At 33.5% G+C, this 72,089-nt stretch overlaps 3 protein-coding genes across 3 annotated transcripts; 2 read left to right on the forward strand and 1 right to left on the reverse strand.

Annotated features, from left to right (window-relative positions):
• The first annotated feature begins 7,206 nt into the window (after positions 1–7,206).
• Positions 7,207–20,775, forward strand: LOC107859746 (protein transport protein Sec24-like At3g07100). The gene is made up of 14 exons (XM_016704837.2): positions 7,207–7,418; positions 8,289–9,402; positions 9,507–9,645; positions 10,414–10,604; positions 11,816–11,923; positions 12,014–12,217; positions 12,362–12,593; positions 13,709–13,858; positions 13,981–14,137; positions 14,387–14,514; positions 14,615–14,937; positions 15,017–15,202; positions 18,132–18,370; positions 20,226–20,775. Exons 2-13 carry the CDS (start codon positions 8,308–8,310, stop codon positions 18,363–18,365), a joined length of 3,147 nt encoding a protein of 1,048 aa, XP_016560323.1. The 5' UTR covers positions 7,207–7,418; positions 8,289–8,307; the 3' UTR covers positions 18,366–18,370; positions 20,226–20,775.
• A 1,412-nt stretch (positions 20,776–22,187) lies between these two features.
• On the reverse strand, positions 22,188–32,118 carry LOC107859747 (serine/threonine-protein phosphatase 7). The gene is made up of 5 exons (XM_016704838.2): positions 31,278–32,118; positions 30,006–30,500; positions 24,456–24,602; positions 22,732–22,839; positions 22,188–22,580 (listed from the first exon to the last, which is right to left on the reverse strand). The coding sequence occupies exons 1-5, from the start codon at positions 31,836–31,838 to the stop codon at positions 22,506–22,508; spliced, it is 1,386 nt and encodes a 461-aa protein (XP_016560324.2). The 5' UTR covers positions 31,839–32,118; the 3' UTR covers positions 22,188–22,505.
• Positions 32,119–60,891: 28,773 nt separating this feature from the next.
• Positions 60,892–68,452, forward strand: LOC107859748 (thioredoxin reductase NTRB). The gene is made up of 2 exons (XM_016704839.2): positions 60,892–62,079; positions 68,081–68,452. Exons 1-2 carry the CDS (start codon positions 61,041–61,043, stop codon positions 68,149–68,151), a joined length of 1,110 nt encoding a protein of 369 aa, XP_016560325.1. The 5' UTR covers positions 60,892–61,040; the 3' UTR covers positions 68,152–68,452.
• Positions 68,453–72,089: the final 3,637 nt, after the last annotated feature.

Here is a 72,089-nt window from a genome sequence, read left to right on the forward strand (position 1 = left end):
CTTTAATTTTAGTTAAATTAATTTAGTTATTACTATTAATTACTTGATTTTAATTATTTCAAATAAAATTGGTCAATTGATCATTCTACTTAAGACGAAACACTTAGTTGATCATGTAATTATTATAAAATTAATTGAAATTGTAAGTCAACTTACTAATTCATCTTTAATTTTAGTTAAATCAATATAGTTATTTCTAATTATGGTTTGATTTGAATCATTTCAAATAAAATTGGTCAATTGATCACTCTACTCAGGACGAACACACTTAGTTGATCGTGTAATTACCATGAGATTAATTGAAACTGTAATTGAACTTATTAATTCATGTTTAATTCTAGTTAAATAAATTTAGTTATTACTAAAATAATGGCTTAATATGAATCAATAGATGACTAACATGTTGCAAAAGATGAGTAATCTGTTAAAAATGACTAAATAGATAAAGACATCTGTTGGAAATGACCAAACAGATAAAAACATCTGTTGGGTTGGAAATGACCAAACAAATATAGACATATGTTGAAACAGATGACTAACTTGTTGCAATAAATGATTCATCTATTGAAAATTATCAAACAAATATAGACATCTGTTGCAACAGATGACTAAGTTATTGCAACAGATGACTCATCTGTTGAAAATTATTAAACATAGAGGATATATGTTGGAAAATAATTTAAAATACTAAAGCTCGGATGTTTTTATGAGAACTCAAATGTTTGTCCCCTTGTCTAAGGTCTTGTCTTTAATTTTAGTTTAATCAATTTAGTTATTACTAATAATTGCTTAATTTGAATCATTTTAAATAAAATCTATCAATTGATCATTCTATTAAGGACGAATACATTAATTGAAATTATAAGTGAACTTATCAATTCATCTTTAATTTAGTCAAAATTTATTTATTTATTACTGATAATGACTTAATTTGAATCATCTGAAATAAATTGGTCGATTAATCACTTTCCTCAAGACTAATACACATAGTTGATCATATAATTACTAAGAGATTAATTGAAATTGTTAGTGAACTTATCAATTCATCTTTAATTTTAGTTATATCAATTTAGTTATTACGAATAATGGCTTAATTTGATTCATTTCAAATAAAATTGATCAATTGATCACTCCAATCATGACGAATACACTTAGTTGATAATTTAATTACTATGAGATTAATTGAAATTGTAAGTTTATCTTTAATTTTAGTTAAATCAATTTAGTTATTACTAATAATATCTTAATTTGAATTATTTCAAATAAAATTGGTCAATTGATCACTCTACTTGGGACAAATACACTTAGTTAATCATGTAATTACGATGAGATTAATTAAAATTGTTAGTGAACTCATTAATTCATGTTTAATTTTAGTTAAATCAACACAGTTATTACTAAGAATGACTTAATTTGAATCATTTAAAATAAAATTGGTCAATTAATTATTCTACTAAGGATGAAACACTTAATTGATCATTTAATTACTGAGATTAATTGAAATCGTCATTGAACTTACCAATTCATCTTTAATTTTAGTTAAATAAATGTAGTTATTTCTAATAATCAACGTCGTCGACACAAAATTCTCGACAAGGAGAGTAGCATATATTATTCAAAAAATACATTAAATGTATTGTAAATTACAATTGTTAACAACTTAAAATATTTAAAAATAATTTAATATGTTATATATTTCAAAAAAATTACATGAAAAATACTAGAAATCACAATAATTAACAACTTAAAAAATTTAAAAGATATAAAAAATATTTGGTCAACTCTTGAAATTATATTAGTGTCACTGAAATTGAAATAGAAGAAAAGTATTATAAATCACAATAATTAAAAATTTAAATTATTTTTAAAATATAATTGACTATCAATGCCACAATAATTTGGATAAGAAAAGTAACGTATATTAATTTGAAAATTACATAAAAAAATATTATAAATTGCAATAGTTAACAACTTAAATTATCTAAATACGTATTAAAATAACATATGTTGAACTCATACTAGATTCCGGATGAATCCTAGAAAACATATGCAATCCTTTTATTAAAAAAAATTATTTAAATATATCAACATTGAAAAGATAAATAAATATCTTAATGTTGGGCCCGTGCTGACACGAGCCATGTTCCTCTAGTATTGTATAGAAGAGGTGGTTTCGACCACCTCTTGCAATTACCAAAAAACCAACTACTTCCACTTAATTAAATACCATGTATCAATATATAATAATTTCATTATTTCATTACAATGGTTTAAATATTTAATATATTCTATTAATTTATATTAATTAACTATAACTACATATTGGAAGTAAATTTTTTTTTTTTAATTGTCTATCATGTTCAAAACTAATTTGTTACCACAAATCACAATAATTAATAACTTAAAATATGTAAAAGACATATAGAAATTTTATTGACTCTTAAAAAAAAAAAACCCTCTATTCCCACTTAATTACATACCATGCCCCAATATATAATAATTTCATTGTTTCATCATAATGATTTAAATATTTAATATATTCTATTAATTTATATTAATTAACTATAGCTACATATTGAAAGTAATTTTTTTTTAATTAGCTATCATGTTCAAAACTAATTTGTTACTACAAATCACAATAATTTGTTACCACATATAGAAATTTTATTGACTTTCATTATTTTATCAATGCCACATAACTTGAGATAAAAAAAAGTACTGCAAATCATAATAATTAATAACTTAAAATATTTAAAAGATATATAAAAATTTTAATTGACTCTCAAAATTGTATCGAAGCCACATAAATTGGGGCATAGGGAGTAAATATATTATTTGATAATTACGTAAAAATTATTATAAATCACAATAATTAAAAAGTTAAAATACTTTTTAAAAAATAGATAAAATTTCTATTCAACTCTCAAAATTTTATCAGTGCAGCATAAATCATGACAAAGTAAAAAATTATCTTAATTAGTTGCAACTAAATATTTAAAGTAAATCAATTTTATTATTTTAATTGACTTTTATATAGAAAATTAATCTTTTTATTTATTTATTTATTTATTTATTTTAATAATTTAAATTTTAAAATTATTTTTTTCTTATATAGAAATACTAATATTTAGACTAAACTTTGAATTTTTAAAATAAAAAAATAATAAATTTAATGTAATAAAATAAATTTATAATGAATATTTTCTTAGAATTTGTCTTGGGTCAATATGTATCAAGTTAAAAAGAAATAAAAAAAATATATAGTAAAATTTTATTATTGTGAAAGATAAATATAATGCACCATCCAATAATGTTTAATAATAGCATATTTTGCATATGCAAATATAGCATCCTGTATTTAATTAATATATTATTTCGGTGAATTATCGATGATTACTATTGGATATGATAAAATTATATTATTTTTTATAGTAATAACACAATCAGTCGCTCTTAATTAATTATTATGAGTCAGCTAGGTATTAAGAAAATAATATTTAATGAAAAATAAAATAGACATAAAATGCGAAATTAACTCTTAATATTTTAAATTAAAATTTTGTTTTTTGAACAATGATTTTTTTTTTTGGTTTCCCAAGATATCACCACAGCCGGCAGCCGTGAGACTAATCCTCCGTTCCTTCGGTCAGCGCACTAAGCCGAACGATGATTTTACTATATCACTCCTTATTATAAGTCATTTATGTATTAGAAAAATAAGAATAACAAAATGATATGTCAACATAAAATATTTGATTGACTATCAAAATATATTAGTGTCACATAAATTGAGACGGGACAGAAGAAGATATAAAGCAACATATATTATTTGAAAATGAAATAAAAAGTACTGTAAATAACAATAATCAATAATTTTTTAAAAAAAAATTGACTGATTTCTGCTTCAGTCGTGATTTTACTATATCACCCCTAATTAATTATTATGGTCATTTAAGCATTGTGCCACATAAGTTGAGATGGAAAAAATATTATAAATCACAATGATAAAAAATTTAAATTATTTTAAAAATATAATTACCTATCATCGACACAAAACTCTGGACAAGGAGAGTAGCATATATTATTCAAAAATTACATAAAAAGTATCATAAATTACAATTGTTAACAACTTAAAATATCTAAAAAAAATAATTAATATGTTATATATTTCAAAAAATTACATGAAAAATACGAGAAATCACAATAATCAACAACTTAAAAAATTTAAAATATATAAAATATTTGGTCGGCTCATGAAATTATATTAGTATCACTGAAATTGGAATAAAAGAAAAGTATTATAAATCACAATAATTAAAAACTTAAAATATTTTTAAAATATAATTGACTATTAATGCCACAAAAATTTGGACAAGAAAAGTAACGTATATTAATTTGAAAAATACATAAAAAAAATATTATAAATTACAATAGTTAACAACTTAAATTATCTAAATACAAATTAGAATAACATATGTTGAACTTATGCTCGATTCCGGATGAATCCTAGAAAATATATGCAATCCTTTTATTAAAAAATTTTATTTAAATATATCAAGATTGAAAAAATAAATAAATATCTTAATTTTGGGCCCGTGCTGACACGGGACATGCTTCTCTAGTAATAGTACTAATTACTAAGAAAGAAGCAAAAGAATTATGAATTATTCATCCAACAAAAGGAAGATCTCCACATTTATTATATGTTTTTTCGTAAAAAAAAATATCAATTATATGAAACATTTTAACTAATTTTAAATATATTTTATCAATTAACTTTTTACTAAAGTCATCAAAGGAAATGTTTTGAATATTATGTATATATAAAGAGCACGGAATAAGGTGCATTGGTAAAAAAAAATAGTGGAAAAATAAGATAATTTTTTTAAAGCACGTAAAATAGAAAGGGATGTATAATATTAATTTTGTTAAGGCTATTTTAACTATTTGAATATTAATTAATAATTGCGGGAGATGCTAGAGTCAAAATAATATCATTGAGGAAATGGATTCATAAAATCATGAAATATAACTAATTTAACATACAAAGTTAATTTAATTATTTAACTTTATAATCTTTAATGAACTTGATTAAACAATAAATAAAGTATGACAAGCAAAATATTATAATAAAAGTTTCTAAAAGAATTTATTGATTAACTAAACAACTGAAAACATAAGGAAAAAAAAAATGGATAGTTTAATTTTTAGATTATTACAAAGCAAATGTGAAGATTGAAGTAGCAAAAGAAGAAGCTTATATAAAATAATAATTTTATCATTTACATGTCATAATTTTAAATAGTAAAGATTACCATACTATACTTATGAAAATTACAAATTTTATCATTCTCTCTTATTATATATAGTAAGATGAGTGCGGTGGAGACAAATAATTAAAAAAAATTGTTATTAGTAAAACAGGAAAAGGGTTACTCAAAATGACGATGAGGAATTGGTTTATAAGCTTTATGAGAAAAAATATTTTTTTCCTGAACTTGTACTCCCAACTACTTTACCATTTAAACTTAACTTTTCATTATTTACTCCATTAAATTTTTTTAAGTAAATTAAATTCACCCTCTATGATTGTCGTGACAAAAAAAAAACGAGTGATTTTTTTTAAAAAAGGGCCCACTTTATTATTATTATTACATATATAAATAAAATTAAAAAAACAATCAAGAAAGGACATGAACTTCATTTTTTTCGTCACTCCCCTTCCCCACCCCACCCACCAACACTTCATTTCTTCATCTTCTTCATACCCCACCCAGTTTTTTCGTAATCCCCTCCCTATCAAATACTAATTGATTTAGAATTTCATTTTTCGACAATAAAAAAAGGTTTAAGATTGATGAACAAGTTTGTTTCTTGGCCAAGATTTTCATGTCATGCAAATACCATCTATGCCATTTTTGAATTTGAGACTGTTTATGCCATTTTTGTAGATATTTTTGAGTAAAAGATTGAAAATTTGGGAGTTCTGAGATTTTGGGTTTTGGTTAATGTGAAAGAATTTGGATTTGAGATTTTGTGTATTGATGTGTTTTTGTGATTATGTACTTGTATTTAGTTCATTGTTGGATATGCTCAAGTTAATTTTTCATTTGATGAAGAAAAAATCTTATTGGAAAGTTTGCACAATGGTGAAAGAAACAGAAAAATGGGTGCTTTTATGTGAAGAAGAAAAAGGAGGAGGAGGAAGGGAAGGGGACGGGGGGCTGCTGTCTACTGAAGAATAAGAAGGAATTGGGGTGGGAACTGTGACGAAGAAGAATGAAGGGTGGTGGGCTGGGGGGTGGGAGCTGTGAAGAAGAAGAAAGAAGGGGGGTGCGGTCTATTTTATTTATATAAAATATAATATATATTAATTTTTTTTATATATATAAAAATAGTATATATATATATATATATATATATATATATATATATTTAAAAAAAATAAATATAAAAAGTAAGTGTGTGGGATTATTTTTTTTAAAAAAATTATAATTTCTTACGTGGCAATGACATGACATTGATGTGACACTGATTTGGCAATGACGTGGCAAGTGTGTAGTGCACTCTCCGCTGTGAGAGTGGGATTTTGATTTTGAGGTTGAAATTAATTCACTAAAAAGTTGTTAAGACGAGTAAATAATTGCCCGATTAGTTTAGGATCTGAAGTGAGTTTTGGCGACAAGTTCAGGAGGTTTTTGATGTCTTTTCTCAAGCTTTATTTACAAAACTTTTATTGTTATGCATGGACTGAATTGATCTTGAAAAATAATTTTATGCATTTAACTATTGTTGTGTAGGGACTGAATTAATCTTGAAAAATAATTTTATGCATTTAACTATTATTACATAGGAGATAATAAACATGATTAGACAAGAATAACATCTTAACATCTATTTATCTTTTAATATATTTAGTTGCTGCAAGAGCTGAAATTCACCCATCACATAACTATCGAGACACGTAAGAAAATAACATATTTGATATTAATTCAGATAAAAAAGAAAACAACTAACAATTAACTCATAATCGTATGCGTTTTTGATGATTATCTCAAATTAAAATAGAGAAAAAAACTTAAATCCGTGCCAAAGTGCAATTTGGGCAATGGTAGGGAGGAGAATGTAAAAGACTAGTGAAATCATCTGGGGCAATAGTGAAAAATTTTCATCCTTTTGTTTTCTGACAGTAAAATTATTTTCTATTCGGATTTGGATCTTCACAGTTCCTTCACAGTTCTTCTGTTAAAAGGAGAAATAAAAAAAAGCCTATTATTATGTTTTATGTCCAACTTTTAACTCTTTATACTTCCCTGCGATTTAACTCATCACTTCGACCTCGCTCCGACTGATCGCCGATTCTCTTAACTCCGACTCGATTATTTCCCGGCGAAGTCACCGGCGAGATCTTTAATCAGGTAATTAATTTATCCTATACTCCAAATCTACAACTTATATGTTCAATTTTTTTAATAGTGCGATTTGGAACTGTATTAAAATTGCATTTTATTTTTCTTAATGTGTTAATTCTGATCTTATGAGATCAGATGCTGAATTCTATTGTTGAATATATGTACATCGACGACAGAATTGAATGTTGCTCTAGGTTGTACAATTGCTTAGAGATACTGTTTTTATTAACTGTTTTATGATCTATTATGAGGAAATTTAGATTGCTGGAACAGTATTAATGTCGGGGATTAAAGGAAGTTGGTATTTTTTGATGAAGTATTGAGATATTATTAGAGAAGGCACTGACCGGATGTCGAGATTACAGGAAAATAAACAGAGAAACTCCAGTACAAAACTATTTGGAGTTAACAGAGCAAAAACCTGTAAAGCTGTCCAAAAATCAACTACCAAGACCTCTATTTTACTAGGTTTTAAAGGAAGTTATTAGAATAGAGGCAAAACATGTTGTGATTTGGCTTCTATTGAGTGTTTCTCTACGAGTTTCAGCTATTAGAAACTAGATTATATGTGCAGTAGGCAGATAGTGGAAATGCAACTGAGCTTTCCTTTGCCGGTCTTATCTGTCCTTTTGCCCTGTCTGTCATTTCCCCAACCATTTCTTATTTGCTGGGAGAACTCACCAGATTCTCCAAACTGCTACTTTGTCCTTATCTTTATTTTTTTCCCACTCATGGGTTGCGTTACTACTCTGCAAATTTTTGTTTTCCTACTATTTTTGGCTGATATATAAGTCTTTCATTACTTTTTTTGTGCTGTAGTATTGATTTTTGTGGTAATGACATGTTTAATTATTTTTGTTGGTGGATAAATTTCAGGAAGCGGTCCATTGTGATCATGGGCACGGAATATCCCAATCGTCCAACCTTTCCCTCAAGGCCTGCTTCACCTTTTGGTGCTCCACAGAGTACAACTCCTTTTCAATCATCTCGTCCTGTGGTTGGATCTGATGCTTCTGCTTTTCGGCCTGCTCCTCCTCCTCCTTCTTCTCCGACTATGTCGTCTCCTTCATCATCTGGTCCCATGGTTGGACCAGGGATCTCTAATTTTAGACCGATGCCACCTGGTATGCCTAATGATGCAGGGAGGCCTCCTCCAACATCAGCACCTCCATATGGGCAGACAGTCTCTGGCCCTTTCCCGCGTTTCCCAGCGCCGCAGTTTCCTTCTACTGCTCAGGTACCACCTCCACGCACTTCAGTGCCGGGGCAGCCTGTAGCAGCCCCAGTTAGACCTGTTTCAGGTCCTTTTTCAGCACCTCCTGTTACCCATCATCCACAAATCCAACCTCCTACGGTTCCGATGGGATCTCCTCCTCCAGGTGTAAATACATTTCAGCCTAGTCAAAATGTTCATCAAGCACCTATGCAGTCTCAGTTTTCTGCTGCCAGAGCAACTACACAGCCATCTTCTCCTCTAGCAGGTTCAGCTTATCCTGCTGCTAGACCTGGCTTTCAATCTGCTTTCCCTGGGTATATAAATCAGCAACCTTCAGGGTTTACACAAGCTCCACCTAGACAATCAGTACCATTTCCTTCTCAGCCAGGCGGCTATGTTCCACCAGTGCCAGCAGCTTCTAGCCCTTATCTTGCTCAACAAGGAGGGTTTGCAGCACCTCCACCCGTAACAACTCAACGTCCAGGATCTATGCCTCCCACATCTGCGATGCAGGGTTTGGTGGAAGACTTCAGTTCTTTTTCAATTGGGTCTGTTCCAGGATCATTTGATTCCGGTCTCGACTCTAAGGTTTTACCGAGACCAATTGAAGTTGATCTTGAGCGGAACATTTTGTCGGAGATGTATCCCATGAACTGTAGTTCAAGATTTTTGAGGCTGACAACTAGTGGCATACCAAATTCTCAGTCTTTGGCTTCAAGGTGGCACTTATCTCTTGGAGCAGTTGTCTGTCCTCTCGCGGAGGCACCTGATGGGGTTTGTATTCATGGCGTAGTACTCTTTCATATTCTGGATAGTTACAGGTTTTAGGGTTTCATGTGAATCTCACTTGCTCTATGTGCAAAATATATGTCATGCAGGATGAAGTTCCTGTAGTTAACTTTGCCCCAACTGGTATCATCCGCTGTAGAAGGTGTCGCACTTACGTAAATCCTTATGTGACATTCACTGACAGTGGAAGAAAGTGGAGATGTAATATATGTGCACTGCTTAATGAAGGTAATTACTGTCACTATTGATATTTCTTCAGGTCTTGACTGTTTAACCAGTGTGTAGTCAGAGCTCTCCTTTTGATTTTAGTATACCCTAAAATTTTCAGTAATATGCAGCTCCCTAAAATAGTTGAATTCCTCTTTGAATATTCTGTTGCGTTTTTGCACTGATTCACTTCCTAATATGTGGGTAGAATGAGAAGGGTTTGTGAGAGGGAGGGAGGGAAGTGGGTTAATATGCATGAAGCTGTCACCCTAATATATGTACTTACAAGAACACATGCGAGTTTTGAGAAACAACCTTAACCTTGATTAAGTAATTGGTAGGTCAGATGATTAATGAGTAAATGACTTAATAAAATGACCCCACTTAGCTTTAAGCCTTTGACACTAAACTGTGCTATCTTATTAATGAACAATAACTTCTATGTAGATCTCACTTTCTGCTCGTTGCATCTTTAGCGACTTTCTTCTACTCATTGCTCACCGTTCATTCAAATTGCTGCTAAGAGAACTTTGATATTGCACCATGCCCTCTCTGATTGTGACTACCGAAGATCTATGCTAGTTTTAATGTGCCTAATATGGTTTCTTTTCATTGTCGTTTATGTACAAGTTAGCATTATATGTCAGGGCCTCCCAGCTATGTTGTTTTGCTTTTTTTCATTTTTAAGAATCTTACAGATTCTCATTGCTAGCATTGCATATTTAGGATGTAGAATATTGTGTCTTTTTTTTGAAATGCATGGGCTCATTTTTCCTTTTTTACGTCTAGTTCCTGGTGAATATTTCGCCCATTTGGATGCCAGTGGCAGAAGAGTCGACTTGGATCAAAGGCCTGAACTTACCAAAGGTAGCGTGGAGTTTATTGCTCCTGCTGAGTACATGGTCCGGCCTCCTATGCCCCCCCTATACTTTTTTCTCATCGATGTATCTTTGACTGCTGTGAGAAGTGGAATGCTTGAGGTAAGAGATTTAGTTATTGAGTTTTGCAGTTTGTATGTAACTACATCAAAGGACACATAAATCCAAACTTTATTCAATTTTGGCGACAAATCCTTCTTACGTGCGTGTTGCCTAACTAGGAGATGATTCTCTATTTGTCTTTATTATTTGTCTTGTTGATGCAAGTTTTGCCATTAGTACCTTATATTGAAATGCTTCTGAGAAAGCTTTCACATAGATGTGCCTGAATGTGTGTATTTATGAGCATGAGTTTCTGCTCGAATTTTATCATTTAATTTGATATATTCCATTAAGGGCTCATTTGTTTGCACTTAATGGAGGGGTCTGAATCTGAATGTTTCAGACTTTAGACCATTAACTGCATTTATGTTTTATTAAGATTTTAGCTCTTAATAGGTCTGAATAGGTCCTAATCATTCAGATCTAGAATCAAGTAACAGGTCTGAAGAGGTATTCTGGTATTGGATATTATTCACTGCCACACTATTCACAATCATCAGTCACCATCTCTGCCACCACCATCATTGCCAACCACCACCAACCACCTCCACCGTCACAACCACCATCGACAACAAATATCGCTACCAACCACTATTGTCAACCGCTACCACACCTACTGCCTTTATTTTTCTAATTATATTTACCGCCACCACCGCCGTCGACAACACCATCATCATCAACCACTACCGACTAATCCCTACTATCGACCAACTCTTCTATCACAACTAGCACCACCGCTAACTACCACTAATACATCACAACTTCCACATATTCTTCGTCACCGCAACTACCATTATAAACCATCTCCACTATCACTAACAAACATAAATATTTTTTTTTTAATCAAATAATAATTTTATTGTATTAAATTTCATACTTTTTTGATATATAATTAGTTTTTTATTTAAATTGTATTTTTTTATTTTACTATATATACAAATAAATTTATTTTGCACATTCAGATGTTGTAAAACAAACAGTCTTAATCATTCAGTTTTCAGATCCAGAGACAATATCTTAATCATTCAGATGTGCATTCAGATTCAGACGTCTGAATCTTTAAGAAAACAAATGCAGCCTAAGTATCAATTGCCTGTCTAGTTAAACTTCTATTTGTGTTGGCTAATGGAACAATTTTTGGGAGAATAATCTATTAACTTGCTAGTTTATCTGATATGCCCTTGTTAATCCCTTTAATATATCTATGTCAGGTCCTAGCACAAACAATCAAGAACTGTTTGGACAACTTGCCTGGATTTCCAAGAACACAGATCGGGTTTATAACTTATGACAGTACAGTACACTTTTATAACATGAAGGCAAGTCAGCTGAGTAATGGTTTTTCTTATCAGATGATATCAATATCCATTTATTGCTAAATAACATTGGTTCTTTTCCTCTTGTACCAGTCTTCCTTGACTCAACCGCAAATGATGGTCATGTCAGATCTCGAAGATGTATTTGTGCCATTGCCAGATGATCTTCTTGTCAACTTGTCAGAATCAAGAGCTGTGGTAGATGCATTTCTAGACAGCCTTCCTTCTATGTTTCAGGATAATATGAATGTGGAATCAGCTTTTGGTCCAGCTCTTAAAACAGCCTTCATGGTTATGGTGCGCGACCTTCTTTCTATGTTATGCCCATGATTTTTCAACATTCAGGTTCTAGGACAGACTTTTTTCTTTTCACATTTTGTAAATTCACTATTTTTGCCATCTGTTGATTCGCATTGACTAATATCACCTCTTTGCTTCTAGAACCAACTTGGCGGTAAATTGCTGATCTTTCAAAGCAGTATGCCATCCCTTGGTGTTGGTCGCTTAAAACTGCGAGGAGATGATCTTCGTGTTTATGGAACTGATAAAGAGCATACTCTGAGAGTACCTGAAGATCCTTTTTATAAACAGATGGCTGCTGATTTCACCAAGTATCAGATAGCAGTCAATGTGTATGCTTTCAGCGACAAATATACTGACATAGCTACAATAGGTAATTGAGCTCCAACGATAAAGGATATCTACTCCACAAATTAAACTTTGTTTCATTTTTAAGCTGATGAATGCTCCTTTCTAAAAAAAAAAAAAAAGTATTCCTGTTGATAAGTCAAAAGTTTTCATTACTAAACATCAAGTTGCTGTCAAAAGTTTGAACAAATTGTCTGCTGGCATCTAAAGTCTAAACAAGTTTCCAGTTGTCAATACAACATGGTATTCAATCGTTACACCAAATTAACAAGTTTGACATGAAGGGCTGGCATCTAAAGTCTAAACAAGTTTCCAGTTGTCAATACAACATGGTATTCAATCGTTACACCAAATTAACAAGTTTGACATGAAGGATCTTTTGATGCCTTTTATGTCATTGCAGCACACTGGAACATTCTTTCTTCCTTGCATTACGTCAGCACCAAAAGTGATTTATTGGTGATTTTCAGGCTGTCTATCTCCCACGTTTGATCCTTTGTGATCCCTAGTCTAGCTTGTGGTTGCATCGTCCACTTTTATTGTGTAACACCCTTGATCTTTTATATAAGCTAGAATGCAAGTGCTCATAATTGTGTTGTCAACCTGCAATGCAACAAGAAATTAATATCTTCTCCAGATTCTCTGCGCGTGCAACACTAACTCACTAATATCCTCTTTCTCAAGTTGTCAGTTTATGACTACTTTGATTTACACCAACATTTTCTTTTTACATATGCCCAAAATTCTGTCACTGAATTCTATGAGCTCTTTTAATCTATCAAACATATCTTTTTCTGTAAAGGGGCCTTGTGCAGAAGGCACTCTGGCAAGGCCTATTGAGTGACTTCTGCGAGGATTTTCTTTCACTTTGAAATTTGTTAGTATTAGCAAAACTAGAATTAGTAGAAATAAGTCACATACAAAGGAACTGTGAAGAAGTTTGTCAATTCTTTAAATTATTTGGTATGCTGAAACATTCCCTGTCCTCAGTATTGCCATAGTCAAGGTAGTTCAGTTTATTTAACCGAAAGTTGCACATAATGGGAGTTCATAGTCTTGGCCACCACAGTTATTAATGTCTAGGTTCTTCCTCACTCCTCATGAGATATTGGTGTATAATTTCCCTTAATTATGTTGTAGGGACGCTGGCGAAGTATACAGGTGGTCAGGTATACTACTATCCAAGTTTTCAAGCTTCCATGCACAAAGATAGATTGCATCACGAGTTAACCCGAGATCTTACAAGAGAAACTGCTTGGGAGTCTGTCATGCGTATAAGATGTGGAAAAGGTTATCTTGCTGTATTACTAACCTCTAGAAGCTGGATTTCTCTTCCATGTGAAATAACGAGTGAGTTTTGTGGAGTGTGTGTTGGTAATGGTCATTAAGGTGTTCTTTTGTGGTGCTTTCAGGTGTTCGTTTTACAACTTATCATGGGAACTTCATGCTGAGATCCACTGATCTAATAGCACTTCCTGCTGTTGACTGTGATAAAGCATATGCAATGCAGTTATCCCTTGAAGAAACACTACTCAATTCCCAGACAGTATTTTTCCAAATTGCCCTACTGTATCCTTTATCATGAAATGTTTTGAGCTTAATTCACTTCATATATTTATTTGAGTACGCCTGTATCAGATTCTTTTTAGATAGAATTCCAGGTGATTTCTATTCTGGGATGATAATCCCTCTTTATAATTTCATAGAAAGCATTAATTTCCTACTTTTTTTAAATATATATCTTTTAGATAATGAATGAACTTTCCCATGATGAATGAGGAATAAGGTTTCCTCGAACACTTCCTTAACAATTAAAAGCTACACATCATCTTCTGGAGAAAGGCGCATTAGGGTACACACAGCAGCAGCACCTGTTGTTTCAGATTTAGGAGAAATGTATCGCCTGGCTGATACTGGTGCCATCGTTTCTCTTTTTTCCAGGCTTGGTAAATTATGCTATATATTTCCTGTATTTGGTCCTTCGACTTAGAGATTTTTTGCTTTTAGTAATTTTAAGTCTCTTACACGTGAGTTCTTTTCTTTCAGCCATTGAGAAAACTCTGACCTCTAAATTAGAAGAGGCTCGAAATTCTATTCAACTCAGGATTGTGAAAGCTCTTAGAGAATATCGAAATCTCTATGCTGTTCAGCACCGTGTGGCTGGAAGGATGATATATCCAGAATCTTTGAAGTATTTGGCATTATATGAATTAGCTTTATGCAAATCAACTGCTCTCCGTGGTGGATATGCTGATGCTCAGCTTGATGAACGATGTGCGGCTGGATATACCATGATGGCTTTGCCCGTTAAAAGATTGTTGAAGCTTCTATATCCTAAGTTGATCCGTATAGATGAATATCTTCTAAAAGTATGCATCTGACTGCCCTTCCACATTATTGCTGTTTATTCTCAAAAGGTTCTAAAACCTATTAATTTTCTTTTTCTAGAAACCATCTTCACCTGAGGACTCTAAAGACATCTTGAAAGAGGTTCCACTTACAGCAGAGAGCTTAGATCCCCAGGGTCTCTATCTTTATGATGATGGTTTCCGGTTTGTCATCTGGTTTGGTAGAGGGCTTTCTCCTAATATGATCCAGAATTTGCTCGGAGAAAACTTTGCTGACTTCTCTAAGGTACGGAATGGACCAAACAGTAAGCCATATGAAATTTGAATGTTGAACTTTTAATGCCAACTACTTAGATTCTTATTTTGGTTTGGTTTAACTGGTAAAATCTGATTAGACTTCTGGCAATGGATAATATGATGGATGAAGCCAAAAACAACGTTCTCATTTTATTTTTCAAAGTGGTTCCATGGAGAGAATATGGAAATTGTCACCATGTATAGATGTTGCTGATTATGAGGATTATATCTCTACTAAACTTCACCTATACCGTCTTTTTTTCTTTCTGGGCAAGCCTCTTTTTTCAATTTTACACAGGACCATAAGTTATCTGTTTCTTTATTTATAGTCTACTACTTGTGCTATGCGAACTAATAATTGTATCATTATCCGACTGACATTCGTATTTTGGGTTAGTTCCTTTAGTCGATGTGTTATTTTTTGGTGAGCCAGCACTGCCCTTTAGGTAAGTGTTGGAAGCTACTGCTAGGAGAAGACACACACAATCCTTTATTGGTCTCACAAAGTTATAGATGCGTATCTCCAATCCATCTTTTCTACTTTGCCATGTGTTCTATAGGTTTTACTCTTGCCATCTTTTGAATTTTGTCTCTTTCTTCTATTTCTGCCCCTCTAGTTTGGCTCAGATTTATTAACATTTTCCTTTTTACCGCATCATCCAATTCTGTGGAACCTATAAAATTTCCCTAATTCCCTGTCTCCTTGTTTTGGCCTGCATGTAAACAGAACTAGTAAATCTCAGTTGCTTCTGGTTTAGGCGTCTATTGTGCCTTCTCTTCTAGGTTAACAGGGCCATGCATAAGATTTGGTCTTTTCTGGGGTTCCTTTTTATTGTTTTCCTAGATATGGATGAGTTGTTCTTCAGAAGTACTTCCAGTAGGTTTCATGTTCTGGTTTCTGGGTAGCCTCAGAACAGGATTCTCTCCCTTTGTACAAGTGCATACTGAAGGCCCAAAGATTCTAAACTTCCCATGTGATATCTTTTCCCTGAAGGTGTAAAAATTTCCTGCATATTTGCTTTTTTCGAGCACACAGTATGTGAGCAATAGAATTAGCATGGAACTAGGTTTGCAATGAGTTTTTATGAAAGAATAGCTGCTTTGGTAACATCCATCTTGTCTGGTGAACAGAGGCGGAGCTAGCCTATTAAAGGGGGGTTCGTCCGAACCCCCTTCGACGGAAAATTATACTACCTCCGTCCCATTTTATGTGTTTCCATTTGACCGGGCACGGAGTTTAAGTAATAAGTGATGACTTTGTGAATTTTACAAAATTGCCCCTCTTAAAGTTATTTTAATATTTATTTTTTAGTTGTCTTTTCTTAATAAGTGGGACCCACTAAGGATAAAATTGAATGATGCCATTAAATAGTTACCAAATAAGGAAAGGTGACATTCTTTTTGGGACGGACCAAAAAGGAAATGGCAACACATAAAATGGGACGAAGAGAGTATTATAAATACATGGTTAAAATAAATTTTATTTATATATTGTAGATTATACAGCTTACCGAGGACATGCCCTAGATAGGAAGGTGTGGAGGACGCGAATTAGGATAGAAGGCTAGTGCATGTGGGAGGGTTGGGGTGGGGGGTCGAGGTTGGGGAGTGCCTTTGGTACGTTAGTGTAGGGTATTACCGTGTGGGTGTCTTATTTTTGTTGTGCCATCTTGTTGCATGCTTTTATTATGTATTCGTTACTATTCTTTGTCTTGAGCCGGGGGTCTATCGGAAACAACCTTGCTACTTCTCTGGAGGTAGTGGTATGGACTGCGTACATCTCCCCCCCAGACCCCACTGTCGGTTGATTTTTGTTCAGATTTTGAACCCCCTAAGCAGAAATTCTAGCTCCGCCTCTGCTGGTGAAAGAACCTAAGTGCTTAGATCTGCCACTTTCCTGAAATACAACAGCAATAACATACCCAGTGAAATCCCACAAGTGAGGTCTGGGAGGGTAGAGTGTACGCAGACCTTGCCAACACCCTGTGTAGATACTTTCCTGAAAATTGAAATACAGAGATTCAAATAGCTGAAGTGGAGATATATGGTAAATAGATAGCAAGTGCACAAAACATTTTAGGTCATAAGATCACATTTCACTGACTAGCCCCGGACACTGATTTTGGCATTTCTGAAGAGAACTTTTTTTTTTTTTTTTTTGAAATTTGTAACGAAAAAGGTAGGCATTTCTGAAGAAATAACTTCTATTTGGTTGTGTTGCAAATTTGAACTTAGTGAGTCAAGAAGCAGTTCTTTTTCTGGATCTTAAAGATTCTTGTTGAAAGAGATCCTTGATGACTATCGGTCTTAAATCCTTGTTTGGGCTATTCTCTTCTTCATTTTGGAATAAGTTTGCTTACATGTGATATAAAGTTCTCTGAGAATTAACGATGTGTTTGCGTCTAGGGCCTTTCTTTGCTTGTAGAACCTTAAAATATGGGTGTGTAGTCCCTATCTGCCCAAGCTTTGGTGGGCAGAGTTACCTGGAACCTATGCTAGTGGGGTAGCTGGTACTTGGTGGAATTTATATATGCATGTGCAAGCTGGCCTGACACTGCCATCATTAAAAAAGGGTGCATGGCCTCCCTTCTTCCGAATCTAGGCTCCCCATTTTCTTGCGTATGAATATAAAGTCACGTGTTGGAGTATAATCCGAACTGCACGCCATTGGACATGGGATTTCTCGGTTATCCAAAAAAAAGCATTTGTTCTTTGGTGCAGCAATACTTTACCTGTTAGGAGAGAGGACAACTCAGGCAATTAATTTGGAATGGAGGAACTAAGTTTGAGTCAGCTGGTTTCTTCGCTGATTCAACCTTATGGCCTTCACTTTGTTGATGTTTTGTGTTAGCTCTTGCAAATTTTCTGCTTGTCTTTCACTCTCTGATCTGTTTTTTTTCTTTTTGATTGAGAACCAGGTTACACTTCAAGAGCTAGATAATGAAATGTCAAGAGAACTGATGGGTTTGCTTAAAAAGCAAAGGGAGAGCGATAGATCGTACTATCAAACATGCCATCTTGTGAGGCAAGGTGAACAGCCTAGAGAAGGCTTCTTTTTGCTTGCAAATCTAATTGAGGACCCAGTTGGTGGTTCTATTGGTTATCAGGATTGGATTCTGCAATTACACCGACAAGTCCAGCAAAATGCATAATTAAGGTTGGTCGTTCATTTGTGAAATGAGTTAATTATGAAAGATCATTGGTTTTGTGACGTAAATCAACCATTTAATGTAAAACCCGTTCCTCTCCCTCCCTTTGAGGGAGTGGAGTAGGGAGATAGGTCAAAGAACGGGATGAAAATTGCCAGAGCATTCGTGTGAAAGAAACTCTGCTAGTGTGAATATTATCTAAAGAAAGCTATGACGCTACTCCTTTCATCACTAGCTATTAACCTAATGATTCAACTTTGTCTATCTTTTCAAATTTTTGTTCACCTAATGTTTCATGAGCTCCACACAGGATTTGATTGGTTTTGGTCCTTGTTTCCTGATTATGATCAATAATTCAATATTGTCATTTGCCATTTGCCATTTGCCATTTGCCATTTGCCGAGGACAGTGTCAAGTACCTCGGGTCCGTGATCCAGAGTAACGGTGAGATTGACGAGGATGTCTCGCACCGTATCGGGGCGGGATGGATGAAGTGGAAACTTGCATCGGGGGTGCTGTGTGATAAGAAGGTGCCGCCCAAGCTTAAAGGTAAATTCTATAGGGTGGTAGTCCGTCCGGCCTTGCTGTATGGAGCGGAGTGTTGGCCAGTTAAGAACTCCCACACCCAAAGAATGAAGGTGGCAGAAATGCGGATGTTGCGCTGGATGTGTGGACTGACCCGAAGGGATAGAGCTCGGAATGAGACTATCCGGGAGAAGGTTGGGGTGACTTCAGTGGAGTGTAAGATGCGGGAAGCACGATTGAGATGGTTCGGACACGTGAAGAGGAGGGGCATGGATGCCCCGGTCCGTAGGTGTGAGAGGCTAGCGTTGGATGGTTTTAGACGGGGTAGGGGTAGACCGAAGAAGTACTGGGGTGAGGTGATTAGGCGGGACATGGAACAGTTACAGCTTACCGAGGACATGACCCTAGATAGGAAGGTCTGGAAGACGCGAATTACGGCAGAGGATTAGGGCCTGTTCGGGTCGCTAATGTAGGGAGGTAATTGGTGGGGGTGTATTCCTGGTATGATTCCGTATTCAATGTTCTGTTCCGTGTTCCGTGTTCTATGTTTGTTACGAATCTGTGTGCTTTCCTCTGCTTTATATTCCTGCATTCCTGCTTTACTCTGTTTTATATTCCTTATGGCTGCAGTATCTATGTTATGTCATCTGCTTCTGTGCTGTACTATGTGTTTGTTTGATATCTCGTAACTTGAGCCGGGGGTCTTTCGGAAACAGCCTTTCTACTTCATCAGAGGTAGAGGTATGGACTGCGTACATCTTACCCCCCCCAGACCCCACAAAGTGGGAATACACTGGGTTTGTTGTTGTTGTTGTTGCATGTTCGATTTTAAATGCATCAAGTGGAGAATGTGAGTGGCTCCCCAACCAAGTGAAGGTAATTTTCTTAGTGAAACAAATGTTAATGGCACATGCAGGCATGTGCCATGCACTCGTCATCAAAAGAAAAAAAAAACCTCCAAGATACTGTTTTCTCTGTCATGCATGGTTCAATTTTACCAAATCAGGAAATGTAATGTTCATTTGGGTTTTCTTTTTCTCCCTATTATCTTTTCGTAGTTATAGTTCTGCTGTGCTTGCTTTATTACTGCTTTCATCTTTAGGGTTCTATGGGTACGTAAGCTTTCTCTTTCTGGTCCTTTTGTCATTCCACATGGAAATTGTTTGAAAAAAGAGTGAAGAGTGGATCTTTATTATTGCATATCTAAATGAAATTGAAACAGAAAAACTTGAAGACTTCCTGGTGAAGCGATTGCCTTCACCTATGGATATCTCCAGTCTGAGCCTAAAACGACGAGTTTTAGTCTGCTTGCTGATTGTGGGTTTCCTATTTTAACAGGGTTTCCTGTCTGTTCAATCTTTTATGGTCTACCGAGTGCTGATTCCGGAAGACGTTGGACTTCTTGTCACCCCCAACTATGGATGGTTCATCCAATGAGCGAAAGCTTCCATGGAAGAAATCTGCTGTTAGTGTTAATTGACACCATTGATTGCCGTGCTTACCAGATTTTCCATGTAACATTAGTTGAAGAACTAATATTTCTCGTCATGTTGGGCTCATTTCATACACCTGAACCAGCCGTGCATCTTAATGTGGGAGGGATGGGAAGCTTGTCCTCGTCCTTGTATGCTAGTGCTGCCCCATTTGGTTGGGTTGAACAACGTGAAAGAAATGCTAATTGACTAGTATTTACTCCCACATGTTGGTCTGGTTAAAGTGAGATGGGACATTAAATTAAACAATGTTACAGTTATTTATCTTTTCGATCTTGTCGTGGGTATGCCTTTGAGTGATATTCATTTGGACTTTTTGTAGAGATCGTGTACATGCATCTGCTTTGCAATAACCAAATTTTTGCTGCCCATAATAAATTTTTGTTGAGCTGAAATGTAGTGCAGAATGCAGATGATAAATATCTCCTTTTTCAATGGTTTATACCTTGGGATGCATCAGCATCAATAAGAAGGGTATCATTTGATTAATCGATTTGCTTGTTTTATTGGATTTGGTTTTTAGATTTTGGTGTTGTAGTTGTATAGTCTGAATCTGCATCAAAATAGACTTTGTTTTGTTTGGGTTTCTCAGTTTATCTTCTCACAAATTGTGTACATCCTGTTTTTAGTTTCTCGTCCGCATGTAAATGAACCTATCTTTCCACCCCACCCCCTTTGTGGATAATGCTGTTTCATCCAAAAAAAAAGAAAGGAGTCGGATGCACTAAAACCGTTCCTGCGCTGTACGGGGTTCACGGAAGGGCTGAACCGCAATGGCTGGACAAACTAAATTACGTTTTTCCACCAAACTGTTAATTTCAAATGTGAAATTTCTCTGCTTTTGTATGTGGCAAAAAAGTTGGCAACTTATTCATTTATTGTTCTCTACGTTTTGGGTCAAGAGCTATATTTTTCGTCTCATGGAAGGCGAAGCCCTTTTGTATAGTTACTCTTTAGATGAAAAAGTGAATCGGGTCATATTTTCGACTTCAATAGTGTCTTAATCTTTGTGCAACGGAAATGTAACTCTTTTATACTCAATAGTATCTGCTTATCCATATGTAATACTTGAAAACAAATTACAAATTAAGAATGGTGCAATCACAAGTAACCGATAAAAACAGGGTCTGATATACATGCAAAAGTGACGACTCGATTACCTGCATATCACAATTTCAAAAAAACATAAAAGAAACAATTCGGTGCACTAAAGCTCCCCACTATGCGTGAGTCCAAGGAAGAAAGGACCGGACTACAAGGATCTGTCGTATACAACCTTACTATGTATTCTGCCAGAGGCTGTTTCCAGAATCTCTTAATAACACAAGAAAGTGAACCTTATGCAGCTAGCTAACTAGTCCCATCTCCCATGGACCAATCTGAAAGGAAAAAATAACATATATCTAAACTCTTAACAATCCTGTCCTGAAGAAGGTAAGGAATGAGATATCTTCAAGAATCAGTACTTGAGGTGGTCCTAAGTAGTGGTCATTGGAGAGTTGTTATTGTTTCATTAATAATAGAAAAGGAATTCAGATCTATGCTGTATCATAGTTCAAGAAGTTAGGTGCAGAAAAATTTACCAAAGGAAAAATGCTTAGCCAGACTTCTCATTTATCTTCGGCTAGCATCTTGTTCATACATTACCATCTGTTCATAGCTAGCGTGCCTCTTTGACACTTAATTTCTTGCAAAAGCACCCGAAAACACAAGCCCTTGACACAGATTATTTTTATTAGTAGTACTAAACTTCTCAATCACTTTGATACAATACAAAGAAAGGCAGCCAACTGTGAGTACACTCTGCTAGAGAAGTCAAGTGAACATTCCAAGAAAAGATAAACCTTCTCAAGGGCATATAGCTGGAAGGTGAAGTCTTCCATGGTTTTGCAAAAACAAGTAGCACTAAGGATATTAGTTACACAAGAAGCAGACAGTCTAAATTTTGATACAAAAAGGGTTGTACATCAGTAACTGCTCTGAGCAGAAAACCATGATACATATCTCATTCAGGCAAGGGAGCTTGAAGGAAAAAAATACTTTAGCAGTAATTTTACTCATATCACCTCAAAAACAACATAGAAGCATGTACAAATATTTTAAGTTTTGCAAATGAGAATGGCCTTCATGTAGCCATAGCTGCCAAGTCTAGTTCTTCATCAGAATCAATGCAATCTTCATAATCATAGAACGGATTTGCCTGTCACAATAATTTACTCAAATGTTATTGGTAGATTAAACAACCATGAACATGCAAGTAATTTCAAAGCAAATTTACTCCTTATTAACAAAACAAGAAAACCCCATGAATTCCAGTTCAAGATAAGACAAAGCTTCAAATAGTTATATACCCTTGGTCTTGGAGTAACTGCATCAAAAGTGCAATAAACAGGGATATCAAAGTTAGGCGGTTCCAGAATAATGTATGCTCCTTTATTTCGATACCTATCGTCTGTTGCCTGCAGTGCACAAACAGAAAGATAAGTTTCTCCATTTCATACTGCAGCTTCCAAGTATGGAAATGGCGCTAAAGATGGTTTAAACTTTCTGCACGAGTGCATAAAAAATTGAATAAACATGATAAAATCTCTCAAAGCAATAGAACCAACAATTCTCGAAGTAATTGGACGATTCTAACTAGCGAGCTTCAGGCCTCCATTGATTCATTAAGTAGGGTACAAAATACATTATTAGAACCAGGCTTAACTAGCAAGCTGGAAAAGTTCCCGTTAGGACCCAGAAAGAAACTTCACGCATAAATTGATTCGGTTTCAGTAGAACCTTAGGCAACTAGCAATAATTGTAGTACACTTTTTTTTTTGGATAAAGTTAAAGTTCAATAATTGTAGTACATTCTTAATACTCCTAGAAGTGACAACTGACCAATGGTTGTGTCAACAAAAAAAAAAAAATTGTGCATGGACAAGGGGGAAAATGGGCCAAGTCCAGAGATCTCAGCAGGTATGTTACCGGAAAATCTGTTTATAATATGATGAATGAAGCCCACAAGCTACTTCCCGAAATAGGGAGAAAGTGGCAGTTGACGATCAAGTCATGCAAGGTTTTTACCTTGCAATGACCCGGTCAATTAACCATTTTCAACCTAGAGTAAATGAATGTTGGCTAAACGTGAGAAAATTCTGATTAGACAACACGCAAAACGAACAAAAAATAGGCCACTCCGACGATATAAATAGAACATGCCTAAATTTTAGAGATAAAATTGGGATAAGTTCTTAGGCTCCTTGGCACATAACAGCTTGCCTCAAATGTACAAATAGAGCACTTCTGTACAAAAATGCATCCCTTCAATCATACTATTAAATCAACTTGTGGTCATCTCAACTTAAGCTTTCTTTACAACTTTCCTGCGCAAGCTTTCTTACAGATTTCATAGGTATCTCCTTAGAACAATGCTAGACATACTTCAAATCAGATACTATGGGTCTTTTTCCTACAAAAATTCACCACAAGTTCACCACCTGACGACTTTGACTAGAACACTTTTAAAAAGCTTACGAACCCATCACCAAAAAGCATAGTTTCCTTCTTCTCAACATTAATTGTCCGAATTTCAATAGGAAATCATTCACTGACCGGTCCCCAGATTTTCTAGCCAAAAGGCAGCATATGAAAGATAGGACTACTGAAGACTGAAGTTCTTTATGCATCTTTGATTAGTATTGGTTGCCAAAGACCAAAGTACAAGAATTCCTAAACTCATTCTTACCCATTCTACATCTGGCTGATGCCATCATAGAAAGCACAGAGGCCCTGGCCATAGAAGATAAATGCTCCTAATATACCACTAATACACTCATTGGGCACATATTTCAGGAAAAGAAATTCAGAATCAAGAAATGCATTTACACAATTTCTATCAACTATAATATAGTGCAACTATAAAGAGGCGCTACACTTCTACAAGATGGGGAAGTAAAGACACCAAGAGGTTTCATAAAGGAAAGATGGACAGCATACTAAAGCATAACACAAAATACAAACTCTGATGGTGGACAAGAAGCAGACAATGTAAGGTATATTATGAAGATGGTGAATGGTAAAACGAAGATACCTGAAACTGTGGATAGTCTGGGGCACTAAACAATGTAATCAATTTTCCGGATTTGACCTCATGATCTACAGTGTACCCTTGATCCATTGGTTTCATTCCATTTCGCTTTTCCCTTGCATCTGGACCTTCATGTGACCTTATAATCAACTGAGGTTGCACCAATTAAAGACCAAAATATTAGCACTTTCCTCATAGATAAAAGTCACAAAGGAAGATGTCAAACTCACATAAAATACAAGAACCTAAAGCTACATGAAAATGTAGACATAAAAAGGATAGATGTGAAGCAAGAATAGTCCTGAAAATGGGAATTAGTACTTGAGAGGCCTATGTTTTGCAAAAATAGCTTTTTAAAACTTTGTTTTCTTCACTTCTTTGTGGGTCTTTAGGTGGTTAAATGCTTTGTTGACTGATACTTCTACTAAAGATCTCATACAGCTCTTTTCTTTTCTTTGCCCAATTAACTGATTGGCCTACATTTTCTGGAAGATAATGTTTTTCCAAGTACCAAGTAATTTCATCTCCAAAGGTTGTTCAGTATGTGTCTTTGGGAAATGTTCTGTTTTTCCAGCTACATTGGGTCCGCTATGTCGGAAAGAGGAAAGAACTTCAAATATTATTGTGCATTACTATCTTTGCGTACTAGTTTTTAAGGAAACAACAACCACATCATTTTCTAACTTAAATGAGTACAAGTAATCGCATGATTTCTTAGATTCCCTGTATATCTATGTCTAAAGTCATGTCCTAGTAATTGGTTAATACTGCAGGTATTGCAACTGGATAGAGAGCAGTGCTCTCCTTCAGAAAAACATGCTACAACCAGCTCACTTCAGGTGAATAAATATGAAAAGACCTTTTCATTATGAAGATGAAAGGACTTATTTACTGACATTGAAAAGAGGTGCATCAACTCTTTGTATGTCCGCCTAATTGACTAAAAGATCCAAGAAGGGGAAATGATCCTAAAAGAATATTTCTCCATGGTTACGTATTTGATCAAAAACCAAGTCAATGATGAAACCAGACAAAGGAAGATGAGATGAGAGCCTTTCAGTCCACTGACTAGGAGAGTGCACCATATAATATAAAATATTGCGGCATGTCCATTAAAATTAGTAGTCAAAGTTGGGAACTAATTAAACAGAAAAACTTTACCCTGTGCGTAAGAAAGTCAAGCAAGTGCAATAAATCTTATTCAATCTTTGGAGTTGCTTTGCTTAGTTATGCTTATCCTTCTCGTAGACTCAAAATATGCAGATAATAAATTAATTTCCATCTGAAAGTACATTGGATAATTTCCCTTACAATTTCCATGTTCATCTCAAGGAGGAACAACAACAACAACAACAAACCCAGTGTATTCCCACTTAGTGGGGTCTGGGGGGGTAAGATGTACGCAGTCCATACCTCTACCTCTGATGAAGTAGAAAGGCTGTTTCCGAAAGACCCCCGGCTCAAGTCACGAGATATCACACAAACACATAGTACAGCACAGAACCAGATGACATAACATAGATACGGCACCCATAAGGAATATAAAACAGAGTAAAGCAGGAATGCAGGAATATAAAGCAGAGGAAAGCACACAGATTCGTAATAAACATGGAACACGGAACACGAAACACTGAATACGGAATCATAACAGGAATACACCCCCACCAATTAATTCCCTACACTAGCGACCCGAACTGGCCCTAATCCTCTGCCGTAATTCGCATCTTCCAGACCTTCCTATCTAGGGTCATGTCCTCGGTGAGCTGTAACTGTTCCATGTCCCGCCTAATCACCTCACCCCAGTACATCTTCGGTCTACCCCTTCCCCGTCTAAAACCATCCAACGCTAGCCTCTCACACCTACGGACCGGTGCATCCATGCCCCTCCTCTTCACGTGTCCGAACCATCTCAATCGTGCTTCCCGCATCTTACACTCCACTGAAGTCACACCAACCTTCTCCCGGATAGTCTCATTCCGAACTCTATCCCCTCGGGTCAGTCCACACATCCAGCGCAACATCCGCATTTCTGCCACCTTCATTTTTTGGATGTGGGAGTTCTTAACTGGCCAACACTCCGCTCCATACAGCAAGGCCGGACGGACTACCACCCTATGGAATTTGCCTTTAAGCTTGGGCGGCATCTTCTTATCACACAGCACCCCCGATGCGAGTTTCCACTTCATCCATCCCGCCCCAATACGGTGCGAGACATCCTCGTCAATCTCACCGTTACTCTGGATCACGGACCCGAGATACTTGAACTTATCCCTCTTCCCTACCTCCTGTGCTTCTAGCGTCACTCCTACCTCATTCTCCCGCCTCACGTCATTAAACTTACATTCCACATACTCTGTCTTGGTTCTGCTCACCCTGAACCCTTTAGACTCCAGAGTTTGCCTCCACAACTCTAATTTGTCATTCACACCCCCTCGAGTCTCATCTATCAGGACTACATCGTCTGCAAAAAGCATACACCACGGCACCTCCCCTTGGATATGCCGCGTCAACACATCCATTACTAACGCAAACAAAAAGGGACTAAGAGTAGATCCCTGATGCAATCCTGTCAGGACAGTGAAATGCTCTGAGTCTCCTCCCGCCGTCCTCACCTGGGTTTTCGCTCCCTCATACATATCCTTAATTACTCTGATATATGCCTGCGGTACTCCACTCACCTCCAAGCATCTCCAAAGCACTTCCCTGGGGACTTTGTCGTACGCCTTTTCCAGGTCGATGAACACCATGTGCAGATCCTTCTTCCTCTCCCTATACTGCTCCACCAACCTCCGTACCAGGTGGATTGCCTCCGTCGTCGAGCGGCCGGGCATAAATCCGAACTGATTTTCCGAAATAGACACTATCCGTCTCAGCCTCACCTCGACCACTCTCTCCCATATCTTCATAGAGTGACTCAGTAACTTAATCCCCCTATAGTTATTGCAACACTGAATGTCCCCCTTATTCTTATAGAGGGGGATCATGGTACTCCACCTCCACGCCTCGGGCATCTTTGCCGTCCTGAAAATTTCATTGAACAATGCAGTCAACCACCTTACACCAGCCTCTCCAACGAACTTCCAAAACTCCACCGGTATCTCATCCAGCCCCGTCGCCCTACCCCTTCGCATCCTGCGGACTGCCTGTCTAACCTCGTCTACCTTAAAGCGTCTACAATAGCTAAAATCCCGACACTCCCCTGAGTGCTCCAGTTCCCCTAACACAATAGCTCTGTCCCCCTCGTCATTCAAGAGCCTATGAAAGTACGACTGCCATCTCTTCTTTATGTGACCGTCCTCCACCAACACTCTACCGTCCTCCCCCTTAATGCACCTCACCTGATCGAGGTCACGACCCTTCCTCTCCCTAGCCTTAGCGAGTCGGAACAACTTTTTCTCCCCTCCTTTCCCCGGTAACCCTGCATACAAGCTCTCAAAAGCGGCCGTCTTAGCTGCCGTGACCGCTGACTTCGCCTCCTTCCTCGCTAGCTTGTACTCTTTCCTGTTTACCCGCTTCTCTTCTTCGTCCTTGCTTTCCACCAACTTAGCATACGCCTCTTTCTTGGTCTCCACTTTCTTCCCCACCTCTTCATTCCACCACCAATCCCCCCGATGATGTCCGGCCCGGCCCCTAGAAACACCCAACACCTCCCTTGCATTCTCCCTGATGCACGTTGCCGCCCTGTCCCACATATTATCCACGTCCCCCCTACACTCCCACACCCCCATTCCCGCCAACCTCTGCCCTATCTCCCACGCATTCACTGGCGTCAAGCCGCCCCACTTAATTCTCGGTCTACACTCCTTACTCCTCCTCTTTCTATTCTTCTTTATACCCAAATCCATAACCAAGAGCCTATGTTGGGTCGAAAGATTCTCACTCGGGATGACTTTACAGTCTTTACACAACGCCCTATCCCCTTTCCTAAGCAACAAAAAGTCAATCTGGGTCCTGGCTATCGCGCTCCGAAAAGTGATCAGGTGCTCGTCCTTCTTCGGGAAGCCCGAGTTCACCACCACCAGCCCAAACGCCCTCGCAAACTCCAATAGGGTCGCACCCTCTTCATTTCTCTCCCCAAAACCAAAACCACCATTTCATCTCAAGGAGGAAATGGTGAAGAAATGAACACAGAACTCCACGAGTATACAGATAAGGCAACAATCAACATTTGAACTCTCAGGTGGTTCACCTGCGTCTACAGATGGCACCTGCGCCCGCAGATGGCCATCTGCGTGGGCATGTGGGCCTAAGCGGCCAGCTTGCTCCATTTTGTTGAATTAGGTCACTTTTGGGCCCATATATGTAATAAAAGTCCTAAGGCTATAAATATTAGAACCTACCTTCATTTTCATTAGTTTTTGGATATTATTATGAATAAACTTGAGAGTGTGAGCTAGGATTAGCTTGTGTTGAACAATCGTTTCGAAACGTGGGTTACTTGAGAGTTCGATTCCCTTGTGGTTTACGTAGAGGTAAGTGTTTGAACGTATTTGAAAGGGAAGTCTTGGGATTTGATACATTCTTCAATTGTCCTTTCTTATATCTTCTTGTGTCTATCTATCCTTTACTTTCCGTATTTCAATTCTATCGTTCTATCGGAAACAGCCTCTCTACCTCTTTTGAGGTAGTGGTATGGACTGCGTACACTCTACCCTCCCCAGACCCCACTATGTGGGAATATACTGGGTTTGTTGTTGTTGTTGTAATTCTATCGTTCTTTCAGTTTTTGTGTTTGTTTCGTCTTTTTGTATTTTGCCCGTCATCAACGATGGTGCAACTTAATTGTTATGACTACGGAAAAATACATAAAAGTAAAAGTACATCCCTGTGAAAATTTGGACAAAAAGAGAGCGATATAAAGTAACTTCAATTGGAGTCCCATACTACCTTGATGTGCTCTCATGGTTGGATGACTCAAAAACTACAGATACGATGGTACTAGAACAAAAGTTGGTTAACAATACGTGAGTAAAGAAAGAGAACGTAGTTGGTATGCCTTAGGTCAGATATTAATTAGTTTGAACCTAGTTGTCTAATAAGGTTGGAACTGAGTAAAAGTATACAAACTTTGGAGGGTGTCCACCACCTATTTTACTTCCTTGTATATACAAGAGAAATAACCTTATTTTTCCACATTTACTTCGAGTCCTCAACACCCTCTTCTTACACCTAAATCCAACATAGCTTAAAATAGAAGGTACTGAAATCGAATCCAAGAACAAAATTAAAAGATTATATTTTAACAAATAGTATGTTCGTCTTCTTACACCTCAACCAAGCATAGTTTAGAACATAAGCTGTTGAAATCTAATCAAGAACTACAAACTCAAAGATTTATATTGTGACAAATAGTACGTCAAATCACATCTTTGCACATTAAAAACGTCCGAACAAGACAGAATATATTGTAGAATTTCATTCAGAAATGAATGATAAAAATGAACTATAAGCTCTGATAAAAGACAACTTCAACATAATTTAGCAGCAAAGTAATGTCAATAACAAGAGGAAAAGAGTATATGCAAAGAAAGAAATGCAACTCAAGCAGTATACCTTTAGATTCAACTTCTTCAAAAAATCTTCTGTACAGTCCGGACCCCATACGAGACCGATTCCTCTTTCTTTATTCGGGGAAAGTCCATCCTTCATTGATGGGTCTGACCACAAGACATCACCAGGTATCAAATTTGTACCTTCCCAAGGAGGATCAAGGACAGATCTCCTAGCTTTTAATAACTCCTCCATGGAACCAAGAGATAAAACACTTACACTAGGATTCAAAACTATTTTACGGTTCTTCTTCCCTTTAGCTCTTTTAGCTGGAGTGACAGCAATACTACGGAAAATACCTCCATGTGCAGTGTAGACATTATCACCAATAATGGAGGCAAGAGGAAGTCCTTCGAAGCATCCTAAACATTTCCTATAGACATGTTTCCCGCTGTCCGCATACTTGGCTAAGACTTCTTTCTCAAAGCCATATACAGAAGTGCAGTACTTCGATTCGTGATTTCCACGAAGCAGAAACACCCGATTGGGCATAAAAACCTGAAAGAAGGTACAGCTCCATTGAATATCCACAGTTCATTTGACTCATATATGCTAAAAAGTCATTTACATGAATCAGTTAGAGTTCAAAGTAATTATACATATCAAAGATCAAGTTGAAATAAGATGCTACAAGCTCCCCATTGCTTGACCCATACTACCATATCCCAACAAAACAATGCACAAGAATGAACCAATATAACCAAGGAAAAATTATAACTGACAGAACTTCAGGAAGATGGAGGGAAATAAAGCCTAACCAAAACTGTATTTGCCTATTCTACAAATTACCATGAGTAGATATGAAGCCTGGTACTTTAACGTTTAGCATCACTATTCCATTTTGTTGTAATATACCCTTCAAAATGTTAAATGATGTTGCCATTGACAAAGTGAGAAAATATCTCTCCACAAAGAATACCTCCCCTCAAGCTTTACAAAAACCCAATTCTCTGAGCTAAGTGCCCACATAAAACTGATAATTATGATCTACAATTATGTTTGTTGACATAAATTCCATAAACAAACACAGTAGAGTTATTACCTTATCACCGGAACACAACTTCTGCTACGTCGTAAGAAACAACCTTTCATAGGTAGGCAGCATAATTGATACTAAACATTACCAAAACTGAATTTCAAACTACATTACCTAAGTATTCTACATAGAAAGATAACCAAGTTTATTACAGCTAACTCAACCAAAAGATCAAGTAGTTACATTGGGATCAGTATATTAAAGGCACAAAGACTCCAACTTTGTTGAAAAGATTTTACCTTCCAAGCCAGCAAGGTAAGAAAGGTCTCAAGACCCCAAGCACCTCTATCAACATAATCCCCATTGAACACAAAGAACCGATTATCAGCAGGAAAGCCCGCATCTTTCAACAAGAACAACACATCATGCAACTGGCCGTGCACGTCGCCAACCACAACCACCTTCGATTCCGGACCCAACCCGGACCCCTTATCGATATGCACACAATTGGGTTCTTTATGCAAGATCTTCGACCCCGTAAGTATAAGCCGATCAAATACCGCTACGGGTAACACCGATGGTAGCTCAGCCGGAGAAAGATTCTTTGATGACCAATCAAATGCTAGCATTAGGTTATCAACCCAAGCTAGGGTTAAAGCCCCGTCTTCGGGCCATGAAATTGGGATCTCCGGATGAGGCTGTGCTGGTGAAGGAGTTGGTGTTGATGGTGATGACGTGGAGGACGTCGATGCCACCGATACTGATGAGAAAAAATCCTCATCGGAAGACGGCGGCGGAGGGGTTGCTGATGGTAATTTGACGGCGGAGGCCGGCGGTCCTGGTTCTGATGCTGATAGCATTTCAACTGGATGTTCGTTAATTTTTTTTATTAAGTTAGGTTTTTTTTTTTTTGTTTTTTTTTTTAGTTGATAGAAATAGCGAGACGAGAAGAGAAAAAGAAGTTTTGGTGACAGAGTATGTTCATGGGGAAGAGAAGCAGAAATAGAAAAATAATAATAGTAATTAGTTTTGTATTAATTGATGATGTGTGTTGGAGCTCTGTCATTGACAGCTCAGTTTACTGCTTTACCTTGTTTGTTTTTATGTGGTCTTTGTTGCAACTCCATGATGACAGTACTTAATTCTATAATTACTATGTTAATCAACATCTAATACCATTGGAATTTAAGTTTGTGTCTAAGTAATATTAGTATGAGCGGATGTGGAAGTAAAATTTGATACACAAGTTATTCAAGAGAAAGAGTTTAAAGTATTGTAAGTTTATAATCTAATGAAATAGGGAGAACGATGAGAATGTCATTTATCGTATTGGTGCAGGGTAAACGAAATGGAGGTTTACATTTACGGGTTATTTGGTAGGCCGTATTAGGAAAAATAATCCATGTATTAAGTATGGTATTAATTAATACTATGTTTGGTAGGATTTTGAACCAATGTATTGCTAATACCATGTATTAGTTATACACCCTACATGGTATTATAGGGTGTATTACTAATAGATCACATAGGCTGGTATTAGTAATACCATGGATTAGTATGTATAAAAACAAAAATATCCCTCAAATTCTTTTAAACAATTTTTTATTTTCTTAATTTTATTTTTTATATTTGTACTAATAAATTTATTCAAATAAATTAGTTTACAAATTTTATTATTATTTACAAAAATATCCTCAAAATTCTTTAATTTTTTTCTAAATCTTCTTCAATTTATTCAATATGAGTTACTTCTTTTCAATTTATCAAAATAATAATATCCCTCCAAATAATTTTAGTTATAAAAAAAACTACTCCATTAACTCAAAAAAATATTTATTGATCAAAATCCGAAAACAAATTGCATACAAGGTTTAATTTTGTAAATAAGATATCCATACATAAAAATAATTTTTCTACTTAGTTTTAACACTCTATAGAATACAATTTTATTTTAATAATGATTTTATTATCTCATCCAAAAGTTATACGTAACTCCCTCCAACTTAAAAACAACACAAAGTGAGAACAACAAGCAAATGATGAACAAATAAAGAAAATATAATAAAAAAATAATCTTTGTAAGTGAATGATTAAATCTTAAAATTCTAAAGTGAATAATTAATTACATTGTTAACTTTTTTATTTAAAAAAAAGAATAATAAACTTGACGAGGCCAATATGTATAGGATTTTCTTGCTCGTACTTTGTCAAATTCTAGTATTATTTAAGATATCATCCCACAGAGATTGGAACCACCTAAGCTACAAATTTGTATTATCTTTATTACTATTTGAGAGAATCAAAATGATGAGAGGTAAAATTGAAATTATATAGATTACTAAAACTTAAATAAATTACTTTCTAAGAATTTATAATTAAAAGGAGTTGGGAATCGTTGAATTCACTTGATAATATTTTTTTAATAGAATCTCAATTTACACATATATTTTATCTAAAGAATAATTGCTTATTTCTAATACAATTATATTTAGTTCACTAAAAAATAAATAATTAATTAACACTCCGTGAGATTATGTCAATTAAATAATTTAAGACTAGTGACAACTGAATCAAAATATTGTCTTGCCTTAATTGTACTAAAAAGGTGTAAAGACCTCTTGCGATTAGTCTTTAAATCAATAAATTTATTTGAATCAATCCCTCCGTGAGAATTAGAACTGAAAGAAATAAGATAAAGACCCCTTAGATCAATAAACTTGTTTGAGTTGATCCCTCCGTGAGAATTAGGACTAAAAGAAATAAGATAGAGATCATTAAATCAACAAACTTGCTTGAGTTAATCCCTCCGTGAGAATTAGGACTAAAAGAAGCAAAATTAAAGATTTGAAATAATAAATAACTAAATATTATTCTCCATCTACTATTTTATTCATTAGTTATTATATATTAATTTTGCTCCGTAAAAATTAAAAAATTAATATAAAATTAACTTAGAGATAAAATAGATAGATGTGAAAACAATAATTAGATAAAGTTATCATTTCGGCACAATATGAAGATGTAAGTGAAACTTGCAGGCAAAGTATGCATTAACCAAAATAGTATTATAAATATATATATCGAGATTCATCAACTATCCCAACCAAAAGAAATTACTCCATTAGGGAGAAAAGATAAAACTACTAAGAAAATATTATCCTACTAAATACAAAGAAAAGAAGGAAAACAGGACTAATGAATCTTGCTAATGTTTTTTTTTTTTTTCTTTTACAATGAAAAAACCTTTCCTATTTATAGAAATATTTCTATGGAGGCTTTGGTGAGAATTTTCAATACTATATCAATATATCATGAGGTCTTGAGGAGAAATTTGCATGCAAATTTATCATCCAATCTTGGTGAGATTTTGACATGAATATTATCATGATATCTTGATAATAATTTTATTATTTTATATTTCTTGTCCTTCCGTAGTCTTTGATGAATTTGTAGCAGATGTGTCTTTCTTCTTTCTTTCTTTTTCGTAATTATTCCTCCTGCAAGATTTGTTAGAAAATATGCGAGAATAGGATATATTTATTCACATTTATTTAAAATACTTGATATATAAAAATATACTAATAAATATATCTCATCAAAACTTTTGCAAAAAAAATACACAAAGTTATAATATGTCGAGGGTATTTTTGTAAACAAACAATATTCTTTTTAAAATATAACAGTATATATTGCTTTTAATACATCAAACCAAATACTGTACAAAAAATAATCCCAGTATTACTAATCCCTGCACTACTAATCTCAGTATTACTAATACAACATATTCAGTATTATCTTATACACTCTACCAAACGAGTCCTTAGAGTTTAGTGTGATAAGAAGGTCTACCAAAACTTGACAAATTTTATAAAGTGGCGGTTATACCAACTCGATTGAATAAGAGAACAATAACTCCGATATTCAAAAGTTGAAAGATACAGAAATGAGGATCGTGTGATGGATGTGTGAGCATATTGAGAGAGAGAAGATTAGAAATAAGATATTTGAGACAAGGTAAGAGTGATTTCGGTGTAGGATAAGGTATAGAAAGCAAGATTGAAATAGTTCAAGTATGTGTAAACGAGATGTGTGAATGCCCTGAGGTGTGAGAGCTGGCTTTTGATGATTTTAGGAGTGGTAAAAGATTAGACCAAATAAGTATTGAGAAGAGGTGGTTGGACATAACACGCGCATTGAGGAGAGGTGATTAGATATTCTTCCAGCTTACTAAAGATATGATCTTAGATAAGAGGTTTAGAGAAAATGGATTAAGACGAAGATCAGTAGATAGCAATGTGATATCATGTTATGTTTGTGCGAGTAGTTATAGTGTCGATCTGATAATTTGTTGTCCTTTTATTTTTATTATTTATACTTAAATTATTATATTATTTTATTATGATTATTGTTTTATTACTGCCTATTTTAATCGCGATATAATGAATTTGGCGTTCACTAATTATTTAAGAGTGTGTGATTTAATGTATTATTGTAACAAAAGTTGAGTATATTATCTGATACAATATCGAATATAAGCAGCCACTTACCAAAAAAAAGAATATAAGCAACCGTTTAAAAATTTCTTTCCTGACCTGCAATTTAATAATTTATGATCTATTATTTTATGGAAGCAATTTTGGTAATAAAACCAACTAAATTTGACTTTAATTAATTTAAATTTCAGCCGGTTTGTTTATGGAAGCATTATCAAGGAATTTAGCTTGACATTTTGTGCATATCAATATTTGCACAAATTAAAGAAAAGTGATTGCGTTAGAGATTTAATACAACATCAACAGAATATTATTGTAGTAATCAAATATTTGGTATGCACATATAGGGGATATATATATTTTTTGGCAATTAAAGAATTTTATTAATTACCAAGAAGGTCATTACAAAACTAAGGGGTTAAAACCTTTGTTCCCCTTCTCTCAACTACCTCTAGGCTCTAGTATGGAATAAACTCCTATCCAACAACAAACACAAGACACTGCTAGCTATCATAATTTTCCAATATATTCTACTAGTCTCCTATTCCCTTGAACTCTTCTGCAAAGTCCTACTTTTAGCTGGTAAATTATACATAGATTAGTTATGCAAATTTTTAAATTATAAACCAAACATCATATTAATTTCATAGTAAAAAAGAATGTCAAATATGATATTATTTATATAAATAACCTCCCCCTAACTAGCTACTAACAACTTTTTAAACTGTTCGATAAAAGTCAGGTGCTACTGCAAATCTAATTGTGAAGAATTGGGAGGAAAACAAATGCAAAAAAGGCCTCCAATGTGAACCTAAAATTTTGGAATTGGGCCGATCTTGTAGATGTCCTTGAGAGCTTAATGCTGCGTGCAACTGTTAGCCCACCTGCTTTCGGCCCAAACTGCATAAATGAGAAGACAATAAATTCAAGGAAAAACTACATAAATATACACTCTAAGAGTAAATATTATAAAATCTAACACTAGTTTATTTTATTTACAAAATCTAAATCTATCAACTATTCAGTTTCCTTTTTTTTTTTGTAAAAAAATTAATCCAAAAACCCCTCCTCTTCTTCCTTTTTTTATCTCCTCTTCTTCCTTGATTGAAAACCCCAATTACAAGGGTATTTGGAAGCCAAGGGATATTCCAAACCCCAACTACTTCAAACTCAACCGGCCCAATTTCGAGCCTATTGCAGCAATTGTCATTGAAATCTGGACAATGCAAGATGCTATATTATTTGACAATATCGTAATAGCAAGTGACGAGAAAAAAGGAATTCGATGGATGTTCAAGTGACGAGAAAAAAAAGAATCCGATATGCTTTTCTTTATTTGTTGTTTCCATTTTATGGTGTTCTTAAGTTAGAGGAGGTACGTGTAACTTTTGAATGAGATAATAAAATCATTGTTAACATAAAATTGTGTTCTGTAGAGTGTTGAAGTTAAGCAAAAAAATTATTCTTATTTGTGATATATCCCATTTACAAAATTAAAGCTTGTATGCAATAATACAAATTGTTTTGGGGTATTGACCAATAAGTATTTTTTAAGTTAATGAAGTAGTTTTTTTGTGACTAAAATTATTTGGAGGGATATTATCATCTATGATAAATTGAAAAGAAATAACTCACATTGAATAAATTTTAAAAATTTTAGAAAAGATTTAAGGAAATTTGAAGGGATTTTTGTCTTTACTCATTTATCCACGGATTACTAATCCCACCAAATTGGGTGTATTAGTTATACACCCTATAATACTATATAGGATGTATAACTAATCCATATATTAGTTATACATTACTATATAGGATGTATAACTAATCCATATATTAGTTATACGTTACTCTAAATTTTCTACCAAACAACGTATTAGATAACACCGCACTTTAATACATGAATTAAAAAAATAATACACCTTACCAAACGGCTACTTAGAAACCAGGTGATCCTCCAGGTTGTATAAAAGCCAGCAATCCTTATAGCAGTACAAAAAGGTAAAAATGCTTGATATTTGTCTTACTTCATGTCTTACTTGCAATCCTTATAGCAGTACAAAAAGGTAAAAATGCTTGATATTTGTCTTACTTCATGTCTTACTTAATATTTGCATAACACGGAAAAATTTTATTATGGGTCTCATGCACCACATCATATTTGCATGAGACTATTATTATTTTGACACATAAACTTTGTGGGGTCCATCTATTAAAAAAATTCCTTCTTCCTCTCCCTCCTTATTTCTTTACCTTTTTTTTTTTTCGACAACTCATCTTTTTACTCTTTTATTTTAGAGTTAAATTTTTATTTATTATTTTTTTGATTTTCTTTATTTTTTCTTTTAAATTTTTTTCGTGTTCATGAAATTAATCGAACTAATGGTCTTCTTTTCTTCCTAATTTTTATTTGTAGATATTTGCAACCAAATCAAATTTATATAGTATTTTTATTGTTTTAATTTATTTATGTCATTTTTCTATAAGTTCATTTAAAAAGACTGTTTTTCCATTTTTTTAAAAAAATTAATCTAAATTTTTTTACATGACATATTTAAAATAACAAAAGTTAAAGAATACTTGAATATAAGACCAATTAAGAGTTCGTTTGAATAGAACTAAAAAATAAATTTTTAGTTTATGTATTTAAAAGCTGAAAATAAGTGTTTAGAAATTAAACAGATAAATGTTTGGATAGAATTGTTGAAATTGAAAAAAAATTGTGAATGTGCTTGATAAACAAGGGCTGTTAAACACTTTTTTATTATCAAAATGACTTAAATGTTTTTAAAGTTGCTAATACCATGATAGGATGAATTATACATAATTTTTAATTCTAATAATTTAAAAACAAAGAAAAAGGATGAAGAGAAAACTAGAGGAAAGAAACAGAGAGAAGAGGCAAAGAGGAAAATAAAGAAAAACAATATAAGGAATTAAAAGGTAAATATCTTGATCAACTTAAAGAGAGTTTTAATCTAAAAAATAAAAGTTAGGGGTATCCGACGTTTCACTTTTTGCCTTTTTTAAATCAAATTTGAACATTTTTAAGTAGTTTTTAATTCTACTACACATCTAAAAAAGCTAAAAAAGGATTAAAAGTTGATTTGATCATATTTTAATCCTATTCAAACGAACTCTAAAAGATATTTTAGTTTTTTTTTTTATATCTACTTAATGATGGGGCAACTCTAAAATTTTAGGAAAAGAATATCAAGAAAATTAAAATCAAAGTATGTGATGACTCTTTAATTTCTAAATATTAGAGATGACTTTAATAATATTAAATCATACTTTAATAATATTAAACCATAATAAATAATATCATATAGACTTACGGAAGATAAATTTATTACTTATGAAATTTAATTTCAAATTTTAATATCCAAAATTCTTAATACTAAAAAAAATTAAGAGAATATAATTAAAAAATATAAATTATCACCATGATTGAGTGACAAAAAATTAATTTATTTATAAATATCAACAAATAAAACTTAGGAGGAAATAAAACAAAGTAAAATAAGAAAAACTTCAATTTATTTAGTACAGTAACACTAGGAAAAAAAATAATTTGAAGAAAAGGACAAAGAAAGAAAAATAAAAAATAGTAAATAAAAGTTAACCATACGAGAAAAAGAAAAGGAAAAAAGTGATTTGTCCAAAAAAATACGTGAGAACACAAAAAAATATATAATTGAAAAGGGCAAAGTTCATAAATAGCATACTTAAGGCCTAATTGTTGAATTTATAGCAACAGTTTCATAATTACTTTTTGTAGCAACTTTTTATTTGTATTTTTAAAAGCTGTTCCTTTTAAAATATATATATAACTAATTTTACTTCCCTTAAATAACTGAATTTGATTGAGATAAATATGGTATAATTACCAATTAATTAAATTTGAAGAATCCTTTTCCATTAAAACAACTTCATTCACGTGTTTTCCCCATTAAAGCTAAAGAATTTCGTTACAGCTTAACAGCACTAAAAGGAATTCGAATTTCCGTTTTCCCCATTAACGGGTTCATCCGGAAAAATAGCAAGCAAAATGAAAATCTGTTGTTCATTTTTTCTGATCAATTTCTGAGCAAGCAAAGCCGTGTTTTTGAAATCGAATCATTGTTGTTGTTGAATCAAATTCGATGGAATCTTCTTCGAAATCAACAACATTATTGAGACGAAATTTTAATTTGTCTGAATCAAATTCAATGGTACATTTTTCAGTTCAATTTGTTCGAATTCAACTATCAGTTGCAAATTCAACCATCACTGTTGTTTAAGGTACATAATAATTAATATTTTTCGGTTTAATTTTTTGTTTCAACCATTACTGGAGCTCCTATCTAGTTTTTATGAAAAATTTGTAATCGAATTTCGAGATAGAAGCAATGCAGGAGTAAATTAAACATATATAACAAAAACCTTGGGAATTCAACTATTTGTTGCAAAATTTCAGTTTAGGAGTGGTTTCATTTATTAAAATTTCAATATTAGACTATTTATTTGAGGATCATTTGTCGTTATTTTGATTGTTTTAACAATTGAACAAATTGTGAAGCTTTGTAGAATATTTACTTTATTGTATAACTGTATGAACATATTTTAAACAAATTTCAATTTGAATTTTATTCAATTATTTTATGAAACCCTAGATCAATGAATGATCAAATTCAGCTATTGAATGTGATGAAATTCTATTGACACATATCAAAATACAAATTAGGTATGCTCCAGATGTATTTTTGTTATGTTTAATGTTAACATTGCGTATGTATTTTTGATATGCTTAATGTTGACACTGCATATGTATTTTTGTTTAATGTTAACTGTATATGTGAAAATGCATTTCTATTTGTATAACTGTATCTGCATATGTATTTTCCTCCAGATGCTTAATGTTAACTTTATATGTGAAAATGTATTTGTATATCTGTTTTACTTAGCTGGATTCAAAAGTTTCTGTATTTGGTTGAAAACTTTTGTTGTGTTTGTATTTTTGGTTTAAACAAAATTTGTAACAAGCGACATTGGACACATATGTAAATTTGTTTATTTTTTGGTAAAATCAAGTAGAAATGGGAAGCATACCAGTCCTTGTGGAGTACTCTGGTCGATATACATTTGAAAAAACTATGAAGAATATGTCACTGATGCTATATTTTTTAGCGCATCAACAATATTCGTAGAGCTGCACGATGATTTGTGGATTTGACCAGCAAATGCATTCTAGTGGAATATCGAATCACTGCTAATGCAGGGCAGATAGAAATACGTAATGATATGGGTTTAAAGGTATTTATTAGGCAGAAAAAACAGACACAAGACATGAATTGTCTTCCTTTATATGTAAGTATTTTGGAGAAAGTTGTAGGGAGCAACTTGGCAAGTTCATCTATATGTGTTGCTGTAAGAAAAATCAACTGTAATAACTTGCAAACAGTGATAAATACAACAAATGAAGGAACATTGGTGGTTTTTGAAGATACACAAGCATCAAATGTATTTGAGATGGATACTGATGAGGTGATTATCTCGGACCCACATCACAAGCATGTTGAGGAAGACCAGGTTTACTTGAGAATTTTTTTTTAAAGTCAATCATGAAGGACTATTCAATTAGGGAGAAATTTCAAACGCGAAGTAAAAGGTCAAGTAAGAAAACGTACGTACATTCTATATCACTCTGATCTTGTTTAATATTAGTTTTATATGTATTTGAATGTATTAAAGGATGTTTAATGTAGGTATACATTGTTTTGCAAATCAAGAAACTGCAAGTTTTTAATGCATGCATGAGAATGGCAGAAACTAAAATGTTTAGAATAAGAGAATTCAGACCAATATACATGTCCGGTGAAGGACAAGATCTATCCAAAGGTGCATGCTACTAGTATGTTGGTAAGTGGTATGGTTAAACATAAATTCAAAAATCACAAGCAAAAATACTGTGCAAAAAAAATAAAAAATGACATGAAGGAAGAGTTTGGTATGGATTTGACATACACTTTATGTTGGAGGGCTAAGGAAAGAGCGTTAGAAGAGTTGAAGGGTAAGCCATCAGCATTTTACGGGAAACTGTCGTTATACTTATATGTACTAAATACTATTTATCCAGAGTCACATATAAGAATGAAGAAGACAGATAATAATGCGTTCTTGTATGTATTTATCGCTCTACATGCATTCATTAAAGGATTCAATCATTGTAGACCAGTCATAGTTGTTGATACTAGTCATCCGAGAGAAATGTATACTAGGGCATTTGTAACAGCATGTACAATGGATGGAGCAGGTTAGTATCATTTTATAATAAATACATTGTATAACTGGTTGTATTTTTTTTTTTTTTGCATTTGTGAGTATCACCTGAAAATACATATCTCCACTATATATATACATATCTGTACAATATTACATATATTTTCAAAGTTTCATGAATGAAACATGCAAAATTGTTTATGTCTGATAGTAATGTAAGTCTGCATTTTAGTATATGTAATTGATACCATTTATTTGATTAAATATATAATTTTATTTAACTGTTTTTTTAATAAATACATATGCAGTTCCTATATGTATTTATATTTGATTTTGCAAAATTATTTTATATGTACAGGTCTTATATTTCCCTTGGCATATGGCGTGATAGATTCTGAAAATGATGCATTCTAGATGTGGTTCTTTCAGAATCTAAAGAAAGCGTACGGGGAAAGACAAAACATGTATATTGTGGCTGATCGGAATTCAAGCATCATAAAGGTTGTTGGTGATGTGTATCAAGATGTTCCATATTCTGCATGTATGTGGCATCTATGGGGAAATGTGAATTTTTTTTTATAGAAAGTCACACGATACGTTGTCGGAGATCATTTATACAATGGCCAAATCATATTCAAAGTTAGAATTCCGCATGTTAATGGAAAAAGTTGAGGCAGTTGATATTAGGGTGAAGAAATATTTGAAATTAGCTGGTTACGAGAAGTAGTCTAGGTCCAACACAATAGTTCACCATCGATGGACATTGACTTTAAATACTGCGGAGTCAATAAATGGAGTACTTGTATTAGTTAGAGAACTGTCAATTTATGACTTTCTTGAGGAAGTTCGTTTACTGTTTGCAAAATGAAATTACGAAAATAGACAAGAAGCTTCATATACCTTCACAACACTCATTGAAAAGTTTAATGACATACTCAAAGAGAACGAGGCTTTGTGTGCTCGTATGACAGTATGACCTTTTAGTTTTGTGGATTTTATAATTATGAAAATATAAGTATGAAAATACCTTCCATTCATTTGAAATTTAATGAAAAGATATACAACATAAACAATATGAACAGCAAAAAACATATTATGTATTCTGCATATGTATTTGGATGCTCAGTAAAAATGATGTACTCTGCATATGTATTTTTTCTTCAAAATACTGGTGTGCTTACAACATATCATAGAATATGAAATTCATGTTTTTTTAGCATTACATTTTACTTTTTTTTTTATCAACTTGTTCTAGCCACAAAATATGTGTATACGGTATATGACAAATAAAAGCACTTCATTGTTTGCCTCAAAGAAAAAAATGCTCATGTAATGCATTTCAACTAGATGAGATACCATGTGCACATGCTTGTGCGGTGTTAGAGAAAAAGAATTTTGAGAAGGGCCTATATTGTAGTGATTTTTAAACCAAAAACTGTTTTGAAAACATATAATGTCCCCATCTAACCGTTGCCACGCACAGATGACTGGATAATTCCAGAGAGCGTACTTGGTGAAATAGTGTTGCCTCTAAAATTCAAAAGACCTCCAGGCAGACCTGCAAAGAAGGTTCGTGAAAAATCAGGCCGGAATATGTTTGGAAAGAAGAACATCGAATCATGCGGTGCTTGTGGGGCTAAGGGTCACAATAGGCGCTCTTGTAGAAAATATCGTAAATGATACATTTCTTCTTTCGTATTATTTCTTAAAACTTTATTTTTATTTTTAATAATCATGAACGGTTTTATTTTAGTTAATACATTTATGCATCAATTGACAATTGAATACACTAATATCTGAATACTGCATATGTATATATTTCAAAATCTGAACATTGCATATATATTTTCAATCTACAGTTGCTATGTATTTTTTAACATTATGTACATATATTTTAGGTTAGAGTTGAAAACTTTGATTAATCAAGTTTGTATTTGGTTCCTAATTGTTCAAAGATTTAAATACATATGACATATTCTGCAAATATATGTTTGAATTGCAAAGTCTTTGCGCTGCATATGTATTTATATGCTAAAAATACATTTAATGTATAATCCATATATATTATGAAGGAAAATATCAACAAAGCATATGTATGTTGTAACTAATATCTAACAATTAAATGTAAAACTGCATAATAAGATCAAATTAAACTTTAATTTGAATTCTCATTTATAATGATATTGAGTGAGCACATATGAAAATACATATTACTTCTGATCAATATGTATTTTTGAAATCCTTAATCTTAACACTGCATATGAATATTTAGGCTTAATATATTTGATTTATAATTCATATGTATTTTTAGCAAAATGTAAACACTGCATATGTATTTTGTAAGTAAAATCTCACAATAAAATTTAAAACTGTTTAAAAAAAATCAGTTTATATTAAATTCAAATCCGCCTTTATATTGAATATAAATAACAACATACTAAAATACATATTAGTTATTGTTCAGATGTATTTTTGGAATGCTTAACATTAACACTGTATATGTATTTTTTAGATAAAAATACCTGATTAATACCGCATATGTATTTTAAGTATATAATGAACACTACATATGTATTTTTTCACTAAATTATACATAAAAGGGTAGAATTGCATAAAATACTCATTTCTGAATTTCGAAACTGAATTAATTTCATTCCGTTGAAAAGTAAGTACTATTATAACCTAGAATTAGAACAACTTCAAAACATCAAAATTAGTTTGTACAATCAGAAACTACATGAATAAACCAACTTCTAAACTATACAAAGTAATCAATCCATCATCCATCATACATCAAAAACTTTAGTGACACTAGTCATTCTACTTTGCCTTTCAGGTCTTACAGGTGCTTCGACATCACTATGAGCATTTGTGTCTTGTTTTCGGGTCCCATAGTCCCACAAAAGTGCAACATATCTTATATGAAGTGCATTGGGGTCGAACTCATTCGCAAGAACTTTGTGACCATAAGAAAGGCACTCTGCATATGTAACCATATAGACACCACAATCCCTACAAAAATAAGAAAAAAACATATTAATAACTAAAATATATTTTTAACAAACATATAATTTTGTTATACGTAAATTAAATAACTTACAAGCTTCCACTCGGTTGTTGAGGCAAATTCTCTTGAAATAACACATCAAACATATCTGACGAGTCTTTGTCTTTGTATCTTGGATGGTTTTCAATCTGAATTTCTTTCTTAACGTAAAAATCACACTGTTGGAGACATAATGGGATAATCATAGCTAATTTTTCGATCTCAGCAAGAACAATTGGACACAAATGATTCATATGAATCATATAAGAATATGCACCTCTCTGAAAAGGATAAAACTGCTAGCACCCAATGATGTTTTTCCTTTATATTGACTGCAATATAAATATCTTCCACCATATGCCATGGCACAGCAGCATGCATACGGAACCTATTTATGTATTCATTAAGATGGGTCGCCTGTCCTCCCGCAGTAATACTTACATCATCCACAGAATAAGTATCATGAACAGACCTAATTATGTTCATAAAGTTGCAATCTACTGTGCTGAATTTGTAAGACCTGTTGGGGTCATACTTCGACTTCTTCCTCAAGTAGTAGAAGCAAATATCAATTTGCTACAGTAATTAACACCACAAATTTTAGATCATTCAAACTATTTGTATACTAAATTTAGCATGTGAATGTAATACAAAATACATATGCAATTTAAAGTTTAACACATTCTTTGTTAAATAATAATAAAAATAGTAAAAACACATATGAGCACCTACATATGTATTTTACAAGTAACATAATATGTATTTTAAGTAGTGCTATAACTGTAAGAAAATATTGTCAAAATAATATACTAATCGAGTTTGTCCATGACTAATCAGGAAACACTATTGTGTAGAATCAGTTTTTATCTTCAACAATCTCAACTCCAAAATGCATCATTGGAATGGTTTATTTCCTCCTTTTGTAATGATCCACATTTTCCTTCCTATTTTTTTTGGTGATCAGTATATGTTAAATCATAAAAACATAATGAAATTAAAAAAAGTTAAAACAGTTCAATAGAAATACCTTTTAGCATGAACTTTGAGAAGGTCTTCAGAAATTCAATCCATGAACTTGTTGACAATTTTCGTATCTACTATCCCATCAATCGGGTGATAAACAAGTGAATGTTTCTGGGGGAATATACGTATGTGCCCTGCTGAGCTCTCTATATAGTTACATAATACAAAAATTTAATTAGTAAAAAGTATTTGCATAACATATTACATCGAAAACTAAATATATAACTAAGTGTATATTTAGTTATTGGGGTGGATGAACCAACCTTTTTTCTTTGCCTGAGGAAAAAAACCCTAGCAGTTTTCTTTTCTTTCTTCGTTTTTGAAGAAACTGCCAGTAGTGTTGGAATTGGCTTGAAAATTGGTGTCTTCATTCCAGCAGCCTTTGCTGCATGAGGAGCTGGTGTCCTCGTTTGGGTATGCTCGTCAACAATATTGAGTTGCTTTTTTCTTGAAGATTTCTTCACTACGGGGGTGGACGAACCAACCTTTTGTTTCTTCTTAGAATGTTCGTTGATCTTTTTTTGTGGTAGATCCTGGAAGTCATCATCAGAATCAACTGAACGTTCATCTTCAGGTACATCCTTCTGTGTTATTTTAAGATTTACCAATTTCAATTTAGTTTGCTCTATGTTGTTAAATACAACCTACGAATATGTTAAACAATTTTTTAAAGAATATATGTTAAACAATTGTAAATGAAAAAGAATACATGTAGACTATAGAATACATATCAATACATATATATTTATTCACAACAAATCTTGCCATTGTCCTTGAACATAACATTCATCAAAAACTCAAAACGTGGATGAGGTGCAATGGTCTTCCAATTTAATAATCGGAGAATCCGATTATCAACCTTCGTTGAAATCTGTGATGGGACATTTAAATAACACTCATAAAGCCACACTTGAATAGCCAGTGTCATTGCCTGAATCAAATAAAATTTACCACCAACTTTCAACCTGTTGTTCAAACTTCTCGCCAGATCTTCAAAAGATAAAGAACTCCATGAAAATTCTTATATTTTTCACTATCTACTAAATCGAAATGAAGACGGGGTATAACCACAGTTTCAACATTAGATAAAATAAATGAATGCAGGAAATACAGAATTGTAAATTTCTCAGCATCCTCATCACTGTTATCCCCCCACACTTTCTCCGTAAATACTAGAAATAATTGTCTTTTCTATATAATTTCTGCCCCATTGAAATACTTCTCAATCATCCTATTTGGTACACCCTCATAAAAAAATAAATGCATACCTATTAGACACACAATCCAATTCAGTTATGATGACAAATTTCCTGGGAGTAAAACTAAGAGAGGTGCCATTAGCACGAATCAGAATCCCAGAAGAAGAACTACCCTTCACCTCAAGCGTCATAACGCATCTGCACAATTGTGCTTGCACTACACACTGCTTCTTCTTTATAAAATAACCAAAAATATTATTGTCGCAAAAGTTTTTAAACTGTTTCTTGTTTAAAATTGCGCGTAGGCTTCCATAAATATCATTGTCACTGTACGAGCACATGTGTGGTGCAAATCTTGAAAGTTTTCTGACTATGAATATTTCGTCCCGCATCACCTATACAAAGTAAAACTACCACTTCTTAATCTGTAAATAAAATTCAAACAGACAAAAAAAATTATAACATGCAGCCAACACTGAAAAAAAATATCAAATATAATCAAAATGCATATACCTAATAGACAATTATGATAGTTAAACTAAAATGAACATGCATATGTATTTTGATCATATCAAAACTACAACCAACACAAAAAAATACAAATCAAGTATGCTAAAAATACAACCAACATTGAAAAATATAAATCAATTATGCTAAAAATACAATCAACACTGAAAAATACATATCAAGTAAGCAAAAAATACATATAGCCAATATATTGTTCACGAATATGTATTTTGATAATATCAAATATAATAAAAATACATATATCGAATAGACTCTTATGGTAGTTAAACTAAAAGTAACATGCATATGTATTTTGACCATATCAAAACTACAACCAACACTAAAAAATACAAATCAATTATGTTACAAATACATATAGCCAATATACTGTTCATGAATAGTTAAACTGTAAAAATTATTAAATCAATAAATAAATACATATAACATGAATATGTATTTTAATCATATAAAAACTGCAACAAATAGTGAAAAAATACATATAACCAAATACTATTCATAAGTAGTTAATTCAACAATATATTTTCACAGTTATACTATCATCTTCACAAATCAGCTTTATATAATCCCTAAATATCATCATTACATAAAATACATATTAACTACTTGAACACAATACTCAACAGTCAAAAAAATACATTTACAAACCAAAAAATACCTCTTCCTCACTTTCTTCTTCAGATTCATCAGAATAAGATTTATCAACATCGTTTTCAATTTCTTTAAATTTCCTTTTCTTCTCGTACCATTTTTTAGTTTTTTACTCCTTTGGAGAAGGAGGTTTCTTCAACCTTTTTTTTTTTTCAAAATTTCAGTGATCTTCACTGAGTCGTTGCAAAACTTCAACCTAATCTCCTTCGATTTTTCAGATTTGTTCAACTGTAAAGGATTTGACACAACTTTATTAACTAAATCTTCTTGAGTTAACCCAAGACTAAAAGATGGTGCATCAAACACTAAATTCATATTCCTTATACCACTGTTTGTAGGTGTTTTTGCTGTGTGTTCACCCATTAAAACACAAAACCCTTAAAATTTGAATTTCAGATGAATTAAAGTAAAAAAAAGGAAAAAATAAAATAAAACGCTAACATGCAATATGCGATTAATAGTTACCTGAAATAGGGGAAACAAATCCTTATAACAGATTATGCAAGAATCGTGCAAAAGATAATAAAATTGACGCGGGAGTAAAGGTTAATGGCAAAGAAAAAGGAATAAAAATTTGAAATTAAGGAAAGAGAAAGAAGAAGGAGTGAAAAGGGGGATTTTAGTATAGTATAATTACTCAGGCAATAAAAAAGTAGGGATCGCTTAAAATAATGCTACACATGCCACATAATGCAATTAGCAGAAAGTGTTGTTATTTTTTTATAATTTAATAGTTAGGTATGTTATTATATGTATTTTCCTCAATTGAAAATTACTTTAAGTGGTGGGCCCACAAGTTGATGTGTCAAAAAAATAGGGGCCTCGTGCAAATATGACGTGATGCATGAGGTCCATACTAAAATTTTCCGCATAATATGTAGTATTAGTAGTCGTTTGACCATGAAAATTATTTATTTATTTTTTATTTTTATTTTTACTTTAGTGAAAAAAGTGATAACAATATATGTTTGGCCATGAGAATTCCAAATACAATTTGTAATTGTATTTGGCAAAGTGAAAACACTTGTTTTCACCCTTTTCACTCCTTCTTCTCTCACAAAATTTCAAAAACAACCCAAATTTATATTCATGGTCAAACACAACTTTAACTCCGACTTCAACTTCAACGCCGAAGAATTATGATTTTCATAACCAAACGAGGTCAATTTCTCTCACTTGAATCTTATTTAATTAGTATAGTTTTATTTTATTAAATTGCATAGTTATGATAATTATTTTTTTTTTCAAAAAATAGCCAAAAGGGAAAAATAAAAACAGAATTACAAAGTGAGAATCATACTCTCACTAACAAAATAAAAATTAATGTAAACAATCAACGAAGCCACTAAAATTTTTCATAGTAGCGATTAGTTAGTATGGCTCAACATGATCTTTTTCCCCACCAAAATCAAAAGTCCGACTTACTGCTTATTGACATGACAGTTATGTCAATAGGGGTCCTCTTGCCTAATGGTGTTAGTCCTTTAATGGACAATAATAAGCAAATCAAAACATGGCACGTCGTGTTCTAATTTGTTAACTTCAAAATGCACAAAAAATAATATAATTAAAGTGAATGAGGTTAACTACTTTGCCACTAAAAATATCTGATAACATATAGTGCACTTGATTAGACTAAAAATAATGACAAATTATCAGACATTTAAGTCCAAATTTCAAACATTAGATAAGGACTTCAAATCAATCTCCAAACTGCTCACAGTAATAGTGTAATTACATGTCCAAAATCAAACATTGGACAATGATTTCGATGCCATTTCTAATCCTTGTCCCCTCATTAAAATCTCAAATAGTTTTCTAGGTATACGAATTAAAAACAGTTTAATTATTATATTCAGGGAAAAGGGTCAAATATATCTCTCAACTTTGTGAAAAGGTCTAAATATATCCTCCGTTACAAGCTTGGTCCAAATATGCCCTTGCTGTTAAAGTTTAGGACAAATATACCCCTAAACTTTGCGAAAAGATCCAAATATATCCTTCGTTACAAGTTTAGCCCAAATATGTCCTCACTATTAAAGTTTAGGAGCAAATATACCCCTTAACTTTGTGAAAAAGTCTAAATATACCCTCCGTTACAACCCATAACCCGACCCACCAATTTGGACCAACCCATGACCCGACCCTTTTCCCTTTTTCCTTATATTTGAACTTTTTCACAAAGTTGAGAAGTATATTTGACCATTTTTCCTTATATTTATAAACATAGATTAATGTAACGAAAAAAGATAAAATAATTCAAAAAAGATAATCCTTTTTATTAATGTTTATCTTATATGGCGTGTAAATGTCTGTCGAGTGCAATATAGAAGTCATTTTAACTTCATTGTCATTGTGTTATAAGAATTACAAAGAGATTCCCTCGCCAACACATAAAGATTACCGCTTCTACCACTGTGATGGATCCTTAATTAAATTTCGAGATCTCATGTTTGACATCCTGGAATTAAGAAAAATCTTTTGGATACACTATTCTTAAAGATATGACTTATAATACATAAATTTAAATTTAATCAAATTCAAAAATATAAGAGTATAAACATCGAAGAAAAAAAGAGAGAGAAGGGGTTTGCTCTGCATTAGGTTGCAAAGGTGGATCCATAATTTAGTGTCTGTGGGTTTTCCATGTTAGATAAAAATAAAATCAAGTAGTAATTAAATCGATTTGAACCACAATTAGGAGTTAGGTTAATAAAACTTTTACAAGTCTCTCTACTCCACTAGACCAACAGTACACTTTGTTTATGGATTCCCAACTTATAATTGTTATATAATTACTAGATTTCTCTTTATAAATATTAGATCCACACGAAAGTTATTGGGCTCGAGAATCCTGTGTCGCAGCCAATTTATGTATTGTTTTTTAACGTGCAAGACTGAGAAAATATAAAATATGCAAGGAATTCTTAATTTAAAATCTTACAAGTTGGTGGCAAGATTTGTGTTCTTCCACTTGATCAAAACAAAGAGACCAAGGCCCTGGAACGTGGGTCTTCATCAGACTCAACTGCAAACAGTTCCTCTTTGTTTTGTTAATTTGTCATTTTATAATTATTGTGTTACATTTATTCAGACATTGGTTTTGGACATAGACACTTGGCTTCTACCATGGAAAGCCACTTCACAATGAGATTTTTTTCTAGTTGGAAAAGTGATATATGTACAAAGGACCTAGACCTTTTCACCTAAAGCTTGCCTAGAAAATGAGAAAAAGGGGAAACATCTTGCGGTCGTAGAAGGTAACCTACACGTGCTTTTGAGTTCACATTAATATTATTAATTTTCTATCTTTAACTTCTGTGTGTTATGTTGCTTTGGTCATGAATTGAGGCAGTAAATATATCATATACATTGGGAATGCATGCATTTGTCAAGCTGCAATCAATTTGTGCTTTCTTAGTTTACGGCTAACTATTTTAATACTTATTTCATGGAGACTCACAAACAGCCGCAACAGCATAAACATCTTGCTGATAGATGATTAGGGTTGTAAATGGACGGTTTGAGTTCAATTTAGACAGTTCAAAATGAGTTAGAATTTATATAAAATATTAAATTAATTAATTATTTAAATATTTCATATAAGGTTTCTCATAAATTTAATTGAGTGAATTATAAATGAATCTAACCAAAGCTATAAGGGGGAGCTTATTTCCATGGGCGATGACGAAAGATTATTAAATTCACGCTAATAGTTATCCCCGTAACAGATCGTATAAGAATAGTGTAAAATATAATGTATTAATAATGTTAGCCTATATTAGTTATGTTTCATTAATTATGTTGAGATTATTTCTGATGTAGTGCTTGATTTGATGTGTTAAAATAACTTGCATTGTATATTTTAAAAAAAAATATTTACAAAAATATTCTCCACAAATATAATATAAATGATATTGAAAGCTTTTGAAGGGCTATTGAGTCTTTATTCATGCTAATGCATGCATTAAAGTCCCTTGCATTACTAATATATCCATGGTTTCCCTTGCATTAAATTAAAAAAATATACCAAACAATATATTAATAATATATAAAGCTAACACATGCATTATCGTTTCTAATACTCTCTCCGTCCCAAATTTTCTAATTTGATGTCCCATTTTACTTGTCTTGTTTAACTCATCAAGACAAGAAAATTTTTTTTTTCCCATTATACCCTTAGTGTAATTGATTACTCCTTGTTATTAGTCATCCATCAATATTGGAACTAATAACAAGACATAATTAAGAGGGGTAAAATGATAAAGTTACATTACGAATCATTATTTTCTTAATAGATGTGTCATCCCAATATGGGACGGAGGGAGTAACTCATACCAATTAAACGTCCCCTAAGTGACTCCAAAGATTGATATATCCAGACCTTTAAACCACACAAGTCACTATGTAGTTGTTGCAATGCGGGACTAGAATAACTTATAAGTAATGTTAATTAGGTTACCTTAATCAAATAATAATTAACACAAAACAACAAAACCTAGTTCCCTACTTAGCTTAATTAAGGCAATAGTAGAGGAAGAAAAACTGTCTACTACATTAAATGTTTGCCAAAATTTGACTATACTATATGACGCCTAGCTCTAGAAACCGATCAGAGAAGAGACGAATCTCTACATTAATAAAATTCAAGAAAGTTATCTCTAAGTTTAGTTTTTTTTTTTCCTGTTTTTGGATCATGATCAATAATATTAAATCCTTTTAATTAATTGAATATATATATATATATATTACTGTTGCTAATTGTATTGTCCATGCATGCAGTCTTGTCCTCTATCATAATATAAATAATATCCATAAAATTAATTACATTTTTGTGGTTAGAAACTGCTCCCCGCTTTTCCATGTGTAGAAAATTACTTGTACCGTCCATTTTCTTAATAACAGACCAATTACTAAAAGTAATGTAGACCATAGATTAGTACTAGTATAATAAAATTTTAAGTGGAATATTTTACCGACAGATTTGGCCTCTGGAGTAAACAATGCAATTGATACGACAAAATTGTGGGACTAATTAGACTTAAGAAATCGAGATTAATTATTTGTTAATAAATGGAGCCTTGTGTATTGCGTGATTGAAGTTAGATCATCAGCTTTGTTGTTTAAATGTCCCTTGATATGCCTATCTTATCTTACAACAACTCCAGTCACTTGATTTATTTTATTTGTTAAATTCGGCAGAGATAGAGACTTTCTCCATTTTTCCTTTCTTACCACAAAAAGAAAAAAATAAAAAAATGAAGAAGATCACAGTCTTAATCTTTAACTATTTCAATTTTTTGGATAATATTTAATTGAAGTTAAAAAATAATATTTGAAGCTGAAAATTAAAAAAATGTATAATTTGAAGGTTAAGTTGTATTTGAACTTAAGAAGTTTATGAGTTTTAGAATTTAATCTTTTAATGATACTATGTATTAGATTTATAATTTGCATATATTAAATAATTATTTTAAAAGATGCAAAAATTTACTAAAGTCATGGAGTTCAATCGAATATATTATAAGTTGTATATCTGCTCCTGTTCTTGAACCAGAATTACACTTGAATTAAGAAAGAGAGTGAAAAACATAACTTATTTCACTTTAAAAAATTCATCAAACAAGTTGTTCAATAAGTACTTCCCAATATATCGAATATATTGAAGTTCAAGTCCAGCCTATATTTACAAAATTCAAACGTAAAAAGCTATAAATACTGAAATATTATTTATGGCATATTTGAATGCTCAACTATCCAAACACAATGGCTTTTCCGCAAATTATTTCTTATTGCAACTTCAGCATTAAAAAATATTCTTTTTTTTCAACTCGAATTTTGTCCAAACCGACCTTTAGAATTATCCCATTAAATAATCCATAATTAGTACTAAACCTAATCAGAAATGCATGTTTTTTTAAATAATCTTGTGAGATCATACCCTCATTAATTTTTCAGCCGGATAATATTAGTGTATAAATAGCTGCCAGGTTTTTCTTTTTAAAATTAATTTAATTACTTTTGAAGCTAACTAAATAAATTAATTTAATATTCTAAAATTAAAATAATACTACCAAGTTGCCGTTCTTATCATAGCACCTAGATGTTCACTAGCACGGGTCCAATATATGTTATCTTTTTATCTCAATTTATGTGACATAAATAAAATTTAAATAATCAATTATATTTTTAATATGCTTTTAGATAATTTAAGTTGTTAACTATTGTAATTTATAATTATTTTTGACATTGTACTGTAATTTACTATTTTAAGCTATTAGCTATTGTAATCCATAATACTCTCCTTATCATTTTTTTGGCATTAATAATAGTCAATTATATTTTTAAAATAACTTAAATTTTTTAACTATTGTGATTTATAATACTTTTTCTTCTATTCCAATTTAAGTGCTACTGAGATAATTTTGAAAGTCAATCATATACCACGATTGAAGTAACGAAGCAGACATGTCTTAAATGATTTATAATAACTAATTAGAAGTGATATAACAAACTTGCTACAAAAATACTTGTGAAAAAATTTAAGTGAATCTCATATAAGATGTCAAGTTAATTTAAAACAATAAGAGTTAATTTATGTCTATTTTTCCTTTTTTATTTAGTATTATTAAATTTTTAATACTTAGATGAGTTATAATAATTAATTAGGGGTGCTATAATAAAATTACGATTGAAGCAGATGAAGCATACACATCATAAATGTCTAATTTACTCTTTTTATTAAACATGATTAATTTGCTAATACGTAAGATCCAACTAAATATCATGATGTGGTGAATCAGACATGAATTAACTGAGTCATAATAACTAATTAAAGTGATATAACAAAATTGTTATAAAAAATATTTGTAAAAAAAAATTAAATGGGTCTCATATAAGATGTCAAGTAATTTAAAACATTAAAAGTTAATTTATTATTTTATTTTTATTTCATTTTTTTATTAAATATTATTAATTTTTTAATATTTAGATGACTTATAATAATTAATTAGGAGTGATAGAGTAAAATTATGATTAAAACAGTTGAAGAAGATATGCCATAGATGTCTATTTTATCTTTTTTATTAAATATTAATAATTTTTAAATACGTAAATGACATATAATAATTATTTAGGAGTAATTCAGTAAAATCACGGAAGAAGCAGGCACGTTGACGAAGAGGTGCCTGCTTCTTTGCGTTTCTAAATAGTAGTAATATAGTAAAAAAAGATTAAATTTTTAAATATTAATTAAAATTCATATAGTTTGACTTTTAAAAAACAAAATATTTAAAGTAATTTGAAGCTCGGTTAGTATATACTCCCTTCATTTTAGTTGACCGTCTTTTTAAAAATAATTGTTTTAATTTATTTGTCTTTTCGATGAAATCCAGATGGTTTTATTATATTCTTCTTATATTACCTTATCGTTAAATGATTAAATAAAATATATATATTTAAATTTATATTTTTAAAGTATAATTAATAAAATTAATTTAATAAAATAATAATTAATAAAATTATTTTTTAATAAATATTTTTTTTAATGAAAATATCAAGTTAATAAAGATCAAACTATTTTAAAACGGTGGGAGTATTTCCCACTCCTCTCTGTTAAGTCTTACCTCCTGGTAGACCATTCCAAGTTAAAAGTTGATCAAACACCCTCCTTGCGGCGATGGTGAAAAGTGGTTAATTAAACATTCTTAAAAAAATTTATACTAATATTATATATATACAAATAAATAAAAATTAAAATTAAATATAAAGTACATTATTTAAAAATAAAAATTATGTTATATACATATATTTTTAACGAAATTTCTAACTTCAATAATCCCCCAACTCGCACCTTCGGGTGTGGTTGAGTTGGTTTTAGGGGTGATTATCAAAGTGGAGGTTGCGGTATCTATTCCCCTAATGCCTCCTCAATCTAGATCGTCGCACGCGGTTTACTTAGTGCGATTTATATCTTCTATATTATTTACGAGTGATTGTACAATGAGGATTTACCCAGTGCTCACCACAGAGTGCTCATCCGAATTGCAGAGTTTGTAGCGGCAGCGGGAAGAGTATTCAAAAAGAAAAAATAATCCACTAACTCTCCACCCCCACCCCCAACCAATATATATGCGCACTATCAGCTCCCAACTTCTTTCCTTCCAAACCAACTTGACCTAAAATATTTGCCTTAATTACCAGCCCTTCTTTCTCCACACAATTTCTTGAAAATCTTCATTCATCTATCCCCCACTTATTTATACCAACAACAACAAAAAAGAAGATAAAAAAAAATATCATCATGGGTCACATGAGTTACAACAGAGTTGGAAGAAGGTCATGTTGCGGAACGACGAGAGGTTTTAAGTTAAATTCGAGAAGGTTCTCAGTACAAAGGCTACGTGCTAAGTTTATGTATTTGTATAGACTTTTCTGTAGATCTTGGAGATCATCTTATAAATACACCCGTCGTTTGTTAAAGTTTAGTGATAAAAAGGTCAGTAGTCATGATCAATCTTATGGAGGAAATTGCAAGAAGAATTTGGTGAGCGAATACGCAGATTATGGTATGTATGGGAATAATTATGAGTATAGATTGAAATCATATGGACGTTCGAATTCGTTTTATGCTGAAGCTATAGCTGATTGCTTGGATTTTATTAAGAGGAATTCACTTTCCATGGAGGAAAAACCAGTTCTTATCAGCCATGAAATTAATTGTTAAAGCTAGATGGTATGGTATGGGTATGATGAGGAGATGGACAAGTGATTGATGATTAGGAAAAAGAGAGAGAAACACAAAGTTTCTAATTGTATATAGTTAGTTATTAGTATATGTTCAGCTTCTTATTTTTTTTCGGTCTATCACTCCACATGTATGTATTTGGGGTCTGTTTCATCATGTTGTACTGTACATTAGAATCAAAATTGCCTACATATGATTTGAGAGATGATTTTGTTTAGTTTTGCTTTGTTTTTTTTTTTTTTTTTAATCTGTCTTCTTTTTTGATTGGTCACACTCCTTTTGATTTTCCTTTTTGACTTTGGTTGTTTCTTTGGGCCTCAACTAATTTGAATTTATGTTTGTGTAAGATTTATTGAAGGAAAAACATTTATAAGACTCGTTAATAAGGAAAATATTTTATTAACGAAATACTTTTTTCATTCTAAGGAATTATAGATGTTAGATTTTTAATCGTGCACATCTCCAATTAGAAGTCTAGCATCTCTAAATCCAGCTCATATGACACTTCTATTGCAATTTGTTGAAATGAGAAGGATACATTTCATATTCTGAAACCTTTTACTCTACCAATTAAACATATTAAATTTAGGGCGATTTGATTTTGTTATCTTTTGCAAATTTATTTTTAGTTTTATTTATATATAACAAAAAGGTCCTTTTTTTGTTCAGTTAGATATATTTCTCTTTTCCGTACCTAGGAGTCTAGGACAGTTCTGTCTGTCCTTGTGTTTCCCCTTTGGAAGTTGCATATGGAGATGTAATTATGTAATGAAGCTTTTACTTGGGAAAAAAAACAAAAATATTGTAAACCATTGAGAAATATTTCAAATTTTTACCTTGTGTTATGGCATCAATGTGATTTGATAATTATATGATAACTGCACGTTGGAGTGGCAAATCTTGGGAGAAGGTTATTAGTAGGTAAGTATCAATAAAGATTTGAAAAAAGATGTGCTGACCACCTAACCCAAGGCCATTTTATTTGACTAACTTTAAATAAATAAAAAATTGTGAGATAAAAAATACTAAGATTTTTTTATTTTTATTTTTTAAAAAAAAGGTCTTGAGGGTAGTTTTTTGGGTTGAAATTTTGGACGTGTAGACTTTATGGCGCCATCCTGTTTTTCAAACTTTAGAAAAGTTCATTCAGTTACACATCTCCATAATGATAATCACTTTTTATTTCGTTAATTGGTGATGAGATTAAAGTTTATTTGCCTTTAATCATTCATTTCACATCAGTTTTGCTCACTAACAACTTTCTTGTTTTTAGCTAAGGAGATTATGTTTCATACTATGATAAAACAGAGGAGTGGGCAAAGGCTATTTCTTAGCCAACATTATACATGGACTTGATGTGATCATTAATTTTTGTCCTTTAAATAAATTAATCTTTAATTTTTACCTAGACATAAATTTTTTAGAAATTAAAGTCATATCAGAACATAACCTATAAAGCTGTATGATATGAAAATATGAACTTTTTGCTACATAAGGTGCCTAGTCTAACCTTGAGTATTTGTTATGGAGGTCCTTAATTAAACGCTTTTGACTTCAAGCAAATAAACTTTAGAAAGTTCAAGGCGCAGATAAAGCTTGAATTCATTAAGATGGTGACATTTATCACAAAAAAAAAAAAAAAATGATTATGAAATGTTATCTTTTACTTTTCAGCAAATACAAACCTGCGACCATTACCTCATCAAATTGTGATAATCACCATTGATTTTTTTTATTTTATTTATAGAGAAGTATTTTAAGAATCAGTTCTGTTTCAAAAGAAAGAATTTTCACCACGAAATTGCAACATTTACTGCATCTACATTAAAGAAGAAAGACTTTGCACATATAGCTCTACCCATGATTTCGTCAACCATACTCATTTCATATAATATTTTCTAGGATTCTTCTTTTTAGGGGATGCCTAAAGCTAAACATTTTACATCATAATTTAGTTACATCAAGATTGTGTTGGTAACCATTGTTTGACTAATATATATGGAGGGTCATTAATATATTAAGCACTTGATCTCATTTCAGCAGTCAAGTAATAAACATATGTATAAAGTATCTAGATATAGCAACATGTAAGCCACGATTATGGTTGTATAGTAGGTTTTGCAAATGTGGACTCACATGACAAAGTAAGAAAATCAGGAGTAAATTATCAACGTTGGAAATGAAATCAACCAAACATTGACTTGTGAACATAATTGAAATGTAATTGAGATAATGTTTAGACTAATGTTTATTAAGCATTAGACTCTTCCTACATGGCTGTTTGATGGGCCTAAAGTTCTTGAGCAGCAGAATTCTTTCTTCTTTTTGAACTGGACTGGACTTCACATTTTGTGTTTCTTAGCCCATTCACGTCTCACATTGATAAAGAAATAGACTTGGGGCTTAACTCAACCTCAAAAGCTAGCTCATGAGAGAAGGATTGCCCAAGACCATGTAAGGACATCAAGGACCCTTTAACCCGCCGATGTGGGACTCCAACATTACTTCTGCACAGTGAAAATCTGGTCCGAAAGCTCCAATATTCGAGTTATTGGAGGTTTTTCAGTCATGCTATAACTCAAAACAATCGAGAAAAACTCACCTCAAACTTTAGCCCCCTCGAGTTGGCCACATGCTAACAACCTCCGGCACCCAAAGTCTACTTTGTCGTCGAGATGTGGGAGGAGTGCAATGTGTTTAGCCCAAACCTACTTAAACAATCTAAAAAGGGCGAAAAACATATGAAAAAGATGGTCTGTAAATTTAAAGGACCAGTTACTCTTTCTATTACTTTGAACCAGAAAGCGGAAGACACATTAAAAAAATACTCATTCTTCTTGATATTTCAGGCAGGTTAGGACGTGGCCAGATTACCCAATTTTTTTTTTGAAATAGTTGATTTTTACGGGTCAAATGACTGATGTGCTTAAAGATGAATAATAATAAATTGAGTTCAACTAAGCCATCATAATTTTAAACAACAAATACCAAAATTTAGTCACACGAGTTGTGTCCTAATTTGACGTTTAATATTTATTAATATAAACAAAGTTGCTATACGTATTCTTCGGTTGAAAAAAAATAATTCGAAGCTTCATAATTGCGTCATTCTTGTTTATTATTTGGAATCGGGCAGCTTAAGGAACCAGGCGAACCATGACTACCAAATTAAATATTTATTGTTATGACCATAGTATATACGTAGTAGTATATATTTGGGATGTGATCCTTTGGATTGTCCTTATCCAATTCAATAATTATTCCTAGATTTCTGATTAAGATAGGCATATAGCTAAATTTATTTCTATCCATTTCCTAGTTCATTTTGTTGATTTATTGAACCTTTAGCATCTCTTAAATAAATTGTTCTCATTTGTATGATTTATTATGACTTTCATGAGAACTTAGAAGTTTCTTATTGGTCTTCATACTAAACTTACAGAAGAATTTGCTTCAACTCGTATCAAAAAAAGAGTAATATACATTTATAACTTTAATTTAATTTAGAGCCCAAATTATGTCTTCAAATATTTCCAAATTAGTAGCAATATTTTAAGTAACTAAATTGAAAAATCATATTTAGGCGCCAATTTATACTCAGGGTGATATGAAATGAGGGCTTTAATCCTCCAAATTATACTATAGGATAAATAGAAAGTATTTCGATGTCCTTTCCTTACAATCAAGTAGTTGAACACCCCTCTCTAAATAAGAAGCAGAACATGCCATTACTGACAGTCCTTTCTTCTACCGAAGACTTCCACTAAATGAAAATAGGTGGTATCATTGTATGCTCCACTTACTCCAATTTATATCTCGGAGGATTTTAATACCTGATTCGATTGTTACATACCCGTAAAAAGTGAAAGAATAAGATGTTTAAACTAAGTTAAGCATCATACAATTAGATTCTGAATATATTTTGAAAAACAACAAGTTAAGCATGTAATTGGATTCCAAATATGTTTTGGTTCCAAAACTATATATTTCCAATTATCATTATTGTTGCTGTGATAATCATTTGGGTACACATTTTCATTCAAATATTCATATTCACATTACACAGCAACCGTCAAAAAGTCAACTTTCAACTCATTCAAATATACAAAGCAATAAAAAATATGAATGGTAACTGTTGGCCAAGACTCTTAAGTACCCTCAAAAAAGCTCGTAACCTAATTCCGGTCGCCACCCTCACCACCACCACTACCGCCGCCGCAAATTCCCCCAAATTTTCCTCCATGGATGACCTTCAAAAAACCCTAAAAACTCGCGTTTGCATAATCGGCAGTGGCCCGGCAGCTCACACAGCCGCCATTTACGCAGCGCGAGCTGAGCTGAAGCCGATCCTTTTCGAAGGATGGATGGCTAATGACATAGCTCCGGGAGGTCAGCTTACGACAACTTCCGAGGTGGAGAATTTTCCTGGTTTTCCTGAAGGTATTGGCGGCGGCGAGTTGATGGAACTGTGTCGTGCGCAGTCTGTTCGTTTTGGGACACAAATTTATACTGAAACTGTAACGAAAGTTGATTTTAGTAGAAGTCCTTTTAAGCTTGTTTCTGATGATAGGACTGTATTGGCTGATGCTGTTATTCTTGCTACTGGTGCTGTGGCTAAACGGCTTGAATTCCCCGGTTCAGGCAATGATGGATTTTGGAATAAGGGTATATCTGCTTGCGCCGTTTGTGACGGCGCGGCGCCGATTTTTCGTAATAAGCCATTGGCTGTGATTGGTGGTGGAGATTCAGCTATGGAAGAAGCTAACTTTTTAACTAAATATGGTTCAAAAGTGTATCTTATTCACAGGAGGGATGAATTTAGGGCATCTAAGATAATGCAAAATAGGGCATTGGCTAACCCTAAAATTGAGGTGATTTGGAACTCTACTGTAGTGGAGGCTTATGGGGAGAAGCTTTTGGGTGGATTAAAGGTGAAAAATGTTGTTACAGGGGAAGTTTCAGATTTGAATGTTTCAGGATTGTTTTTCGCGATTGGGCATGAACCAGCCACCAAGTTTTTGGATAAGCAATTAGAGTTGGATTCTGATGGGTATGTTGTAACTAAGCCGGGGACGACATTGACCAGTGTTAGGGGAGTTTTTGCTGCTGGTGATGTGCAGGATAAGAAGTATAGGCAAGCTATTACTGCTGCTGGCTCAGGTTAGTGACTCGGTTTTTGCTTGCTGGAGTATGCCTGCTACTTTCTTATTGTTGTGATTTTTATCTTTTAGAATCTAAATATCAGTCATTGGTCTAATGTCATTTGATGTTCTTGAAAGCATGCTTGTAGACATTTCTTTTGTATATATTGGCCTAACATTTTAGCAGAGACATGTTTCATTAGTATAGATAGAGAACTTAAGTTGTATCAACAAAGTAAGAATGCACTCTTTGCAGCTGTGTCGTCTGTATATTTGCTGAAGAAGTAGAATACCTCCTAGTGACATTATGGTTGTCTTTTATTGTGTTTTACTCTTGATTGACAATTTTTATCATTGATAATGGCTTAGTATTTGAAATGTAATATTTTGGGAAGAAAAAAGAACAAAGAGCCAACACCAGCTTGGTTGTGTCAATTTGATTTTGTTATTATCGGTGGATTTCTCAATATAAGGTAGAAAGAATGGAATGAAAGTATGATATAAAGAAGGCAATAATAGTGTGGAGATTGTCTTAGAGGGTTCCAAGGCACCATGCCGCCTAAAGTATCACTTGACTGTTACTCTGTGCCTTGTAGTTAAGTGTGAAGTTATTTGACCAGGTTTTAAGGTGCGGACCCCATTTTAGAGGTGGGGCTGGACTGCTAATGGAGAAGAAAAAGGGGTGTAAGGGAAAATCTACCCGGTTACATAGTAATAGGTGGTTGAATGTACTATCTGTGGGCTCTTTTTGTGGAACCTTAAATCACCCAAACTCTAATGGAAACTGGCAAAGGGTTCTTATCTGTCAAGTCTGTATACTGGTACCTGAATCGTGGAATTTCTATAAATGTAGTATGGTCCTGGAATCAAGGAGACTGCTAGTGAGGTGTTGGGTATTTCCACGGGTTGTGCCGGCCATCGTCGGGGGAATTGGTGGTGAAATGAAGAAGTTAGGAAGAAAGTGAAGACTAAGAAGAGGGCGTATGCTAAGTTGGGTGAGAGTAGGGATGAAGATGAGAAGCGGGCTAATAGGGAGGAGTACAAGATAGCTAGGAAGGAGGCTAAGTTAGCAGTCACGGCGGCTAAGACGGCAGCGTTCGAGAGCTTGTATGCGGGGTTAGAGGAGAAAGGATGGGAAAAAAGGTTGTTTAGGCTTGCTAAGGCTAGGGAGAGGAAGGGTCATGACCTCGACCAGGTGAAATGCATTAAGGGGAGGATGGTAGAGTATTGGTAGAGGATGATCACATTAAGAAGAGATGACAGTCGTACTTCGATAGGTTATTGAATGAAGAAGGGGATAGAGTTATTGTTTTAGTGGAGCTGGAGCACGCAGAGGAGTGTTGTGATTTTAGTTATTGTAGACGTTTTATGGTAGAAGAGGTCAGAGAGGTTGTTCGCAGGATACTTAGGGGTAGGGCGACGCGGCCTAATGAGATCCCTGTGGATTTTTGGAAGTTCTCTGGGGAGGCTGGCTTAAGGTGGTTGACTGAATTATTTAACGGCATTTTCAAGTCGGCGAAAATGCCCGAGGCTTGGAGATGGAGTATTATGATCCCTCTTTATAAGAATAAGGGTGACATTCAGAGTTGCAATAACTATAGAGGTATTAAGTTATTGAGCCACACTATGAAGATTTGGGAGAGAGTAGTCGAGTTGAGGTTGAGGAGGATAGTGGCTATCTCGGAAAATCAGTTTGGATTTATGTTCGGGCGCTCGACGACGGAGGCAATTCACCTAGTGCGGAGACTGGTGGAACAGTATAGGGAAAGGAAAAGAGATCTGCACATGGTGTTTATCGACTTGGAGAAGGCGTACGACAAAGTCCCTAGGAAGGTGCTTTGGAGATGCTTGGAGGTGAGTGGGGTACCGGTGCCGTATATTAGAGCAATCAAGGACATGTATAATGGAGCGAAGACTCAGGTGAGGACGGCGGGAGGAGACTCAGAGCATTTTTCTGTCTTGACTGGGTTGCATCAGGGTTCCACTCTTAGCCCGTTTTTGTTTGCTTTGGTGATGGATGTGTTGACGCGGCGTATTCAAGGAGAGGTGCCTTGGTGTATGCTTTTTGCTGATGATGTAGTTTTGATTGATGAGACGCGGGGGTGTGTGAATGATAAATTAGAGGTGTGGAGACGGACCCTTGAGACTAAAGGGTTCAGGTTGAGCAGAAGCAAGATAGAATATTTGGAATGCAAGTTTAATGACGTGAGGCAGGAAGACGAGGTGGTAGTAAGGTTTGATTCCCAGACGGTGTGTAAGAGGGATAGTTTCAAGTATCTGGGGTCCATGATTTAGGGGAATGGTGAGATTGACGGGGATGTCTCCCATCATATTGGAGCGGGATGGATGAAGTGGAAGCTCGCCTCAGGGGTGTTGTGTGATAGGAAGGTGCCGCCCAAGGTTAAAGGCAAATTCTACAGGGTGGCAGTCCGGTCGGCCATGTTGTATGGAGCGGAATGTTGGCTAGTCAAGAACTCTCACATTCAAAAATTGAAGGTGGCGGAAATGCGGATGTTACGTTGGATGTGTGGGCTTAATAGGGGTGATAGAGTTCTAAATGAGACTATTTGGGAAAAGGTTGGAGTGGCTTCGGTGGAGGACAAGATGCGGGAAGTCCGATTGAGATGGTTCGGGCATGTGATGAGGAGGAGCACGGATGCCCCAGTTCGTAGGTGTGAGAAGCTTGGTTTGGATGGTTTCAGGCGGGGTAGGGGTAGGGGTAGGCCGAAGAAATACTGGAGAGAGGTGATCAGGCGGGACATGGAGCAGTTACAACTCACTGAGGACATGACCCTAGATAGGAAGATCTGGAGGGCACGGATTAGGATAGAAGGCTAGTGCCAGTTTGAGTCGTTGGGGTAGGACATTAGTTGGTAGATGTATTATTCTTGCTAGGACACTTTGTTGTATGCTTTATTACGAATGTGTTTTCTATTCTTTGTTTATTATTCCTTGTGGGTGGCATATTTTTGTCTTGACATTTTGTTCCATGCTTTATTAAGTATTTGTCTATTATTCCTTGTCTTGAGCCGTGGGTCTATCGGAAACAGCCTTTCTACTTCTTTTGAAGTAGTGATATGGACTGCGTACATCTTACCCCCCAGAGCCCACTATGTGGGAATACAGTGGGTTTGTTGTTGTTGTTGTAGTAGTATGCTCCTGGAAACTTATATGTAGAGTCAAAATTCCTTATTAGGTCTGTACTTTTGTCTGTTCGGTAGTAAGCAAGTCTTACCTAAGAAAATTCACGAATTTAGATTTGTTCAAGATGTCGTTTATTTGGTCAAGATAGTAAAATGAACATCGTTTCTTACATTGTAAGACAAGCACATGTTGGTTTGTATTCTAGGCATAAATTGGACTATGCCTAGTTCTACTATAGCCCACTTATGGGACTATACTTTGTATGTTGTTTGCGTAGTTCTACTGTATATTTCCCTAAACTGACGGAAGAGTGTTGGGAGGAGATGTAGTGAAGAAGATTGGTGGATGATTATTCCTGTTTGTGTATGGTGGATAATTTGGAAGGAAAGAAACTCAAGACTCTTTGAAAATACTAGCAACCCTATCCAGGAAATTAGAATGTTCTTTTTTTGGGTGTAGGCAAAACAGGGGAGTGGGATGGGGGTTGGTGATTTGGTAGAGTTGATTGGCAATATGCATGTTTTTGTCCAGAACAGGATCCTCTTATATCTGGTCTAAACTATCTTTTAGGAATTGTATAAACTATCTTTTAGGAATTGTAAAAATCTATGAACTCCGAAAGAGAGAGAGTTAACTACCCATGTTTTACTAACTTTAGTCATAAAATTCGTGATCCTATGATCTTTGATCGTACTAATGAAATACAAGCATCAACCATGATTTGAATTTTCGATAATCCATTTATACACGAATGGGTTTTTTTGTGATGAAAGAATCAGTAATTGTTTTTGTGCGTTAGATGTTTTATGACAAAATATTGGCTTTTCCCCAACTCTTTACCATTCTAAGACAGGATTTAGCTTCGAAGGATATATCTCATACCGAAAGACTGCAAAGCAAATACTTCTTCCACCTAATTTATGTAGCACTCTTTCGTTTTTTAGTCAGTCCCCAAAAAGAATGACACCATTCTATATTTAGCAACAATTTTAACTTTAAACTTCTCATTTTAGCTTTAGTTACATACATATCTATGGCTTGTTTTAGATCACAAGTTTCAAAAGTCTTCCTTTCATTCTTTTAACTCTGTCCTCAGTCAAACACCTCCACATAAATTGGAACGGAGGGAGTACTAAATAGCAAAATCAGTTTATTGTTTACTATTTAGCTTTTCTCATAAAAATAAAAACTGTGGACTCAAGCTTTGAGAGTTGTCCTTGTGATGGGTTATAGTCAATATTGATTTTCCAGTTCCAAAAAAGGATTATACAATTGTTAGATTTAGTGCTAGTTTATGACGATATCAGATGCTGATAGTTTAGAGAAATGGTATGGGCCTTTTATTTTGGCGGCTCATATTCATTATTATTTCTAGTTACCGCTGGCAAAATGGGTAATATATATGGTCATCCATCCAACCCAACCCATTTTAAATGGGTTGGATACCTGATTTTTTAACCAATGGATAAATATTAGCCTAACCCATATTATCCACTTAAATATAATGGATAAAACATCCCTCAGCTAAATTGCAAACCTTCTCCCTTTTTCCTGTTACACCTCGCTTCTTTGTTTCATTCAAGACCTTCTCTCATCAAGTTTCTGCTTCTACTCCCAACAGTAAATTCTCTTTTTCCTCCAATTTTCACTACATCCAAGTGCTTCTGTTTCTCTTTTTAAAAATAATAAAAATAAATTAATTGTTCACCATTTCTGGAAAGATTAATCTGTAAGTATGCGTGCAATCGGAGTTTAGGAAATTTTTTACTGAAAGTCCCTATTTGTTTTTCTGCAATAAGACATTATATGTGGCTGTTAGTTGGATATATCTGAGCACAATTCTAGTCAAAGTTTTTATATTCCATGGGAATTACTGATACTAATTTTGGGCATCATTTAAGCTAGTAAAATCTGAGCAGTTTTGGGTGGGTAATTTGTACCCACAATATTCCTTAATGATAATATGGATGGTTAACCCATTTTTTTATCCATATTAAATATGGGTGAGTCCGGCCTTTTATCTGTTTTTGTTTAACTCGTTTTTGACCTATTTATATCCTACTCGACCCGCCCGTTTGCGACTCCCATTTCTAGTTATGTCTTGAGGTGTTGTGATTTTCAGGGAGACATAATTATCTATGAATGATGATTATGGTGTATATTGTAGTACTTGTTTGCATGTTTCACTTTTTTTATTTCTGTACTTCTGGTTATTAGTTTACAGAATTGTGTCTCAAGGATCCTACTAAGTTCAGGATACGTTCTTGAAGGATGATCTAATGCATTTTTCCATTCAGCATTGCATTTTACATTATGCTTTTGTGGTTATAGGTTGCTAGTGTTGATTCATTTTTCTATATTTGGTTCATCTTTGAGAAGGAAATATATTTTCTGAATTAAGTTGAGAAGAATACATTTAAGGGAATGACCTATGATGCCTGTTGGATGTAGTTTTTTTTTTTTTGGTGTGTGTGGGGGGGGCGCTCTGGCCTTTTTCTTTTTAAACATTTTCTTGCTATTGTATTAGGAATATCTCCTCTTATATACCTTCATCCTTGGCATACTGCTATTGAACTTTAACATCTTTGACAATCAATGCTTACAGGAATTGTGTTTGAATCTCTACCCATATCTCAAGGTCGATTAAAGTGAAAAAAAATTGATAAGACATTACTTCTCATGTGAAAGCTTTAATGTTTTTCTGAGTAGCGACGCTTTAAGGGGGAACACAGTGATGATTATATCCATTTGTTTTTCTTAATTTTTTGTGTTTTGCTTCTTCGAGTGTAACAATTGTGTCTTGACTCCTCATGTTCCTCTCGAGATTGACATATGACCTGACGTTCTCTTTTCTTTCTTCTGGGGCATGCTCGTAGGGTGCATGGCAGCTTTGGATGCCGAACACTACTTGCAAGAAATTGGTGCCCAAGAGGGAAAGAGTGATTGATTCCTTGGTCTTGTTCCATTGAAATGGCTCTGGTACTGGATTGCATTGATATCTATGTATTGAGAATTTGTTTCCTCGCTGCTGTTTATGATTGAAAAGAATATTATTTTTATTGAACGACTATTTGGGCCATGGTGTGTACACAGCCTTACCCCGACCTTGTGAAAGTAGATGTTTTTTCAGACAGACCCCCTCTACTTAAGTAAAGCATATCATAACTGGTATGAAAAGAGAATAAATTAGTAGAGTAATGGAAGAAAAGAATATTATTTTTATGAATATTTTAACAAATTTCCCCGAACATTAAGTGCTGATTCAATTGCCAGGAACCAAATGGTTCGAGTCTAATAGAATGGTGATGGGCATGGTTTTGAATTTATGTTATTAGTGAAGAAAAATTTCAGCATTATTAGTTTTGGTCCTTTTGAATTTTCGATGGCATTTACAGCTGCTCAATTCTTCTGGCAATGCAAAAATGTTTGCTGGTATAAAGCTTAATTTGATAGATGCTTCGACCTTCTTTATATGAGCTTCTTTCCATTCTTTTGAATCTTGTTTTCTTATAAACACGATCTGCGAGATATTAAAAACTTAAAAATATGATTAAATATAAAATTTGATGTTTTTTTAAATATAGATTCAAAAAGAAAGCAAGTAAAAAGTTTTAGAAATTAGGATATGTCGTGAAATACTGAAAGTCTTGTATACTTAATCGAGAGGATGAGAGAATATTTCTGCTTATTTTTTTTTTAAGATTTTATTTGGATTAAATTTTCACTATAAATAGTACCACTAACGATTCCTGGTACTTGTTGCTAATGAAAGGTGTCAGAAGAATTGATTGAGGTGCGTGTAAGCGAATTCAAGATCGCGATTACCTAAAAAATGTTCGTGCCTAGAGTGTGTTGACATGAAACTGTAAGGTCTCAGGTGTATGCATGTTGGACCCTTCCTAATTCGTCCCCAACCTAAGTTTGTCGTAGATTTGGTCCTTAAGATAGCCATGTGACCTTCGGTTATTTTTATTTATCGCTGTTTACTTGATACACATTTTAAGAAAGTAGTAGTAAATAATAGAGTTGATTCACTATATCATCTTTTAAATATAATAGACTTCGTACATTGTGTAAGAATAATTTTGAATAACAAGGGTAAAATGATGATAAATTATCCAAGGAAAATCTTCATAAATATTATTCGAAAATAGTAATAGACCAGTTCAGCAATATATTCGGAAGAGGATCTGCAGAGGGACAGGATCTTTGCTTTTGGGGAAATGCAGATTCTGTGATATAATTTACATGACTGTTTGGGTAGGTAGTGCTTTACACTCAAAAGTGAAATATTTTTGTAGTGTTGTGACTAGTACCTTCTACGAGGGCGGATTTATAGCTTAATTTATTGTTCACGTGAAATATGATCTCTTTGCTAAATTAAGTATTATATATATATATAAAAAGACAGTCGAGTGTACTAAAACTTTAGCAATGTGTAGAATTTGAGAAAAGGCTCCACACACTAAAAATTTCGCTATACATAGAATTTGAAAAAAAGTTTCACCACAAAATGTGTCGTACGCAACCTTATTTTATATAAATGTTATTTGTTGGTCCTCATGTTCCTAAAAAGCTAAACGATGCACTCGGTTGAGTGATAGTTAATTACCTAAAGAAATAAGGATCAACTCTCACTTGACATTTCAGTTTTTCTTCTTTTTTTTGATACTACACTCATATAATAGAAAATTTTAGATCTGTCCAACTTTCACAAACTAAACCCTGCAACATGATGTTTCCCTACATTTCATCCTCAAAAAATGGCATTTCCTTGAGATTTTTGCCAAACTCAGTTTTTGATTCCTTTTATTTTTTAATAAAAAAAGTGTAGGTCTTTGAACTTTTAAGAGATCGACTTAGAAAATCATTAACATGAATTAGGAGTACCTTTTTTTGTTTTTGCAAATATTCTCAAACAAACACCAAAAATTCAGAAATACGCATGGACCCCAACCAAATAAAAGCCAGCCTTTCTCTTGCATTTTGGAACAAATGTGAAATGACCTACTACTTTATTCAGTTTCCCTACATCTCCACATATATTCAAACAATTTTCATGTTTAAGTTTCCACATAAAGTCCAATGACTGGTGATTACAATGATATTTCGTACCTAATGGCTTAGATATTAATTCCGCCTGCCAGACATGTTGTAGCTATGGCTACATTAAGGACCATTTTATTTAGATTTTTGATAGCTCACCAGCCGGAGAAAAGTTGGTGAAACGATAAGTTTAGGCTTACACTTAAATGCAAAGTTTGGTGAAAAAACACTACAACAGTTGTAGTTATCTAATTTCATGTTTGAGAAGAAATTATTGTTGGCTCAATATTGACATTTAATTCATGTTTGCTTTTGGAACATCCTCGACCCATCCATCAGGATTGCTCCCATAAGTCCCCACAACTATTCCATTCTTTAATTAGTTTCCAATTAGGGTGTGTTCGGTATGTAGGAATAGTTTACTATGGAAAATGATTTTCTAGAAATATCATTGTGTTTAAAAAAAAAAACGGAACTAACTCGACAACAATCAGGATATGAATTAAATTTTAATTTGGTTTTGATTTTACTCATAGCCTTCTGAACGTAAAAGGCAAGTTCTATGGAGTGGTGGTTAAATCGTCTTTGTTGTATGGGGACGGAGTGTTGACCTGTCGAGAAGGCCCACATCCAGAAGATGAAGATGGCGGAGATGAGAATGTTTCGGTGGATGTGTGAGTGTACTAGAAAAGATAGGATTAGAAATGAGGTTATTCGAGATAAGGTGGGAATGGCTTCGGTGGAGGCCAAGATGAGGGAAGCGAGGCTGAGATGGTTCGGTCATGTAATGGGGAGTGGCACAAATGCTCCAGTGCGGAGGTGTAAGAGGTTGGCTAGTGATGGTTTCAAGTGAGGTAGAGATAGACCGAAGAAATATTGGAGGGAGGTGATTAGGCATGACCTGGAACAACTCCGGCTTACCGAGAACATGACCCTAGATAGGAAGTTATATAGGATGCGGATAAGGGTAAAAGGTTAGTATTAGTGTAGGTTATTGTATCGTTTGTTGTATTACTTGGTATATCTTTTGTATATGGTATTATTGGATGTGTTGATTTCTATTATATCTTGTCATTTTACTATTCCTTGTCTAGATTGTCTTATTTTAAGCCAAGGGCCTATCGAAAATAGCCTCTCTGTCTCACCTATGAGGCAGTGGTATAAACTGCGTACACTTACCCTCTCCAAACCACACTTAGTGAAAATATACTAGATATGTTGTTGTTTACTCATAGTCTACGAGAAAAGCAAATTGTTTGGTTCATTGTGTAGGGTAAAATGATTCTCATATTTTAAACAAGTTGCAGGAAATGCAAAAATAAAATAGTGTATCCTAAATGATTCTGTCTTTAGCCTTAGTTGGCAAAACCTGTTTCTGATTTGGATCCATAACTGTGGATTAGAATATTTTTAAGTTAATTAAATAAGTGTTTCAGGACCAAAATACAACTAATCTTCACATGAACAGGAGAGATCCATCATCGTTGAACGTGTTTAGGCACATACATCCATACTCTGGAATAGCAAACAATAATGATTGAATGAAGACGACAGAGAAAGAATCATTATACAAAAGCACATTTTTCTGAGTAAATATTCGAAGGGAATTTAAGATGCCATTACACTCCCTGAATTACAAACTATAGTCATAAATTAACAAACAAACAAACGAAAGAGAGTACAACAGAAAAAGATCAAAATAAAGGATCATCTTCCTAGGCACATTGAATGAAATTAACCAAGTGTTCAATAAAATTACAAGTAAACCCCACTGATAAACTTCCCACCAAACACCTTCATAGATCTTCATCACTAAATAGATTTGCAGGAATTAAACGA

This window comes from Capsicum annuum, chromosome 2 (assembly GCF_002878395.1).
Source record: "Capsicum annuum cultivar UCD-10X-F1 chromosome 2, UCD10Xv1.1, whole genome shotgun sequence".
NCBI lineage: Eukaryota > Viridiplantae > Streptophyta > Magnoliopsida > Solanales > Solanaceae > Capsicum > Capsicum annuum.

Coding starts and splice junctions, on each gene's coding strand:
- LOC107859747 (XM_016704838.2), bottom strand. CDS start 31,838: ATGCTATCAGCATCAGAACCAGGACCGCCGGCCTCCGCCGTCAAATTA. Junction 22,840..24,455: donor CAGACTATCCACAGTTTCAG/GTATCTTCGTTT, acceptor TGTGCACTGCAG/GCAACAGACGATAGGTATCG. Junction 22,581..22,731: donor CAGTTACTCCAAGACCAAGG/GTATATAACTAT, acceptor TTATTGTGACAG/GCAAATCCGTTCTATGATTA.
- LOC107859748 (XM_016704839.2), top strand. CDS start 61,041: ATGAATGGTAACTGTTGGCCAAGACTCTTAAGTACCCTCAAAAAAGCT. Junction 62,080..68,080: donor TATTACTGCTGCTGGCTCAG/GTTAGTGACTCG, acceptor GCATGCTCGTAG/GGTGCATGGCAGCTTTGGAT.
- LOC107859746 (XM_016704837.2), top strand. CDS start 8,308: ATGGGCACGGAATATCCCAATCGTCCAACCTTTCCCTCAAGGCCTGCT. Junction 10,605..11,815: donor TGAGAAGTGGAATGCTTGAG/GTAAGAGATTTA, acceptor TATCTATGTCAG/GTCCTAGCACAAACAATCAA. Junction 14,515..14,614: donor TTCTCTTTTTTCCAGGCTTG/GTAAATTATGCT, acceptor CTTTTCTTTCAG/CCATTGAGAAAACTCTGACC.